This window comes from Nelumbo nucifera, chromosome 1 (genome assembly GCF_055504915.1).
Source record: "Nelumbo nucifera cultivar China Antique chromosome 1, China Antique-T2T, whole genome shotgun sequence".
Lineage (NCBI taxonomy): Eukaryota > Viridiplantae > Streptophyta > Magnoliopsida > Proteales > Nelumbonaceae > Nelumbo > Nelumbo nucifera.
In genome coordinates this window covers 35,838,082-35,910,170 of record NC_142649.1, presented here as the reverse complement: position 1 = coordinate 35,910,170, position 72,089 = coordinate 35,838,082, and the positions used below count along the sequence as shown (strand labels likewise).

Genomic DNA, 72,089 nt, shown 5'->3' with positions numbered 1-72,089 from the left:
AAAATGTGAAGTTAATTAATTTTAATTGAAATACTAATGATTTTTATTCTTAAAGGCGAGAAACTGATATTAATTTTACTGCCATGAAGGACTTTAATGCCTTAAAGGACTTTACTGCCACAAGGGACTTTTGATGCCATAAAGGACTTTAATGTCGTAACGAACTTTACTGCCACAAAGGGGCTTTGATACTGACATAATTTGAATGAGAATTTAATGATTTTTAATTGAAATACTAATGTTTTTTTATGTCTAATGTGCGTTAAGCCACAAAGCAAATCAACAAAGGTCATGCTATGCCATGATGCAATTATCTATAAAACATTAATATTCTACCACGAGGAACTTTGGTGCTATGAAACACTTTAATATCGTAATAAACTTTATTGCCACAAGGGACTTTGATGCCACGAGGACTTTGAAACATATTTAATTCAAATGAATGATTTTTTTACTAAAACTTGATGAGGTAATGACCTTAGATAAAACAGTAATGATTTCTGTGTCTAGGATGCACTATGTCGTGAAACAAATAAACAAAAGTCATTCTATGCCTGTTAGACAGTGTATGCCCTTAGCTCTAATTAGATTGATGTATAGATACATTTATTGTAAATGAATAAAAGTATATTATTGTTTCATGTTGATGTTGGTATGTTTCTATTTAATTAACCCTTAAACTAGACAATTATGAGACTCATGTTAGTTTAGAATGTTCTCAGCCATTGGATTGACTTAAGGAGTTTATCTTGCCAAGGCCGACATTGATGTGCTAGCAAAGAAGTTGGGGCAGCTTGTCCCAGCTTCTAGGGTTAGACCCAAAGCACATGCAGTGTGTGTTTAGATGAAACACAAAATTTGAGCCATTTCCTAGTTATGCCTTAGACATTGGAGATTGATGGGCAAAATTGAAAAGTTACACATAACCCCTAGACTTGATTATGGTATTGCACTAAGTTTTGGATTGGGTTGTCTTTGATATGCCAATTAGTGAGATCCAATAAGGGTTAAAACCTAGGAATGTTGTGGTAGTCTGAGAATTCACTTGATTGGGTGATCATAGTGATAGAGTCGTTCCTTTTGTCAGACAAAGTGAATGATAGGGCTTACACTCTCTCTAATGAAAACCTAAACTGCCAGTAGTGGATTTCAACAGTGTTTGATATTTTGTTTTGTAAAATATATTTGTATGATATATATATTATGTTTTATGGAAAATATTTGCAAAAGGTTTTAATTCCCAGGATCCATCATAGCAGAGAGTGTGACACTGTACCTTGCAGCCAGGGGAGAGGTCCTTCCTTGTCGGGTAGTGTTGTAATTATGAGGGCCGAGAGGTTAAGTATTCTATGTCAAATCAGGGTTTGGAAATGGGTATGGAGCACCCATCCTCTTAAGAGTATAAGACTTATCTCTTGATAGAGTCTAGATCCAAATTAGATTTGGATAATCTCCTAATTTGATTGGGAGAGTACTCCATAAGGAGATAAAAGAAGAAGAGAGCGAACTAGACTAAAACACCAATCTCTCTTGTTCTCTCTTCTTTTCTTTTGTCTTCCAAGAAACCCTATCATGACCTATGCTTTCAAGGACTGATAAAGATCAATTTTCTTCTGATTTTTGCAAAAAAAAATTCAGAGGAATTTTTAAGCTCATCTTCCCTAATTCAATCCAAGCAGTTGGGTTGCAGTTTTGATGAAAATCATGTTGCTGAATCAACTTTACCTATACACTGTGCCATCTTCAGTGGAGGCTAGTTTTGGGAATGATTTGAGCATGAACTTTCACCTTGGGATCTGTGTTTATTGTATCCATATTAGGTATAAATCTCCCTCTTTGTTTGCTTTCAAATCTAGTCTGATTCAGAGCAACATCGATCTTGAAAAAAACATTTTTTCAAAACATAGGGAATTCAATTCCCAGAAGGATTAGGAAATTTTGAAATTTCGCACAGCCATCTAGTATGGTTCGTCCATCCATATGATGGATTCTAAACCTTCCAACAATGTAATGATGCAATTATCCACAAAACATTGATATTCTGCCACGAAGCACTTTGGTGCCATGAAAGACTTTACTGCCACAAGGGACTTTCATGCCACAAGAAACTTTGAAACAAATATGATTATCATGATCAAACAATGATTTCTATGCCATAGGGTGGGAAATGATATGACTATCTGGAAGTTGGATGATTTTAAAAAGCATGATATGATTAACTGAAAAAACACAATTCATCATATAATGAATGACTTTCAAATGAAATTTTTATCTTATCAATCAATCAAGAAAAACATAATGCAAAATGCCATATTCAGATGATTCAAAGCAATGGATATTCAAAGATAAAGTTCCATCGGGGATTTTTGCTAGACTTGAATAAGAGATAAAAGCAACCACTTCCTTCTTGAAAAATAATTATCAATATATTTCAAATCTAAAAAATATAAACATTGGATATGCAATTATTTCCGATCAAAGACTCATATCGAGAAACACCCATCTAAAGGGGGGGTGCCTAGGGGTGGCCACAAGCTGAGCTCTTCATGAGCTACTCGAGCTCAGCTCATCTCGGTTTCAACCGAGCTTCGAGTTGAGCTCGATCCCAATTTATAGGCTCGATCAATAAATGAGCTGATCTCGGGCTTAATATAGCTCGACTCGTGAGGCTCGCGAGCCAAGCTTGAATATATATATATATATATAATAAAAATATTATAATTCTTAAATTTTAAATATCAAATAAAAAATATTTTTTATTTATATAAAACATTTTTCTTAAATCGAGCTCAAGGTTCTAGCTCGAACCAAGCTCGAGCTCGAGCTTGAGCCTTGTGCTACCTTGGCAAGCCAAGCTCGAGCCTCGTACAATTCGGCTCAACTCAGCTTGAACCCACCCCTAGGGCTGCCCCAGTTTGGATCAATAAAAGATAATTTTATGCAAAGGGATTGGTTGCTTAATTAAGGCAGCAAAGCTGATGATTTCTCCAAAAATGGATATCTATGAAAAACTCCAAATGAGGAATTAAGTTGAACATACTCGAATTGGGTTAAGTGGTAATTTTCTCGCACCTTAGGTGATTGATCAGTTCACTTGCTTGATTACTCAACTTTCTGATGCATGGTATTTCTAATGAAGAGATTTTTCTTTGGATCATTTTGCCCCAGTTTTAGAGGATCACCAGGCTAGATTTCTTCTTTTTTTTCTTTTTTCTTTTTTCTTTTTTTTCTTTCAATTCCATCCTTTCCAGCTCATTAGGTCTATCTAGTTCTACTTACCAATTTCTCAAGGATCGAGGAGGACTGGACGAAACATGGCCTAGGACAACGGTTCTTAAACAAGGGATAAAAGGCTCAAGAAACTTAAACTATAATGGGTACCGGATGTTTGAATCCATATTTAGGTTTTTATTCAAAATTATGCTCTTGTACCCTTATTTTTCCTCAATCAAACACTCTTGAAATCATATATAAAACAAAGTGTTCTTCATGTCTTTCAATACTATGGGTTATGCACCTAGGCAATCAGGGAGGACTTTGTTGAAGGATGAAATGTAAATAGGTATGGTTAAAATAATAAAAAAAAAACTAAGAACTGATGTCACTGTTGGACAATATCTTATCAATTTGATCATCAAGTCTACCTCAATTGCTCTCACTTGTTCTTCTCTTCTTCTTCTTCTCGCAACAATTGGCTGCCCCAATTTATCTTTGCAACCCCTTTTCCTTTTTGCTCTCTTTGTTTATTATTCTAATTTGTGCACTTGCCCCAATTTTTCAAATTCGTTTCTTAGGAGGGTTTATTTGAAGGAATGGTTCCTATAAAGGCTCAAAGGATAACTAGTGAAATGAATAATAAATAGGGTTTGACAAAAAGGGATTAAGCAATCAGCCAAAAGAGGGCCTCCCATCTTTACTCCATTAAATGCATAACAAGTAAGGAAGAAATACATGTCAAGCACACATTTTGAGTTCAACTGACTCAAGGGTACTTATGTCTTTTGATAACTTCAAGATTTGAATGTTCTAAGATTACTTGAATCAGAGTGATTCTTTCCCCTTTTTTATTCTTTTCTTTTTATCTTTTTTTCCTTTTCCTTTTTCTATTTCCCTTTTTCTCTTTTTTATTTCTTAAATTTTTTTTTCATAGCCCTTTGGAAAGAAGCATCTTGGGAATTTGATTAGTTCAACAAAGAAGAAGGTCTAATGAGATCAGCTCAATGGGATAACTAGCGATGTTGATAGTGTTAAGGGATTTAGGGGAAATAAAAACAACCGATAATGGCCTCCAATCCCTTCCCTGATTAATCAACAATGCACTAGGTTAATATGATGCCTTATGTGATGGCTCAAGGAATGACACTAATGAGTACCCCATCACAATGACTTCAACCTTATGACTTCCCTAGTTTGAGCTATTAATGGTGAGTTTATATAAACTGGGGTAGTCAATTGCTGCGAAAAAGGAAAAGAAGAGCAAAAAAGAAAAACTAGGGTAAGTATGGTAGTCAAATTGATAAACTGATATCTGGAAGTGACATCCATCTTCATTACAACCTTACCTATTTACATTTCATCCCAAAACAAAGTCCTCCTTGATCAACTGAATGTATAACCCATGGTATTGGAAGACATGAAGAGATTTTTCATACGTGGATATGTGAGTGTTAAATCAAAAAAAAGGAATAAGAGCACAAGAGCATAATCTTGAGTAAATCCCTTTGAATTGATTCAAACACTCGATACCCATTTTAGTTTAAGATTCTTGAGCCTTTTATCATTTGTTTCAGAACCCTTGTCCTATGCCACATTTTTTCCTAGTCAGAAGTGCAGTAGAAATTGACCAAAGAGGGTTGGCAAGGAAGAAATTGACCAAAAATAACAAACAAAAAGAAGAAAAAAGAGAAAAAGAAAATAAGAAATCAAGCCCGGTGATCTCCTATAGGGGCAAATGGTCCAAAAGAAGAATCTCCTCATTAAGAGTACCATGCATTGGAAAGTTGATTTATCAAGAAAGTGAAATGATCAATCATGTGAAGTGTGGTAGAATTACCAATCAAGCCACTTTGAACAAATCTAGCTTAACCCCTCAGTTGAAACTTGTGATAAGCACCCATTTTGACGAATTATAATATTCTTTTTGGAAAATTGAGCAATTATCCCCTGTGTGAGTGATCCTTCTTAATTCATCCAAACTAGGGCAACCCCCTTACGATGGGTGTTTCTCGATGTGAATCTTTGATCAGCAATCATTGCTTATCCAATGTTTATTTCTTTGAGATTTGAAATATGTTAATCATTACTTTCTGAGAAGGAAGTGGCCACTTTTATCTCTTTTCCAAGTTTGGCAAAAATCCCCAATGGAACTCTATCTTTGAATACACATTACTTTAAACCATTTGAATGTGGCATTTTGCATATTATCTCTATTGTATTTGGGTTTTTAATTATACCACATTTTTTACAAGAAAAGAATATGCATTGTTTTTCTTAATTGATTAATCAATTAAAAATTTCATTTGAAAGTCAATCATTATGTGAAGAATTGTGTTTTTTTTTAGTTAAATCATATCATGTTTTTTTTTTTAAATCATCTAGCTTCTAGAAAGTCATATCATTCTCCCGCCCTATGGCATAGAAATCATTGTGAGCTTTGGGAAGCTGAGAGATTAAAGTCATTGATAGTGACTCCGTTCTCCATGGAAAAGGCACACAACTGAGAGATTTTGGGTCCCAAGGATTGGCAAAGGGAATGTATTAGGCACTCATCTCTTCAAGTTGTTGTAGAAACCCAATATGGGAGTTATTCATGCTCAATTTCTTTTAGAAAACCAATAATCACAAATGCCAAAATTTATGAAATCTGGAGAAATGTGCTTTCAGCTTCTCCTAAGACTAACTTTGAGGTGATGTTATCGGGTCTTAGGTACTAATTTCCCTAAGAGCCTCACCTCTCTGCCTCTATACTCAGTCTAGAAGAAGTCGAGAACAATGCTTCTCTAAAGTCTCAGAACTTCAAGCAACCCAAGAAAACTAAATAAAGACTTACCTTTCGTATGTACCTTGTCAAAATTTTTCCAACAACCAGGGATGAGATAGAATGAAGTTTAAATGGGTTCTTAAGTTAGGGAGTGCTTCTGGTTGCAACAACTTCTGCTTGAAAATGGAGGAGACGAGTTTGGAATCTAAGTTTCAGATACCTCCAAATTTTGGGTGGACAAGAGGTAGTATATGGGCTGAGAGGAAGCTCTCTTCTCTCTTCCCCATCTTTCACTCTCTCTCTGGGGGCCTCCTTCAGGTTTCCTCCTCTCTCTCTCTCTAGGGGCCTCCATCAGGTTTGCTCCTCCTTTTCTAGCTTGAGTTAGGTCTGCATTTATAGAGGAAGGGAAAGGAAGAGGTCTGGAATTCATTCAATCACAAGGCTTGGGCTTCAAGAAAACTTTTACAAGAGAATGAGCAAGGATTTTTCAAAGAAAATGGTAATTAGTTAACTTTTCCTCATTGGTGAAAGATTGTCTTCAATTTGGGGGTGGTTTTCATGGGTTTTGTGTATCCAATGGGAGCTTGGGGCATGCCTTTCATGGCAGTGTCGTATTTGGGCTATTAGTGGTAAAAAATGTAAATTTGATGAACATTTAAAATGCTACTTTGTCTTTTCTTGGTTTTAAGTGGGGGTACCTTTGGGTTTTTGGGTTTTTTTGGGTCTATTAGAATTTATTTCATTGGTCCGAGTTTTCTAATGGATCAAGAATGGGTCTGACATCAGCCATCACCCTTTTGAGGCTTCAAGTTGGGACAAATGATGTGATAATTTAATCTGATGCATTGAAATGATTTATTTCTAGTTTAATGGTCAAACGGATGAATTAGGATGTGAAATTTGATGTGCTAGGGTTTTTTGGGTCTATGAATATAGTGGTGGTGTCTGATTGGTAAAATAGGGTCGGGATGATTGAGATCTATGGCTGACAAGTTTGGATCAATGAGATTTGTTAAAATATAATATTTGTAGATTGGTTGATTTAGTTCAGATCATGGTCATAGTTTATGGCTTTCTAATCAACGATAGGGTCTGAAATGGAATTCTACTTTTTCAATGATTAAATGGTGGTGTTTGGTCATCAAATTTGATGTGCTAGGGTTTTTTGGGTCTCTGAATATAGTGGTAAGGTCTGATTAGTCATGAAGTTGGGATAACGGATGATAAGCCTAATTAATGAGATTTACTAAATAAGACATAGGCTTGATGGGGGTCAAATAAGGGAATTTTTAGCTACAATTTGGTAGGTAGACATGGATTAAGGTGAGTAGTCAAGTGTATAGTTCTGATATGAGAAAGATATGATCAATGTTGGTAATCGTTCAGGGTCATCAGAATGGGGTCCTGATGTTTTTGCGGTTGGTTGTCGTAGATTTGTGTTGGAATTCACTAGTTGATTGTTTCCTAGTGATCTTGAGGTGATGGATATGTTGGACTTTGTTTTAGAGGAATTGGGATTTGAATATTGCATAGATCGGAGCCATTAGAAAGGAAGTTGGCATGATGAATGGTGCATCTTTGCATTTTAGTCATGAAAACTAATGTGTAACTAAGTTATAGTTCTCCAAGTTTGGGAATGATGTCTGATCAGACATTGATATTGATCTCAAGGTTCGTATTTGTCTTGTGAATTGTGTCAAAGGAGGGTATTTTGAGTTTTGGAAAGCCTAAAGTTGACCTGGTTGTATTTTCAAGCTTTTTGGGTTTAAGTGGAGGGTACGAAGAGGTAGGGTAAAGGAACCGAGCAAAAGTTGGGTGCTAACAGCTGCCCCTCTTTGTCGGAGGTAGCATGTTGTCGAACAACAAAGAAAAAGAAGCACACAAAGATTTTTCTGAGGGATAAGTGGTTGGAAGCTAGAATTTTGTTGCTGGAATTTTAGTCAAGGTTGAAGTTAATTCAGTGCAAAGCCTTTGCTTGGTGTGTGTGGTGGTATCATGCCAAGCCTTGGAAGGCAGCAAATGTCAAACAAATACGAGAAAAATATATTGGTGTCATCCCAAAAATAGCTAGCATTAGTTGATGTTTGATTTTTTATTAATGCACGCATTGGTGAATGATGATTTGAAGGATTTGATATGTTTTAGTATGGGATGAAGCATGTTAAGTTTTTCCTATTATTTTTTATGGATTTCAAATTTGTTATTTGTTGGATACTTATAGGTTGAGTTTTTACAAATTTAAGTTTTTGATAATTGAGGTTGAATCTTGAACTTACTATTTGATTCAAATGTTTGATGGAATTATACTAAGTTAATATGGCGGTTTTTATTTGAGTTTTTTATAGGTCTTGTTTTTTATTTAAATATTTAATAGATTTTGATTTGAATTTTCATGGGTTTTGATTATTGAAATTAGTTATTTTATTTAAATATTTGAGTTTTATGGTTTTAGTTATTTGATCTAAATGGACTTTCGCTTTTGATTTATATTTTCAAGAGTTTTGATTTTTGAAGTTGGTTATTGGATTTGAATATTTGATGGATTTTGACTTTTGATTTGAATTTTTGGTTAGTTATTTGATTTATGATCTGAGTTTTTACAGGTTTTAAATTTTAAAAATATTTTATGGAAGTTTAATATGGATTTTGATTTTTGTTTTGGGTTTTTATGAGTTTTGATTTTTTTTAAATATTTGATGGAAGTTTAATATGGATTTTGATTTTTGTTTTGGGACTTTAAGAGTTTTGATTTTTGAAATTAGTTATTTAATTTAAATATTTAATAGAAGTTTACTAATTTCATATGGATTTAATTTTTTTTATTTGAGTTTTTACAAGTCTTGATTTTTGAAAATATTTGATGGAAGTTTAATATGGATTTTGATTTTTGTTTTGGGTTTTTACGGGTTTTGATTTTTGAATAGCTATTTAATTTAAATATATGATGCAAGTTTACTAATTCAATATGGATTTTGATTTTTTATTTGACTTTTTACGGGTTTTGATTTTTGAAATTAATAATTTGATTTAAATATTTGATGGAGGTTTACTAAATGAATATGGATTTTGGCTTTTGCTCTAATTTCTATGGGTTTTGATTTTTTATGTTTGATGTTGAAATCATTTTGAAATTTTGACAAAGGTCCTATGATTGTTATAGCGCATGTTGTCGTTTTGATAATAAGAGCCCTCTAGGTAGGAGTTACTTGTGCATTAAAACTTCAATAATTCGGGCAACGAAAATTGTATGGTACAAACTATACGATGTTAAAGTAAGTCTGATGCTCCAGTAACGATTTGGATTTCATAATGGTGGTTTGAGGATGAGGTGGTCCAGTCACAACTTAACAAGCTTTTTGTGCTTCTGAACATACTGCCAAGCATCGGGGCAAAAGACTTTTGAACTCTACAATTGATTTTAAGTATGATCGAACTAAAAGTTTTTTTTTCTTTGAGCAATTTTCCCGAAGGTATCTTACACGGGATTTTTTTTTGTATTATGCCAAGTGAATGCTTTTGATTGACTCCGAGATTTTGCATCAAGGCAAGACACACAATGTGATAGATTTTGATGGGTATTTGATTATGCCCGAAGGCATATCTCACAAAGAGAGAGATTTTGATGAATTTCGATGGGCATTCGATTAGGCCCGATGGCAATTTGTACGAAGTGATGGTCACATAAAGCAAAAGTTTTTTTATGAATTTTGATGGGTATTTGATTATACCTAAAGGCGGATCGCATGAAGCAAGATATTTCAATGAATTTCGATGAGTATTCGATTTATGCCCAAAGGCAGATCGCATGAAGCGAGAGATTTTGATGGGTATTCGATTATGCTCGAAGGCGGATCGCACGAAGCGAGAGATTTCAATGATTTTCGATGGGTATTTGGTTGTGCCTAAAGGCATATTGCACAAAGCGAAAGATTTTGATGAATTTTTATGGGTATTCAATTATGCTTAAAGGCAGATCCACAAAGCGAAAGAGTTTTTGATGAATTTTGATGGGTATTCGATTATGCCCGAAGGCAGATCAAACAAAGTGAGAGTTTTTTATGAATTTTGATGGGTATTCGATTATGCCCGAAGGCGGATCACACGAAGTAATGGGCATACAAAGTGAAAGTTTTTATATGAATTTGGATGGGTATTTTATTATGCGAAGGTGGATTGTACAAAGCGAAAGATTTCAATGAATTTTGATGGGTATTCAATTATGCCCGAAGGCGGATCACACGAAGCGAGAGATTTTGATGAATTTTGAAGGGTATTCGATTATGTCTAAAAGTGGATTGCACAAAGAGAAAGATTTTTGATGAATTTGGATGGATATTTGATTATGCTCGAAGGTGAATCGCACAAAGTGAGAGATTTTGATGAATTTCGATGGGTATTCCATTATGCCTAAAGGTGGATTGCACGAAGCGAAAGATTTTTGATGGATTTGGATGGATATTTGATTATGCCCGAAGGCAGCTTGCACGAAGCGAGAGATTTCAAAAAGTTTCAATGGGTATTCAATTTTGCTCGAAGGTGGATCGCACGAAGCGAAAGATTTTGATGAATTTCGATGGATTTTATAAATTTTGGATGATTTAGATGAAGGAATGAAGGATGCTATGAGATTTTCATTTTGTTTTTTCTTTTTTTTTTTTGAATCAAACAAGGATTAGGTTGATGGTCAGGACTTACTATGACAAAATAATGACATTCAAAAGAGTCCACTTACCCTTAATGTGGTGTGAGATTTGATGATAGCAGCATTATTGGTTTCAAAGATATGCACCTTAGAAATGTTAGATGCTAATTGGAAATTCACTTCGGGAAAATATTCGAGCAAGAGGTAGTTGCCCCTTCGTGCAGAGATTGAATCTTCACGACTTTGCTGAATCGAACTTCTTGTGTTTTGATATGCTTGCCCCGATTTTGTAATGTATCTTTCTCATTTTCTATTTCTTTTTTTTTTGTTTTTTTTCTTACCCTTTTGACACTAGTTTAGTGTTTCCAAGTCCAACTTCTTTTTTTCATCATCTTTTTTTTCTCATATGGGGAGCCTACACTTGATTGTGTTATTGTCAGCGTAAAAAGGTGTGCCCAAGGTCAGCTTGCTAATCTCTCAAAGATCGAGGTCTTATTAGATTGGACAAAATGTGGCTTAGGACAAGGTTTAGAATAAAAAGATAGGAGGCTTAAATATTCTTTTAACATAGGTTTCACATGCTTGAATTAACAAATAGGGCTTTTAGCACATTTTTTTACTTTTCTTCTTTTCCTTTTTTTCCTTTTTTTTGTATTCCCTTTTGATGAGAAATGTGGTTCATGTCTTTCAATGCCTTGAGCCATATATCTTTCTTGATCTAGGAGGACATTTTTTTGGGGCAAAGAATGAGGTGGGGTTAGGATGAAATTGGAAACATATGTTTAGCTTAACTGCCCCTTTTTTTTTATTCTTTTTTTCTACAAAATTGCACTTTGCTAACTTAGTTTTTCCTTCTGACTTTGTTCCCTTTTTGACTTGTTGTAAGGGAATTCGAACATTTAACATCTATCTCTTGAGAGAGAGGTTTATTCAAAGAAGATGTTCAAAGTATTGGTTAGTGGATCAAAGATGAGGTAGAATGATTGATAGATGGCCTCCCTTCATCTCTTGATTGTATGTATAACTTATGAAATTAAATCCATGTTAATCCTGTCCCCAATTGATCTTTCAAGGGAGAAGTATTATTCTTTCCTTTTTTTCCTTTTTTTTTGCCCATTGATTTTCCCTTTTGATTCAAGTATCTTTGGAAACTTGTGGGATTTGTCAAAGAAAGGTTTATATGAAAGGCTCAAATGGGCTGACTATCGTCTGAATAAATGATGAGGGGCTGAGGGAAATGATCAATCAAAAATGGCCTCCAGTCCTTTCTTTGATCGATGAGCAATTAATATTGGTTTTGATGCCTTTATGCCGACTTGGGAGTAGTTGTTGCGAAGTTGATTTAATGCCCTATTACCTTTAGTGCTTGTACTACCCAAGGTTGTCCCCTTCTTTGAACATTTCCTTTTTTGAATTTCCACTCAACAACCAACTTTTCTCAAGAACATAATAATGAGACTTGTTGCAAGTTTTTTATCATCAAATCTAGATACACTAGAAGGATAAATTGGGCCCAATTGAATTTGTTATTTTGTTGGGAATAAGCATTGGGACACAAACATTGGTTGATAAAAGACGCAAAACAAACTTGCATTAAGTAAAAAATTGAGTACACTGAGCCTTAAGGCACAAAGAAAAATAAAGTTCAATGTAAATGTGCTTTAGGTGGCAACATGTCCATAAGCTTGAGCCCAGGGTTGTATTGGCCATCTTTCATGAAGCTTTGGATAGCATACTTCAATTGTCAGTATTCATTAGTCTCATGTCCTAGTCCTTGATGGATTTGCATAATGCTTCTAAGGCAATAAATGAAGGTATCATTTCTTGACCAAGATGGGCAAAAGTTGGGAAGGTTGGCAAGGTAGCGGGTTGAACTTCTTTACTTCTTTCTTGTTTAAGAGATTAGCTAATCAACTTGGAGGTTTAACAAGTTCACTACTTTTCAAAGTTCTTCAATCTCTTGTTGGATTTTGAATTTATCTTTGGTAGGTGATGTCATCTTTCCAGCTAAGAGCATTAAACTTTAGATGGAATGTGAACATGTATTGAATGAATGCAAAGCTGATGCAAGCAATGCCTAAACTATCTGGATTGATACCTAGAGGATGTCTAGGTGGATAACCTAGGGTTTTAGATGACGATATTAAAACGAGTTTGTCAGCACCCTATTTCTACTCAGTTTATCGCCTGAACCTCCAATTCACCCTAAACCTCCAATCAGACCCTTCTGATCCTTCCTAAACACCCAAAAATCACAACTTTTATCCCTAAAGCCCCCAGATTCATCGTTAAACCTACCCGATACTTATCCGACATCCCTGATTGACCCCCACTTACACCTCAAACATTAGATCAGACACAACCATCAGACCAAAGACTTCCCAAAATACCTACCCTAGAAATTTGAACTCAAGATTCCTCCATTCATCGGTTCATTAAACTGAGATTCCATTATGACGCCTCTCGTTAGCCTAAACACTCGCAACCTAGATTCCCTTGATCTTAACACACCTGAGCCGATCAAATTACACCATTAAACTCTAGATACATCAAAACACCTTCCCATAAAGTTTCAAACCCAGATGCCCCCATTTACCCTTCCATCAAACTAAGATTTTATTCCACAACATCCCGTTGACCCAAATTTTTACGATCTTAAACCTCTTAATCTAATCAGACATCACCATCAAATCTCAAAGACCTCTAATGTAAAATTTCACACAAAACTACCTTTATTTGCCCCTCGATAACACATAGATTCCGTTCTGAGGCTCCAAATTAGCCAAATCAATCCCGTTTCTGGATCTGCCCAATCTGGGACCATTTGGCCCAATCCGACCGTGCCAATCAACTCTAAATGCCCAAAAACCACACATTATGAAATTTCAGCCAAAAATACCATCATTTATCCTTATGTCTAAAAAGATTCTATTTCAGCTAATCTCGTTAGCCCACTCACACAAAACCCTTCTCAACAGTCAGACCCATCTCAACCTTCCATTTTTTTACCCGAAATCACCCACCATTGGACCAGAACCCCGGTTCAACCCATTGGACCTAGTTTAACCCAATTTGTCAAAAATTACCAAAATTACAAAATTCCTCATACCTCTCACATAAATTCAACCTAAGCTCTTCATTCGCCCTAATGGGAAGAATCTGAAGAAACACTATTCACCATCATCTTCGTTCGAAAAGGGGCGGAGCGACGGTGACCCCTCCCTTCATCTCCAGGCAATAGTAACGACAACCTTGTTTAGCTCCAACATATCGTCTCCCCACCTCCGATATATCTCTTTCTCTCACTCTCTTTCTATTTTCTTCTTCTTCCTCTTCTTTTTCATATTCTTTCTCCTCTTCTTCTAATATGGTTTTCTACGATATTTGGTAAACGGAGGTATTTTTCACTGAAATTTGGTAAAGTGAGGTTTTTGGAGATTTTGAGTATTTGTAGACTCTAGTTGGAACAAATGGGCCCAAATTGGGTAGATTTGGAAAGGGCTTGATTCGACTAATTTGGAGCCTCATAATAGAATCTGTGTGATCGAGAGGCAAACAAAGGCAGTTTTGGGTAAAATTTCACAAGGTAGGGTTTTTGGGTAGTCTAAGGTGATTGGTAAGGTTTGATTAGCCTTAGAGGGTCAAGATCATAGGAATTTGGGTCAATGAAATGCTTTAGAACAGAATCTTGGTTTAATGGAAGGCCAAATGGGGAATCTGGGGTTGAAACTTTATGGACAGGTGTTTTGATGTATCTGAAGTTCAATGATGTAGTTTGATTGGTTTAGATGTGTCACAATTAAGGGAATATGGGTTCTGAGTGTTTAGGCTAACTAGAGGCGTCAGAACGGAATCATGGTTTGAAGAGGGAGTAAATAAAGGAATTTTGAGTTAAAATTTTATGGATAGGTATTTTGTGAGGTCTTAGGTCTGATGGTGGTGTCAGATCTAGTGGGAAAGGTGTTAATAGGAATTGATCAGGGTCATTAAATCGGTATTGGAGATGTTTAACGCTGGATTTGGGGGGCTTTTGGGCTGAAAGTTGGGATTTTTGGGTTTTTGGTTGTTTAAAAAGGATCGGAAGGGTATGATTGGGAATTTGGGGTGAATTGGGGTTAAGGCGATGGATCGAGCAAAAATTGGATGCTAACAATAAGGCTTATCTCTTAATAGAGTCCATATCCAAATTAGATTTGGATAATCCCCTAATTTGATAGGGAGAATGCTCCATTAGGAGATAAAAGAAGAAAGGGTGAACTAGACAAAAGCACCACTCTCTCTTGTTCTCTCTTCTTCTCTTTTGTCTTCCAAGAAGCCCTATAACGACCTAGGCTTTCAAGGACTGACAGAGATCAATTTTCTTCTAAATTTTGCAAGAAAAATTTAGAGGAATTTCAGGCTGACCTTCCCCAGTTCGATCCAAGTAGTTGGGTTGTAGTTTTGCTAAAAAGTGTGTTGTTGAATCAGCTTCACCTATACACTACACCATCTTCAGTGGAGGCTGGTTTTGGGCATGAACTTCCACCTTGGGATCTTTGCTTTTGGTATCCATATCAGGTATAAATATCTCTTTTTGTTTGGTTTCAAATCTGGTTCGGTTCTTTGCAAGACCGAACCCTTCCAACAATATGATAGATCTTAACCCTTCCAACAATGATCCCATTTTCCTTTAAGTAGTCCCTAAATTCGTTGGAGAGATATTCACTTCCTCAATTTGATTAAAGGGCTTTGATCTGTCTCCCCAACTATTGCTCGACTTGTCTAAACTCCTTGAACTTTTTAAAGGATTCAAACTTATGTATCATTAGGTACATGTAACCATACCGAGAATAATCATCGGTAAAAGTTATGAAATAACAGTGTTGGTTCCGTGTCCTAACATTCATAGGACCACGTACATCAATTTGTATAAGGTCAAGTGTGCCTGTAGTTCTTTCAAGCTTACTTGTAAATGGCCGTTTTGCCATCTTCCCTTGGAGGCAAGGCTCACAAGTTGGTAGATTTTTCATAGTGAGAAAATCTAGAGGACCATCCTTCACCAATCTTGTGATGCATTCTTTATTAATATGGTCAAGTTGCTAATGCCACAAGCACATGGGATTAATTGTATCATGTGTTCTTTTCTCGGGGATGTGTTCCGATAATAGTAGCTGCAAAAGTTGTAGTCATCCCCAAGCAAAAGTTCTAGATACTGAGGACAATTCCTCTTCCAGTACCCAATATTCTAGCAAAAGTGACATTCATCAGATGACTTGTCTCTCTTCTACTTCAGTTTGACTTCCTTTTTCTAAGGCTTTCTCTTACCCTTTCTTTTCTTTTTACTAGATTTTCCACCTTAAACAAGCATGGCTACCGACTTATCCTTCTAAATCATTTCATCAACTATTCGCAACATATTGCTAATCTCCTACAAGCTAACTTTTAGCTTGTCATTGTTGTAGTTCATGACAAACTAATTAAAGGATGAAGGTAGAGAATTTAAGACAATATCAATCTTGGTGTCATCGTCAAGTTGGGAGCCAAGAGCCTCCAATTCATTTATATAACCTATCATCCACATGACATGGTCATGAACCAGTAGGCTCTCGATCATCCTCGTGGTCATCAAAAGTTTGAGGACTTTTTGCCTTGTAGAATGATTCTTCTACTTATACATGGTTTTAAGACTACCCAAGATATCTTTGCAGATATCAATTTTGTCAAACTGTCTCTAGATAGAATTATCCAAGGTGGCTATGACATAACACTGGGCAAGAAAATTTTTCTCTTCCCATTCCTGATATTCATGCCTTCTTGCTTCATAACCATGGTTTTCAAAACCGGACGGTCGGACCGGAAAAACCGAGAACCAGTCACCTGACCGGTTCCATTTTTCCCCAAAACCGTTGATTTTGATTAGTAAACCACTGAACCGGCCGGTTAACCATTCAATGGTTTTGATCGATTTCCAATCTTTTTATTTTTTTATTTTTTTATTTTTTTATTTTTTGTTAGAACGGGCCGACCATTCGGGTCGAACGGTTGGACCGTTCGAATTGATAACTAGATCCCTGATTGGTTCAGTCACCGGTTCATTTTTAAAAACCATGTTTATAACCCTTATCACCCGAACGTTCCAGTGCTCGGTTTTTGGCATCCTTGTCCAATTTCTTGGACGTGAGTACTAGGTTTAGGTTACAATACCAGTATGCATAATTGTGTCCTTTCAATTTGTTGTCATTTAACAGTTTAGCAAATTGTTCGTGGGGCATTTCTAATAAAAGGCATGATTAATTATTCTATGACCTTATTATTATTTCATTTTATCTTTCATAGAATGGACTTTTATCTATGTTCCATCTCCATTTGTTCATCTCTGAGATTTCCCTCCTATATCAATGACGAGGACAATAGTTCATGTCCTTGGAAATGTGGAAAATCACATAGGTACATGGGGCCAACTGTTTCAGCTGCATAACCCCATCACTTTTTGTGAAGAATCACATATCTACCCATCAAATGAGATTTCCCTTTGTCCTTCATTAGACAAGGTTCATTGCCATTTTAGGTTAAACCTTTCTAATTGGTAAGTGCAAACCCGTCATATCGGCAGCCCCAAGGTACCGTGGAAGTCTTCTATTTTAGCATAGGCCCCTCCCATTATTCTATGACACCCCTATCATCTCATGAAGCAATCCCATTTACTGTCTCAGTGAAATGGATAACCCAATTTTATGGTGCATCTCCACCCATTAATTCAACCCGTTTTAATGCTAATGACAAAAGTTCTTTAGAGATATCATATTATGATATTCCCTATTTCATTGCACCAATATTGATCATGAGGGAACATGTACATCAGTCCCTAGATTAGATTTACGTCATACCATAGTGGCTCCCACTGGCTTTCATAAAGTCAGATTCAAATGGGCCCTTCCTCTTAGGGAGGAAGCTATTGAGGGGGTTCATTAGAAAAGGAGATCATGCAATGATCTATGGGCATCATGGCAATGATGTGCATTCAACCATGATGTTCGTGGAGAGCCACATAAATGAATACATGGCCAATCACTAATGACCCATGAACGCATCACATCCATTTAGCACATCTCATATACATACATAATTGATCCATATTGATTCAAAACTTGTAAAACTCATATCCATTTAGATTAACACACATGATCAGCACATCAATGGACCAAATTATCCAATAATTTTATCTTGTCGTATGGGCTAAACTGCAAAAAATAGTTCAACCTATATAACATTTCAAAATCCATATTAAACTTTCATCAAATGTTTTCAAAAATCAAAACAAACTCAAAAAAATCAAAATCCATAAATTTCCATCAAATATTTAAATTAAATAACTAATTTCAAAAATCAAAACCCATAAAAAACAAAACAAAAATCAAAATCCATATTAAACTTCCATCAAATATTTTCAAAAATCAAAACCCGTAAAAATCCAAAACAAAAATCAAAATCCATAATAAACTTCCATCAAATATTTTCAAAAATTAAAACCCGTGAAAACTCAGATAAAAAATCAAATAACTAATTAAAATCCATAAAAATTCAAATCAAAAGTTACAATCCATCAAATATTCAAATAAAATAACCAATTTAAAAAATCAAAACCCATAAAAATTCAAATCAAAAGTCAAAATCCATCAAATATTCAAATCAAATAAATTTTAAAAGTCAAACCCATAAAATTTAAATCAAAAGCCAAAGTCCATTTAAATCACATAACTAAAATACACAAAATTTCAAATATTCAAATCAAATTTCAAAAATCAAGACCCGTGAAAATTCAAATCAAAATTCAAAATCCACTAAATATTTAAATCAAAATCAAGACCTATAAAAAACTCTAATCAAAAACCAAAATCCATATTAACTTAGTAAAATTCCATCAAACATTTAATCAAATAGCAAATTCAATCTTCAACATCAATTATCAAAAACCTAAATCCATAAAAACCAACAATCTTTCAAATCAAAATTTATAAGCATTCATCAAATCACAAAAGCGAACCCAACCTATAAGCATCAATCACCAATGCATATATTAATCAAAAATTAAATGTCAACTAATGCTATCTATTTTTGGAATTGCACCACTATGTTTTTCTCATGTTTGCTTGATAGTTGTGATTAACTTCCAAGACTTGGGACGGTACAACACCTTCCAAGCAAAGGTTTTGCACTACATTAACTTCAACCGTGATTGGAATTCCAACAACGAAATCTCCATGTGCTTCTTTTTCTTTGTTGTTCAGCAGCTTGCTACCTCCAACAAAGAGGGGCAATTGTTAGCACCCAATTTTTGCTCAGTCCTTTCACCCTACCTCTTTGTACCTCCTCTTAGACCCCAAAAACTTAGAAACACAACCATGTTGACTTGACACTCTCTAAAACCCAAAATACCTTCCTCTGACACAATCCATAGACTTGGAAAACTACAACTTAGTTACACATCACTTTTCATTACTAAACTACAAAGATCCACCGTTCATCATGACAACTTCCTTTCTAACGGCCCCGATCTATGCGATATTCAAACTCCAATTCCCAAAAATATCCATCACCCCAAGATCACCAGGAAATAATCAACCAACTAGTGAATCCCACCATAAATCTACGATGATCAATCGCAAAAACATCAAGATCCCATTCTGATGGCCCTGAATGATTTCCTAGATCAACCATATCTTTGTCATATCAGAAAATCCAATTGACTCCACACCCTAATCTATGCCTACCTACCGAATCATAGTTCAAAATTTCCCTGTTTGTCCTCTCATCAAGCCTAGATCCTATTTCAGCAAATCTCATTAATTAGAACTTACCATCCATCATCCCAACTTCGTATGACCAATCAGACCTTACCACTATGTTCAGAGACCCAAAAAACCCCCAGCATGCCAAATTTCATAGCCAAACACCTCCGTTTGACCATTGAAAAAGTAAGATTTCATTTCAGGCCCTTTCGTTGTTTAGAAAACCATAAGTTAAGACCGTGATCTGAACTAAAATAGTCAATCTACACCTATGATCAAAGATCCATCACTTCCATTAGATTTAGGATGTTCAAAAGTTCAAACCCACCAAATTTCGTCCCAAAATTCCCCTATTTGACCCTTCATCAAACAAAGATTCTTTTTTAGCAAATCTCGTTGGTCTGAACATGTCTGCCATAGATCTCAATCATCCCGAGCCTATTTGATCAATCAAACATCACCACTATGTTTAGAGAGCCAAAAAAGCTCAATACATCAGATTTCACATCCTAATTCATCCATTTGATCGTTAAACCAGAAAAATACAATTTTGATGCACCAAATTAAACCACCACATCAGTTGTCCAACCTAGAATCTTAAGAGGGTGGGCACTGATGTCAGTTCCTTACTTAACCCCATTGAAACACCTGGACCAATAAAATAGAGGCTAATAGACCCAAAAAGCTCAAAATACCAAATAATCCCCTACTTAAAACTAAGAAAAGACAAAATAGCACAAGTTTATCAAATTTACATTTTTTGCCACTAACAACCCCAAATACGAGACTGTAACGTCTGGCACGCCTCAAGCTCCTATTGGACGCACAAAACCCATGAAAACTACCCTCATATCGAAGGAAATGTTTCACCAAACAGGAAAACTTGACTGTGCATCTATTTCTTTGAAAAATCTTTATCTATTTTTGTGAAAAACCTTTGTTGAATCCCAAGCACTGTAACTGAGCAAATTCAGATCAGACCCCCCTCCCTTTCTCTATAAATACTGATCTAGTTCAAGCTCAAAAAGGAGAGAGCAGGGAGGAAACCTAAGGGGGGAGAAAAGAAGATAAGGGAGGAAACCTAAGGGAAGCCCCCAGAGAGAAAGAGAGAGACAAAGAAAGAAGAAAGCTTTCTCCAAGCCCATATACTACCTCTTGTTAACCTGAAATCCGAAGGTACTTTGAACCTTAAATTCCAAACTTGCCTCTTCCATTTTCAAGCGGAAGTTGTTACAACCAGAAGCACCCCCTAGCTCAAGAACCTATTTAAACTTTATTCTATCTCATCCTAGCTGCTGGAAAACTTTTGACAAGGTACATACGAAAGGTAAGTCTTTTTTAGTTTTTCTAGGTTGCTTGAAGTTCTAAAATATTGGAGAACCATCATTTGCAATTTCTTCTTGGCTGAGAATAAAGGCAGAAAGGCGAGGGTCTTAGGGAAATCGATACCTAAGACCCGATAACATCACCTCAAAATCAGTCTTAGGAGAAGCTGAAAACATGTTCATCTAGATTTAAGAAATTCTTACAACCATTTTTTTTCTCCAAAAGAAACTGAGCCTGAACAACTTCCATATTGGACTGCTATAGCAGCTTGAAAAGAGGGGTGCCTAATCCTTGGGACCCAAATTCTCTTGGTTATGTGCCTTTCCCATGGAAGACAGAGTCACTATCAAATACTTAAATCGAGTTTTTCAAATCTGAAAATGATGGTCCATTTCCTCTAAAAATGGGTGGCGACTCCATCTCTTTGAGCCAACCATGAGCTTCTCGGAGCTCACAACCATCTTCAGTGGAGGCTGGTTTTAGGACTGATTTGGGCATGAACTTTCACCTTGGGATTTGTGTTTGTGGTATCCATATTAGGTCTAAATCTCCCTCTTTGTTTGGTTTCAAATCTGGTCCAATTCATTGCAAGACCGATCCTAAAAAATGTAGCTCTTCAAAACATAGGGAATCCTTTTTTAAAATTTCACCCAGCCATGTAGTATAGTTCAGTCATCCATATGATGGATCCTAACCCTTCCAACAATGGTATCAGAGCACTAGGTTCAGCCCTTGGACTAAACCAAGTCGGATTTGAACCAAAACTCAAATCGGCAAGAACCAGTCTAGCCAATTTGAGTAGTTAGCAAAAATCTCTAATAATTCGATTCTTAGAGTGGGCCAATGATCTAAAATTTTTATACATATATTCTAATATATTATAGAACTATTCTATTATGGATTCTTGAAAGTGTGATAGAGATCAAGCTCTTGATGGTTGCAAGATTTGTGCATGCTGAATTTATTAATTTGATTATTTGGTCTATAATTAATTATTTTTCTTTTCTAGAAAGAATGTATTAGGTTTTTCTTATGTAAGCAATAAAAATTAGGTTTTTTCTATTTTTTTCACTAAAAAAATTGTTGGAGAATGTAGAGAAGACAGAGATTGTAGATGGAGATCAATCTGCATATTGTAGTTTTGTAAGGATGTAGTTTTATCCAGATTGGATTCGAACAATCACACTATCATCCCTAGACATTTATTTCTGATTATCTGCTATTTATTTGCTGATGTGATTTTGAATCATAACTAAGAATTTCAGATCATTGCCAAGGTAAATTGATGCATGTTAAACCATAGAAAGATCTAACCAAGTTTTAGTCCAATCTTGTTGGGTCAAACCTATGATTCTTTGGGGTCTTATCACCACCCCTTGGATCACTATTTAAGTGACTCAAAATTGATTTTAGGACAAAGATTTGATGGTCCATTGCATGGACCAATTCAACCATACTTGAAAACCCTTTTATGTTAGATTAAAGCAAGACTAGCCCATTTTAGCATGGACTGCAATATGGGACGAACTGTTTTTATAGTTTGACTCATATGGTAAGATAAAAATATTGGATAATTCGGTCAATTGATGGTTGATCATGTGTTAATCTAAATAGATATGGGTTTTACAAGTTTTGAATTGATATTGATCAATTATGTATGTATATGAGATGTGTTGATTGGATGTGATTTGTTCACGGGCCATAAGTGCTAGGCTCATGTATTCACTTATGTGTCTCTCCATGAACATCATAGATGAATGCACATCATTGCCATGATGCTCATGGATCAATACATTATCTCATTTTCTAATGGCCCCCTCAAAAGCTTCATCCTCAAGAGGAACCTCACGAGAACAGTAGCCCATTAAGAGCCCATTTAAATCTGACTTTATGAAAGTCAATGGAAGCCACTATGGTATGACCTAAATCTGACCTAGAGATTGATATATACATCCCTTCATGATTAATATAAGTGCAATGAGATAGGGAATATCATAAGATGATATCTATAAAAACATTTTGTCATTAGCATGAAAATGGGTTGGATTGGTGGGTAAAGATGCACCATAAAATTGGACTATCCATTTCAGAGAGACGGTCAGTAGGATGGATTCATAAGATGATAGAGGCATCATAGACTAGTGAGAGGGGTCTATGCTAAAATGGAAGACTCTCCCACAGTACCTTGGGGCTACCGATATGAAAGGTCTACACTTACCAATTAGAAAGGTTTAACCTAAAATGGCAATAAACCTAGTCTGGTGGAGGCCAAAGGGAAAGCTCATTAGATGAGTGGATATGTGATCCTTCACAGAAAGTGATGGAGTTATGCTGCTGAAACAGTTGGCCCCATTCACCTATATGATTTCCCACATTTCCAAGAACATGAACTATGTTCTTGTCACTGAGATAGGAGGAAAATCTCAAAGATGAACAAATGGAGATGGAACATAGATAAAAGTCCATTCTATGAAAAATAACATGAAACAATATTAAGGTCATGAACCCACTTAACAGTCAAACAGTTTGATTTTTAGGAGAATCCGGATGAATCTTGTATTTACAGAAAGATATGGTAAAGGTATGGTTTTCACAACAATTCTCCATGAACAATCTTGGAGAAGCCTCTTATATCTTGGGACTTCAACTCTATAGAGAGAGATTGAAGAGGATAATTAGATTATCCCAATCTACTTACATTGACAAGATTGTTAACAAATACAACATGGAAAAATCCAAGAAGGGATCCGTTCCTTTTAAGCATGGAGCCACTCTCTCCAAAGGAATGTCATCTAAGACTCTTGAGGAGATTGAGGACATAATAGAGGTTCCCTATGCCTCAGCTATAGGGAGCATCATGTATGCTATGTTGTGTATTCAGCCAGACATTGCTCAGGTTGTTAATGTTGTAAGTATATACCAATCATACCCAGGACAAGAGCATAGACTACTGTAAAAAAATATACTAAAGTACCTTTGGAGGACTGAAGACATTGCAAAAGTCGTTAATCTTCAATGGTAGTTCATTACAGATGGTCAGTTATATTGATGTCGACTTCTGGCCTAACCCAGATGGTAAAGAGTCTATATTTGTATACTTTAGGACCCTGTGTAGTAAGAAAAATAGTCCACGATCGAAACCAAGCACATTGCCATAAATGGGGCTACCTAATAAGTAATATAGATGAAGAAAATGGTCATGGAATTTGGAATCCTACTATATCACCCATTCCACTGTTGTGTGACAACACTGGATCTACGGGAGATTGTTAGTAGAGGGGGCATCCGGATTTAGAATGTAGCATCAACGGAGAATGTGGCAGACCCATTGACTAAGCCACTAACACAAAAAGTGCTTGAGAAACACGTGGATAATATGGGACAGAGGCTTGTACCCGATTGGACCTAAGTGAAAGTGGAAGTTGTTAGACACTATATACCCTTAGCTCCAACTAGATTGATTTATAGATACATTTATTGTAAATGAATAAAAGTGCATTGTTGTTTCATGTTGATATTGATATGCTGTTGTGTAATTACCACTTAATAGGACACTTATGAGACTTATGTTAGTTTAGAATGTTCTCAACCATTGGGTAGACTTGGGGAGTTTATAACACTGATGTGCAGCCAAAGAAGTTGGGACAGCTTGTCTCAGTTGCTAGGGTGACCCAAAGCACTTGTAGTGTGTGTTTGAATGAAACACTGAACTCGAACCATCTTCTAATTATGCCCTGGACCTTGGAGATTGATGGGAAAAACTGGAAAGTTACACATAACCCTTAGACTTGATTATGGTACTACACTAGGTGTTGAATTGGATTGTCTTAGATATGTCAATTAGTGATATCCATCAATGGTTAAAAGTTGGGTATGTTGGGGCAATTGAGAATTCACTAGAATAGGTGATCATAGTGATAAGATTAAGATCAGCCCTTTTGTCAGACAAAGTGAATGGTAGGGCTTACACTCTCTCTAATGGAACCAAAACTGCTGGCAGTGGATTTCAACTATGTTTGAGATTTGGTTTTCTAATATATATATATATATATACATATATATATATATATGTATATATATATATATATATGTATATATATATATATTATGTTTTATAAAAATGTTTGCAAAAGGTTTTAAATCCTGAGACTCATCCGATCAGAGAGTGTGACACTATACCTTGCAGCTAGGGGAGACGTCCTTCCTTGTCAGGCATTATTGTCATCGTTATGGGTTGAGAGGTTAAGTGTAAGAGAACATTAAGGGATGATTACCTGATGGACTTTATCTTACTTAAGTTTATTATCCTTGGGTCTTCATAAAATGGTTGAATTCAATGATCATTTAAGATTAAGTTGTGACATGACACAACTTAATCATTTTCACAGATGTTGCATCGAACCCATGCGGACTTATGTGAGTTTATTGTGGAGTCCCACACCATACAAATTAGGTCTAAGTTGGCCATGCAACACCTTGGGTCATGAGCGTTTGAAGGAAATGGGCCTAAGGCCCATAATTTATAAGATTAAGTTGTGACATGACAAGTAGTTGTCATGTGCTCTAGGTCAAATCTGGGTTTGGGGCACCCATCCTCTAAAGAGGAAAATGTTAATCTCTTAATAAAGTCTAGATCCAAATTTGATTTGGATCATCTGCTAATTTGATTGGAAGAGTGCTCCATAAGGAGTTAAAAGAAGGAGAGGGTGAACCAAACTAACACTCTCTCTTGTTCTCTCTTCTTCTCTTTTGTCTTCCAAGAAATACTATCACGACCTAGGCTTTCAAGGACTGATAGAGATCAATTTTCTTTTGATTTTTGCAATAAAAATTCAAAGGAATTTCTGGCTCACCTTCCCTACTTCGATCCAAGTAGTTAGGTTGTTGTTTTGCTGAAAACTGTGTTGTTGAATCAGCTTCACCTATACACTATGCCATCTATAGTAGAGGCTGGTTTTGGTATTGATTTGGGCGTGAACTTCCACCTAGAGATCTGCATTTGTGGTATCCGTAATAGGTAAAAATCTCCCTCTTTGTTTGGTTTCAAAACATAGGGAATTTGATTCCCAAAAGGATTAGGAAATTTTTGAAATTTCGCCCAGCCATCTAGCATGGTTTGGCCATCCATATGATGAATCCTAACCCTTCCAGCATCTACATGGTTGGGCGAAGCTAAACGATCAATGATGATGTTTTCAAAGATTCCAACGGTCAAGATTTGATTGGGTGTGCGCACTCATGTGGCATGGGATGCGACATTGATTTTTTGTGCAATTTTGAATCATGAACATTGATGTTTTCCAATAATCCTATTGTCAGGATTTGACCATGTGCACTCTCCCGCGTGATGCAACATTTTTTTTTGTGAAGATTTATGATATCGTTGATGTTTTTCAGAAATTCTAACAGTTATGATTTGATCAGGTGTGCGTACACGCATGGTATGCATGACGCGGCATTGATTTTTTGTGCGAGGCTGAATGATGGTCGTTGATGTTTTTGAGAAAATCCAACGGTCATGATTTGAAAGGGTGCACACAGTCACATGGTAAGCGTTAGGCAATATTGATTTTTTTGGTGCGATGTTGAATTGTGATCGTTGATGTTGTCAAAAAATCCAATGGTTACGATTTGATCGGGTGTACTCACCCGCATGGTACATGTGAGGCGGCAATGGTTTATGGTCCAAGGTTCAATGATGACTACGATGTTTTCAAAATATCCAATGGTCACAATTTGATCAGGTGCACACAGTTCCATGGCACACGTGAGGCAACATTAATTTTTTGGTGCAGTACTGAATCATGACTATTGATGTTGTCAAACAAATTCAATGGTCATGATTTGATTGGCTATGCGCACCCCCGTGGTACGCGTGAGGCGGTATTGATTATTTGGTGCAAGGCTGACTGATCATCGTTGTTGTTTTTAGAAAATCCAATGGTCACGATTTGATCGGGTGTGCGCACCCGCGAGGAACGCATGAGGCGTCAATGATTTTTTGGTTTGAGGCTAAATGATGATCATTGATTTTTTTCAAAAAAAATTGATGATCATGATTTGATCGAGTTCGCACAGTCGCGTAGTACGCGTGAGGCGACATTGATTTTTTGGTGCGATGTTAAATCATAATCGATGATGTTGTCAAAAAATCCAATGGTCATGATTTGATCAAGTGTGCGCACTTGCATGGTACGCATGAGGTGGTATTGATTTTTTGGTGTGAAGCTGGACAATGATAGTTGATGTTTTCAAAAATTCCAATGGTCACGAGTTGAGCAGGTGTGTGCACCCGTGAGGAACACGTGAGGTAGCAATGATTTTTTGGTTTGAAGCTAAATGATGATTATTGATGTTTTTAAAAAATCTAATGGTCACAATTTGATTGGGTTTGCATAATCGCGTGGTATGAATGAGGTGACATTGATTTTTTGGTGTGATGCTGAATTATAATCGATGATGTTGTCAAAAAATCCAATGGTCACGATTTGATTGGGTGCGTGCACCCGCATGGAACACGTGAGGCGGCATTTAGTTTTTGGTATGAGCCTGAATGATGACCATTGATGTTTTTAGAAAATTCAATGGTCACGATTTGATCAGGTGTGCACAGTCGCATAGTACGTGTGAAATGGCATTGATTTTTTGGTACGATGCTAAATCATGACCATTGATATTGTCAAAAAATTCAGTGGTTACAAGTTGATATGGTGCACAAACTCACGTGATACGTGTAATACAGCATTTATTTTTTGGAGTGATGTTGAATCTTGACCGTTGAAGATTTAAAAAAATCCAATGATGACGATTTGATCAAGTGTGCACAGTTGCACGATACACATGATGCAGCATTGATTTTTTTGTGCAATGTTGAATCATGACCGTTGATGTTGTCAAAAAATCCAATGCTCACTATTTGATATGGTTCACGCACCCACGTTTTTTGGTGCGAGGTTAAATATTGACCATTGAACTTTTTGTGTGCATAGTCGCGTGGTATGAGTGAGGAAACATATTTTTTTGGTGCGATATTGAATCATGATTGTTGCTGTTGTCAAAAAATCCAATGGTTACGATTTGATCGGGTGTACGCACCCACATGGTATGCATGAGGCAACATTGATTTTTTTGGAGCGAGGATGAATAATGATTGTTGATGTTTTTAGAAAATCCAACGTTCAAGGTATGGTCAAGTGTGCACATTCATGTGGCATGGGATGTGGCAATGATTTTTTGGTGCAATATTGAATCATTATCGTTGACATTTTCAAATAATCCAATGGTCACGATTTGAACTGGTGTGGGCAGCCGTGTGGTATGTGTGAGCGGCATTGATTTTTTGGTGTAAAGCTAAATTATGATTGTTGATGTTCTCAGAAAACCCAATGGTCACGATCTAATCAGGTGCGCACCTACATGGTACGCGTGACGCAGCATTGATTTTTTGGCACGAGGCTAAATGATGACCATTGATATTTTCAAAAAAAAACAATGGTCATGATTTGAAAGGGTGTGCGTAGTTGCGTGGTACGTCTAAGGTAACAATGAATTTTTGGTATGAGGCTGAATGATGACTATTAATATTTTCAGAAAATCCAATGGTTACGATTTTATCGGGTGCACATTCACATGGTACACATGAGGAGGCATAGATTTTTTTGGTGCAATCTTGAATAATGACCATTTATATTGTCAAAAAATCCAATGGTCACAATTTGATTGGGTGGGCACACTCACTTGGTATGCGTAAGGAGGTAATGATTTTTGGGTACGAAGTTAAATGACCATCGTTGATGTTTTTAAAAAATCAAACGCTCAACGTTTGGTCGGGTATGCATACTCACGTGGCATGGGATGTGGCATTGAATTTTTCATTCAATGTTGAATCATAACTGTTGATGTTTTCAAATAATCCAATTGTCATGATTTTATCGGGTGCGCGCATCCGCGTGGTACGCGTCATGTGGCATTGATTTATTGGTTTGAGGCTGGATAATGATCGTTGATGTTTTCAGAAAATCCAATGATCATTTTTTGAAAGGGTGTGCGTAGTCGCATGGTACGCACGAGGCAACATAGATTTTTTGGTGCGATGCAAAGTCATGACTGTTGATATTGTCAAAAAAATCTAGTGGTCATTATTTGATCGGTGTACACACCCACGTGGTACGTATGAGGTGGCATTGATTTTTTGGTACAAAGCTAAGCGATAACGCTCGATGTTTTCAGAAAATCAAACAGTCACAATTTGAAAGGGTGCATGCAGCCACATGGTATGCATGAGGCAACATTAATTTTTTGGTGTTATGTTGAATCATGACCGTTAATGTTTTCAAAAATCCAATGGTTTTGATTTGATTGGGTGTGTGCACTCGCGTGGTATGCGTGAGGCAGCATAGATTTTTTGGTTCGAGGTTGAATGATAACCGTTGATGTTTTCATAAAATCCAATGGTTACGATTTGATCGTATGCACACAATCGCGTGGTACACGTGAGGCAACATTGGTTTTTTGGTACGATGTTAAATAATGGACCGTTGATGTTGTCAAAAAATCCAATGGTCACGATTTTGTCGAGTGCGCGCACCTGCATAAGGCGGCATTGGTTTATTGGTGTGTAGCTGAATGATCACCCTTGATGTTTTTAGAGAATCCAACGGTCAAGATTTAATCAAGTGTGCCCACTAGTGTGGCGTAGGACACAACATTGATTGTAATGTTGAATCATGACCATTGATGTTTTCAAAGAATCCAATGGTTTGGATTTGATCGGGTGCACACACACACGTGAGGCAGCTTTTCTTTTTTCGAGCGGTGCTGAATCATGACCATTGGTGTTGTCAAAAATCCAATGGTCACAATTTGATCAGGTGCGCACACCCATGCATGAGGAGACATTGATTTTTTGGTAAAAGGATAAATGATGACTATTGATGTTTTCAAAAAACTCAATGGTCATGATTTGATCGGGTGCATGTAGTCGCGTGGTATGGGTGAAGCAACATTGATTTTTTGGTGCGATGTTGAATCATGACCCTTGATGTTGTTAAAAAATCCAATGGTCATGATTTGATTAGGTGTGCTCACTCGTGCCGATAAGTGTGACGTGGCATTCATTTTTATGGTGTGATGCTAAATCATGACCGTTGATGTTTCTAAAAATCTAACGGTCACAATTTAATCAGGTGTGTAGTTGCTTGTTATACAGGAAGCAACATTGATTTTTTGGTGCGATGCTAAATCATGACTATTGATGTTTTTAAAAAATCGAATGGTTACGATTTGATGGAGTCGCATAGTTGTGCGGTATGCGTAAGGCGGCATTGATTTCTCAATGCGATGCTAAATCAAGACTAATGTTGTTGTCAAAAAATAAATGGTCATGATTTGATCTAGTCCACGCATCCGCGTGGTATGCGTGAGGTGGCATAGATTTTTTGGTGCAATGCTAAATCATGGTTGTTGATGTTTTTAGAAAATCCAAATGTCACAATTTATGAGGTGCCATTGATTTCTTAGTGTGATGTTGAATCATGACCTATGATGTCAAAAAATCCAATGATCGCTATTTTATTGAGTGTGTGGATCCACGTGGTATGCGTGAGGCGGAATTGACTTTTGGTTCAAGGTTGAATGTTGACCATTGATTTTTTAGAAAATCCAACGATCATGATTTGGAGGGTGCATGTAGTTGCATGGTACGCGTGATGCGACATAGATTTTTTGGTGCAATGTTGAATCATAAGTGTTGATGTTAAAAAATCCAATGGTCATGATTTGATCGTATGTGCACACCCGTGTGGCACGCGTGAGGCGGCATTGATTTTTTGGTTCGAGGATGAGTGATGACCATTCATGTTTTCAAAAAATCCAATGGTCACGATTTGATTGTGTACACATAGCACATGTTACACGTGAGGTGACATTGATTTTTTGGTGCGATGCGGAATAATGGCCATTGATGTTTCAAAAAATCCAATGGTCACGATATGATCGGATAAATGCACCTGCATGAGGCGACGTTAATTTTTTTGTGCATGGTTGATTGATCACCATTGATGATTTCAAAAAATCCAATGGTCAAGATTTGATCAAGTGTGCACACTCATGTGGTGTGGGATACAACACTAATTTTTTGGTGCTATGTTGAATCATGACCATTAATGTTTTTAAATATTCTAATGGTCACGATTTGATCGGGTGCACGCGTCCAAGAGGTACGCGTGAGGCTACATTGATTTTTTGGTGTGAAGCTGAATGATGATCATTGATGTTTTCAGAAAATCCAACGGTCACAATTTGAAAGGGTGCACGCAGTCGTGTGGTACACGTTAGGCAACATTGATTTTTTTTGTGAATTGTTGAATCATGACCATTGATATTCTTAAAAAATCCAATGGTCAGGATTTGAATGGGTGTACACACCCCCATGGTACATGTGAGGCGGCAATGGTTTTTTGGTCCGAGGTTGAATGATGACTATGATGTTCTTAGAAAATGAAATGGTTACGATTTGATCGAGTGCACACAGTCGCGTGGTACGCATGAGGCAGCATTGATTTTTTGGTGCAGTGCTGAATCATGACTGTTGATGTTTTTTAAAAAATCCAATGGTTACGATTTGATCAAATGCACACCTTCATGGTACGCATGAGGTGGCATTGATCTTTTGGAGCGAGGTTGACTTATCACTGTTGTTATTTTTAGAAAATCCAACAGTCAAGATTTGATCGGGTGTGCACAGTCACATGGAACGTGTGAGGTGGCATTGATATCTTAGTGCAAGGCTAAATGATTTCCGCTGATGTTTATAGAAAATCCAATGGTTAGGATTTGAAAGGGTGCATGCAGTCGCATGGTACGCGTGAGGCAACAAATTTTTTGGTGCAATACTAAATCATGATAGTTGATGTTTTCAAAAAGTCCAATGGTCACGATTTGATCGGGTGTGCACACCCACGAGGAAAATGTGAGGCGGCAATGATTTTTTGGTTTGAGGCAAAATAATGATCATTGATGTATCCAAAAAATCTAATGGTCACGATTTGACTGGGTTTGCATAGTCGCGTGGTACGCTTAAGTAGACATTGATTTTTTGGTGCGATGTTGAAACATGATCGATGATGTTGCCAAAAAAATTCAAAGGTCACAATTTGATCAGGTGCGTGCACCCGCATGGTACGCGTGAGGTGCCATTTATATTTTGTGTGAGGCTGAATGATGACTATTGATGTTTTTAGAAAATCCAAAGGTCACAATTAAATCGGGTGCGCACATTCGCATGGTATGTGTGAGGCAACATTGATTTTTTTGTGTGAAGCTAAAACATAACCAATGATGTTGTCAAAAAAATACAATGGTCACGAGTTGATCTGGTGTGCGCACTCGCGTGGTACACGTGAGGGGGCATTGATTTTTTGGTGCGATGCTGAATCTTGACCATTGAAGCTTTTCAGAAAATCCAATGGTGACGATTTGATCAGGTGTGCACATTTACATGATAAACGTGATGCGGCATTGATTTTTTGGTGCAATGTTGAATCATGACCATTGATGTTGTCAAAAAATCCAATGGTCACTATTTGATATGGTTCGCACACCAGCGTTCTACGTGTGATGCGGCATTGCTTTTTTTATGCAAAGCTGAATGTTGACCATTGATGTTTTCAGATATTCCAACATTCACAATTTGAAAGGGTGTGTGTAGTCACGTGGTACGAGTGAGGCGACATTTTTTGGTGCAATGTTGAATCATGATTGTTGATGTTGTCAAAAAATCCAATGGTTATAATTTGATCGGGTGTGTGCACCCGTGTGGTACGCATGAGGCGACATTGGTTTTTTTGTGCGATGATGAATGATGACTTTTGATGTATTTAGAAAATCCAATGCTCAAGATTTGGTCGAGTGTGCACACTCGTGTGGTGCAGGACGTGGTAATGATTTTTTTGTGGGATGTTAAATCATGACAGATGATGTTTTCAAGCAGTCAAATGGTAACGATTTGATCGGGTGCGGGAACCCGGGTGGTATGCGTGAGCGGCATTTATTTTTTGGTGCGAGTCTAAATGATAACCATTGATGCTTTTAGAAAATCCAATGGTCACGATTTAAAAGTGTGCACACAGTAAGGCTTCTATTAATGCTCAATGGCAATTTTCCAGACTGTACTATTGGCTCCTTATTTGCTAAAAAACTATTGGATGTCAGTACTCTGTTCGAAACGCTTCACTATCATGTCCATGCTTGTGTTGTCATGGGTCGACGTGCCTACTATGTTGATGCTTCCTCCTTGTTTATGCGTAGGGAAGGGATTTGTTTCTACCTAGGCAGTTTTCCTTTTGACATAATCATCTAGCTTGACCTTTTGGATGAATAGTCGTCGCAAAGTAAAGAAATCCATTAGATCATGGTGTGAGGACTGATGGTAATTGCACCATCTCGACCGGTGTCTATCCTTTTTGAGGTTTATTCTGGTAAGGACGATGGCAAACTAATAACGCGGTCTTCCACTAACTTATTCAGAATCATTATCACGTCACTTTTGCTGTAAGCGAACACTGGTGGAGGTGGCGGTAATGAGGCGTCGTTTCGTCGACCCTAGCTACAACCACAATTGTACGGTCCCTAGCTGGATCCCCTTGTGCCGCAAGGTTTGTGATCGACAATGTATGCTTCTGGCTTGGTGTTTATGTGTGGGGAGTTGATTCATTTCTACCTAGGAGGTTTTCCTTTTGACATGATCATCCAACTTGACCTTTTGGGCAAATAGTCATCACAAAGCAAAGCAATCCATTAGATCATGATGTAGGGACTGGTGGTAATTGCACCATTGCGACCTGTGTCTATCCTTTTCGAGGTCTATTCTAGTAGGGAAAGGTGGCAAACTAATAACACAGTCTTCCATTAACTTATTCATAATCATGATCACGTCGCTTTTGCTGCAGGCGAACACCGGTGGAGGTGGCGGTAGTGAGGCATCATTTTGTTGACCTTAGCTACAATAACAATAGTATGGTCCCTAGATGGATCCCCTTGTGTTGCAAGGTTTGCAATCAATAGCATATGCTTCTGGCTTGGTGTATGTCAATCCTGGTGTGATGGTCTGTGCTCTGGGGTGGTAACAGTTCACATTTGTTGGAAAGGTTAAGATCCATCATATGGATGGCTGAACCATGCTAGATGGTTGGGTGAAATTTCAAAATTTCCTAATCCTTCTGGGAATAAAATTCCCTATGTTTTGAAAAACTACATTTTTTCGGATTGGTCTTGCACTGAACCAGACCAGATTTAAAACCAAACAAAGTGGGAGATTTATACGTAATACAAATACCAAAAACACAGATCCCAAAGTGGAAGTTCACTTCCAAATCAGTCCCAAAACTAGCCTCCACTAAAGATGGCACAGTGTATAGATGAAGGTAATTCAACAACACACTTTTTAGCAAAACTGCAACCTAACTGCTTGGATCGAACTAGGGAAGGTCAGCCTGAAATTCCTCTAAATTTTTCTTGCAAAAATTAGAAGAAAATTGATCTCTGTCAGTCCTTGAAAGCCTAGGTCGTTATGGGATTTCTTGGAAGACAAAAGAGAAGAAGAGAGAGCGGTCTTCTAGTCCGGTTTGCACTCTTCTTCTTTTATCTCCTTATGGTGCACTCTCCTAATCAAATTAGGAGATTATCCAAATCTAATTTGGATATGGACTCTATTAAAAGATAAGCCTTATCCTCTTAAGAGGATGACAATTTATTTAATCTTATTAATTATGGGCCTTGGGCCTATTTTCTTCAAAGGCTCGTGACTCAAGATGTTGCATGGCCAACTTAGGCCTGATTTGTATGGTATAGGACCCCATAATGACCTCACATAAGTCCACATGGGTTCTGCTCAACCTGTACGAAAAGTTTTAGCCGATTTTACTGCTAAGCGCAGTGAACCCCTGAGCACATCACAATGGACTCAATATGGGCCCAGCATTTACACCTAAATAATTTTTTAATTCAGCCATCCTATGAAGACCCAAGGATAATGGACTTAAGCAAGATAAAGCCCATCAGGTAAACAGCCTTGTAATGGTCTCTTACACTTAACCTCTAGACCCATAATGATCACAACACTACTTGACAGGGAAGAACCTCTCCCCTGGCTGCAAGGTACAATGTTACACTCTTTGCTCGGATGGATCCCAAGAATTAAAACCTTTTGTAAACATTTTCATAAAACATTAATATATGTACATATATCATAAATATATTTTGCAAAATCAGATTTCAAAACACTACCAAAATTCATTGTTAGCAATTCAGCTTTCCATCAAAGAGAGTGTAAACTTTATCATTCACTTTATCTAACAAAGGGGCCGATCCTATCACTATGATCACCCACTTAGGTAAATTCTCAGATTGCCCCAACATACACAAGTTTTGACCCTTGATGGATCTCACTAATTGGCATATGAATGCCAGCTCAATCCAATACCTAGTGCAGTACCATAATCAAGTATAGGGGTTATGTGTAACTTTTCAGTTTTGCCCATCAATCTCCAAGGTTCAGGTTCAGTGTTTTATCTAAACACACACACTACATGTGCTTCGGGTCTAACCCTAGAAATTGAGACATGTTTCCCTAACTTCTTTGGTAGTACATCAGTGTCAGCCTTGGTAGGATAAATTCCCCAAATCTATCCAACAGCTAAGAACATTCTAAACTAACACGAGTCTCATAAGTGTCCAGTTTAAGGGGTAATTACACATAAACATACCAATATCAACATGAAACAATAATGTACTTTTATTCATAATAAATGTATCTATACATCAATCTGATTGGAGCTAAGGCCATACACTATCTAACAACATTGTCCTCTCGGCACACTTCTAGAGTTGGCTAAAAGTCTCCACTTCGACATTCTCAGTGCTGATTATGTAGGCCGAATGCACCCCTTGTATGCACTGCTCCACGAAGATTTTCTTCATTGCATGCTCTTTGAAAACTGAATGGGTCAACTTTTGGAAACACACAACATAGTTTAGGAGATCCTCCCCAACGCATTGCTCTATATTTCAGAGATCAACCATTGTCAGCCTTTGCTTAAGGGTGGACCACTTGAACAAGAATTTCTTTGTAAGTTATTCCCAAGAGTCCAAACTTCTGGCTATTAGGTTGGAGAACTAGGAATAGGCAGGGCCTGTTAGTGACTTGGAGAATTCCTGGGCCTTTAGATCATCATCTAAGGCAAGTGCCCCTAAAGCATCCTCGAATTTGTTGACATGTTCCTTTGGACTTCCTTTATGGCCATCATAGAGGGGCCACTATTGGGGTGGTGTGTAGCCGGCAGGATAGGGCTTGTATAGGATGTGGTTGGAATATGACTTTTGGAGTGTGAGCATGGACTGATCCTTGTTTTGGATTTCTTCTATGAGGCCTTATTCATATTCCTTAATCTCCATTCAACTAATGGGTGGTTCAGCCATCGTATTACCCCGTTCCCCTGTATGGGTATGTTTAGCAGCAAAGCGCTAGGTTCTCTGGGTGGTGATGGGCACGGATGTGTAACTGGTTTCTAGCGGATGCTACTCAGATGTCCCAAAAGTCAAAATTCTGAGATAGCTGGAGGGTGTTGGTACGAAAGGACCAGCGGTGGTGAATGGGGAGTGTTCGAGTATAGCTATTCATTGCAGTAGTAATTGTAGAGTGCTTCTCATCTCGGCTTGCATCAACTTTAGCCAATCGAAACGGGTTTTGAAGCCGTAGACTTTGTGAGACAGAATTTCAATTTCGACTTGGTCGTTGGCTTCCTAAGGGGCATGATCCTCGAGTTCTGTATTGGTATTCTCGAGGTCATTGTGTTGCTTCTCAAGGATGGGTGAGAGGTTAATTCTACAAGCGGTCATTCTTCGTCATCAAGGACACAACTAGAAATTCTAATGTAAATATGGTGGTGAGGCTAGGTAGGGTGGTTTCCTTGAAGGAAGAAGAGGGGACAAGGTTTTAGGGTTGTAGGTTAAGGTAACGATATGTTCTCTGTCGTTTGATAGTCTTAGGGAACAGGATGGCAATGGAAATGATAATCAAGTCCTAGGGTTGTACTTCATCCTCCCTTTTATAGGGAAGATCCTGAGACCTTAAGGAGAAGGGTCCAAAAAAGAGGTTAATTCTTATTAGGAAAGGGAATCCTTGTCTTTATGTTGGCTAATCGAGGGGACACTACTGGGGTTTCACCACATGTCCAATGAGATTCCCTAAGGACAAAGTTTCCTTTCTCCTAAGGATTCTCATCTAGCATGTGTAGGCTACATCTCGTCGTAGGTTTCCTCGTGGCCACATGGTAGAGGCGGGACCCAAGTCTGGCAAGCATGTTTGGTTGTGTGTTCAATCGCCTTCGAGGCACTGCGTCATGGCTTCCTTAAGTCTCAGGCGATGTTCTATTCTCATTGTAGGTTTAGGACGGTCCCTTGGGCTCTCATAGATTTAGGATAGCCTTCTGAGTTCATCATAGGCTTGGGATAGCCTTTTAGGCTCATTGTAGGCTTGGGATAGCCTTATGTGTTCATCGCAAGTTTTGGGTGGCTCCTTGTATTTGTTACAGGCATATGTATGGTTTTGTTTCGATACCTTTATCATGATCGTGGCAATGGAGAATTTCATGTACTTACAGAGGGGTTTCTTGAAATGTCAAATTGATGTTTCTTGAATCACCCTGGTGACATGGCAAATTGAAATTTGAAAATTTGATTACTTTTTTAATAGTTGTCATTACAATATATATTATTATATCAAGTTAAATCACTTTAAAATGCCTAGTCAACCTGCATCCCAATTTTTTTTTGTATTTTTCAAAGGACACAGGTAAAATGAAACACTTGTATATCAGGCCCACTTGTGAAACAAAACGCTTATGAAACACGCACCCGTGCCAAACACTCACATGGAGAACTGGTAGCCTATACAGAATTGAGATCTGCTCCTCATAGAACGCTCTTCATATGACTTCACAGCCACATCCCACCGTCTATTGGTAACATCTCCAATGAATTGTAACAAACAAATACGAGAGATGTTCCCGATGTGTGGTGATATAGGCTATGAGGTGCACTTTCTCTGAAGCAGATCCAGATTCGCTCGTGCAATATTTTTGATGTGGCACAAAAGTGAGTGCTCTGAAAGAAAAATCCTTTGGGAAAATTCCTGATCAGTACCTTGTACTTTGGCTCGAGTGACAATTTGGTCCCCAAACTTTAAAATGCGACAATCCAATATCTGAACTTTCAAAATGTGACAATTTAGTACCTAGACTTCGAAAATGTGACAATCCAGTACCTGTTAACCAGTCCGTTAATCAATTGTTAAGGAAAAGTAAAAAATGCCCTTCGAATGCCATCTAATTCTTTTTATCAACCATCTAAACATTGACAAAAAACTAAACTGTCTCAAATCCTAGCATCTTTTATTCAAAAACGTTGGTAACTGCATAGAAGAATCTAAAATTTGGGATTGTTCATTTTTTTGTCAATGTTTGGATGATTGATAAAGAGAATTAGATGGCATTCTTAAGACATTTTTAACTTTTCACTTAACGGCTGATTAATAGACTAATTAACTGAAGGTATTGGATTGTCACATTTTAAAAGTCTGAATGCTGGATTCTCACATTTTAAAGATTGGGGACCAAATTGTCACTCGAGGCAAAATAGAAGGTACTGATCATGAATTTTTCCAAATCCTTTCGAGTCGAAACGCACCTTTCGGAGTGCCGAGCTTCTCAGATACAATCCAACAGATGCTGAGATACAGACTCGAACAGGTTTTAGAGAGTTGAGGCTTGATTTTTTATTTGCTTTGTTTTGTTCCTGCAGTCTCCGAAAGTTCAATTCGTCTCTTCATCTGTGATCCGGAACGAATTAGACGAACTTAGTTAGAGAGCAATGCAGTTCTTCGGAGGATCGGAGATCAGCCCGGCACCGTCGGCGCCTACGGGATCGGGAAATAATGCCCACATGATGTACATCTTTAATAGGAACGGAGTGTGCTTGCTGTACAGAGAATGGAATCGTCCCCTCAGAACTCTCAATGCCCAACAAGATCACAAGCTCATGTTCGGTCTCCTGTTTTCTCTCAAATCCTTCACTGCTAAAATGGATCCTACCAGGTATTTTGTTTTTTTCAGCTTCTTCCTCCTCTCCACTCCTTCAGTTAGAAAACTTAAATAAATACCATTAGAACCTCAATTGATGCTGGTTTGTTATATACTTATATGTAGATAAATATGATCATTAATTGTTTGTTAAAGTTCTCATCAGAGGCCGGTATTTTGATGGAAGCATCTTAATGTTCTCTATTGGATTTTTTTAAGCCCCTAAATCGACTCCATGTGGAGGGGGCTATTTTTGCCGGAACTTTGCTGCTAGATTTATAAGTAGAGTTTCATTTGTATGAAAATTGAGTATTGACTGGAATATTGAAATGATGTAAACTTGTTTAATAAATTGTCCCTTAGAATCTTAATACTGCTGTAGGAGTTGGCGCAGAACTAGCCCTTTCTTTTAGTTTGATATAAACTTATGAAATCACGCATGATTTCTTGTTTATGTAACTAATACTTGAGCCTTTTGAATTTATCACTGTAGAACTTTTATCACGATTTGTTAATGCATATCTTATTATTAATATCTTTTTCGGCAGTGTTGAGAAGGGGAACCTTGGGGTGCCTCAATTACCAGGTCAAGGCTGTTCATTTCATAGTTTCCGTACAAACACATACAAACTGAGTTTTATGGAAAGTCCCTCTGGCATAAAGGTCAGTTAAGAAGGTCTAACTTGTTATTGCATAAGAAATAAGAAAATTATGCCAATCAAGAAACAAACAAGGAAACATTTGTATATTTTATTCCCATAATATGTTTTGTTTGGTATTATTGTGAGTGCAAGGCATTCAAGTGTTTACTTGTAAATATCCCCCGTAATTTATTTGAGCTTGTTCCTTAGTTAGAATTTAATGAGCTACTCCAATTGTGAATCAATGACATAATCTATGATTTTCTTTGAATAGATAAAATCCAAGTTCTTTTTTCTTCCTAGGCACTCGATATAATGGTGTGTCAAGTGCACCCCCACATATTTTCCCTTCTTGGGAGGTAGTCAGGGAGGGGTCACTAGCTCAAACAGGTTTTAGGTATCATTCAGGGCTTGCTACTGATTGTTGAAGAGAAACATGTAGTAGTTCCAAATATCTATTGCACATTCACAAGAGCTAAAAAGGTATTGATGGTTTCTCCACTTTTATTGCGTAAGATTTACTTATTAGGGGATGGTATTTAGGTCTTTCTTCTGCATTGGGGATGTTATTTGTATTGGGTTTCATATGTATTGCCTCTAAATGAAGTGCAGTGACTTTTGGAGGGGTGGGAGTTCCAACAAAATAGCATTAATTGGGAACAATTTGGATGTATTGTCAATTGGTCGAACTAGGTAATTTAATGCAAATTGTACTACTCCATCTTTACAATCCTAGTCAAGGTGAATGGAGTCTACCTTCTCGATGTGCTTCCTAGTCACTAGGGTCATCATGTCAACAGCAAGAGTAATGAGTTAGAGTCAATGGGTTAGATTATGCTTTGGCATAATTGGTTAGGGTTTCTTCCTTTTGGTTCTTTGCATTTTTTTTGTTTTCAAAGCTATTTGAGTTTGTTAAGTTGTATAGTTTGGACTGTAAAGGTTATCGACTTGAAAAACATTTTAGACATTCTTTTAAGTCAAGTAATAAAAAGAAGTTCCTCAATTTTTTATATTGTTCATGTAGAGAACACTGATGTGGTCCCCACTGTATTGTACTCGTATGACTGTGGTTAGCAGTTAGTTGGTAGTTGGTAGTTATTTTAGTTTATAATAATTAGTGCCATTAGTGTCTTTTATTTTTTGCCATCTAAGCAGTAAGGGTAATTCAACCCTTTTACTTTTATTTGAGAATTAATAAATTGTAAGAGAGGTTCTTCTGAGACAGGAAATTTCCTGGAGGCAAAAGTCAAGACATAAATGGATTAAGGAAGGGGATGGAAATACAAAATTTTTCCATGCATTGGTTAATGGGAGGAGAAAAAATTTCGTGGCTAAGTTAGATGTGAATGGGGAGGAAGTCACAAATCAAGATGACATAGCAAGAATGTTTGTGGATCATTTCAAATCAATCTATAGGAAACCATTGAATAATAGGCCAACATTGGAAGATTTGGAGTGGACTAGGTTATTTGAAGAACAAGTAAACTGGTTAGAGAGGGATTTTAGTGAAGAAGAGATCAGATAGGCGATATTTTCAATGGATAGATCCAAAGCACCCGGTCCAGATGGCTTCACAATGGCTTTTTATCAGGACTGTTGGGATGTGGTTAAAGAAGATCTTATTAGGGTGTTTCAGGAGTTTGTAGATAGAAAAAAGGTAAGCCTTGGAGTTAATGCCACTTTCTTAGCCCTAATCCCAAAGAAGATAGATGCAAAGGACCCTAAGGAGTATAGGCCGATTAGTCTGGTAACAAGCATCTATAAAATCCTGGCCCAAGTGTTGTCTTCAAGAATTCGAGTAGTACTACCCTCCATCATTAGTCAAGCACAAGGTGCTCTCGTGCAGGGAAGGCAAATAACAGATCAGATCCTAATAGAAAATGAGTGTGTGGAGGACATGAGAAAGTCAGGGAATCAAGGTTTTGTATGCAAGTTAGACTTAGAGAAGGCTTATGATCTTTTTTTTTTTTTATCAATAACCACATTTCATTAATTAATCACAAAAATATTACAAGGATGAAGATAAACTTTCTTATCTTCCAACTGGAGCTTATGATCTTGTGGATTGGAGTTTTTTACTAGAGGTCCTTGGGTGCTGTGGTTTTAAGATGGATGGTGCAATTGGGTAAAGGGCTGTATTAGCTCCTGTCATTACTCAGTCTTGGTGAATGGGGTGGTCAAAGATTTTTTCCCAGCTTGTAGAGGCCTTAGACAGGGTGGCCCACTCTCCTCGTTTCTTTTCACCTTAGTTGCAGATGTCTTCAATAGATTAATCTCTAAGGCAGATAGGGAAGAGGAAGTGAGTGGTTGGAGGATAGGAAGGAACAATATTCGGGTAACCCACCTATAGTTTGCTGATGACATCATAATATTTTGTGAAGGGGGTGATAGGCAAAAAGTGAGGAATTTCAGAGCATTGCTACAACACTTTGAGAAGGTCTCCAATTTGAAGATAAACCTGGATAAGAGTTGTGTGGTAGGTGTTAATATGAATGAGGGAATTATTCAATCAGTGGTAGATTGTTTAGGTTGTTCCGTCTCTTCTTGGCCATTGCAGTACTTAGGTTCTCCCTCTAGGGGCTAACCCAAAAGAAAGTAGTTTTTGGACCCTAGTTTTGGAAAATTTTGAGAAAAGATTAACTTCTTGGAAAAAGAACTACATCTCTATAGGGGGTAGAGTGACTTTATCGAGAGCTATCCTAGCAAACTTTACGAAGGTGGCTTGGGATTAGGAAGGTTAACTCTCAAGAATAAAGCTCTCTTAGGAAAATGGTTGTGGAGATGGCCTAGAGAAAGGGAGAGGTTGTGGCATGAAGTATAGCTACTATACATGGTAGACTGGAAAATGGATGGGATGCGGGTGTATCACGTCAAGCTACATTGGCATCTCCTTGGAAAGCAATCCAGAGTATCCTCCCTTAGTTTCTCAACTTTGTTAGGTATGATGTCAATTCCGGTATCTCTGTTTTCTTTTGGGAAGACACTTGGGTGGGTACCGTTGCCCTTAAGGACCAATTCCCGTCTCTCTATTCTATTTCCCTTTACAAGGAAAAAGCTATCTCTCATTTTCTCCCATCTCCTAATTCACCCCCCTCTCCTTCAGTTGGGACTTTGGCCTTCGGAGAGGTTTGAGGGATGATGAACTTAACAGTGTTTCAGATATGTTGTCCCTTCTTGGCAGTGTCTTTGTAGGCCCTCTTAGTTTGGATGTGAGATTATGGTCCCCTCACCCAAAAGGCTACTTCACTTGTGCTTCCTTTTTTAAATCCCTTTGCTCTTCCCAAGGGCAGTGGGGTTTTCCAATCAAGGAGATATGGCCTAGATCAGTTCCACCTAAAGTTATTATTTTCTGCTAGGAGGTGTTTTATAGAAAGATTAATACCTTGGACTGCTTGCAGAAGAAAAGGCCTTCTTTGTGTTTGTCCCCTAACTAGTGTGTATTTGCAGGGCTAGTGGTGAGGATTGCTCTCACTTACTTGTATCTTGTTCCTTTTCTAGTGCTATTTGGAGTTGGATTTTCTCTTTGTTTGGGTGCAGGTGGAATCTATCCACAGATTTAAGTCAGCTTTTTGATCCTTCCTTTTTTGTGTGGCCTACAAAAAAAGGAAAAATGATGTGGAGATGTATTAGAGCAGCCACCTTGTGGACAATCTGGGAAGAAAGGAATGCAAGGGTATTCAAGGAAAAGGAAAGAAGCATTCAGGTTGTTGAGGACTGTATCTTGACTAGGGCCATTCATTGGTTAAGAACTATGGACTTATTTCATACATTCTCCTTTGATGATATTTGGAGAAACTGGATAGCAGTGGCTAACAGCCATACAAGGAAGAACAGGGAATTTGCAGTGTGGGAGCCTCCACCTGAAGGATGGGCAAAACTGAACTTTGATGGAAGCAACCAAGGAAACCCAGGCCGATCGGGGATAGGAGGGGTGTTGAGAGATAAGGAGAGCAACATATTAGCATTGTTTTCAGGCCCTGTGGGAATAGGAGACTTCAATAGAGCTGAGATGTTAGTGGCGGTACAAGGTATTCAGATTGCAGAACAATTAGGAGTTCAGCACTTGGTACTTGAAGGGGACTCTAAGATTGTTGTGGGATGGCTGATAGACCCAGCTTCAGCTATGTGGTGACACAAAGACCTGTTAAGGAAGTTCAACTGGCTCACAAGAAACATGACTATTACCTCTCTTTGGGTGGGAAGATCAGCAAATACCTTTGCAGATGGGTTAGCTAAGCAAGGGGCTTCAAGGGAACATTTATTTTGGGCTGCTCTGTAATTTTATTTCTGGCTATTTTTGTTTTTTAATTTGATGTAATACTTGCTAGAAGAGGTAACAACTTGTGCCTCCTCTTGGGTCTCCTGTATTGCCTCATATTTCTGGTTTAATAAATTATTTTCATTCAAAAAAATATAAATTGCAAGAGAGGGGCGGCAGTTATTGATCCTCTCCTTTTCTAAATCTTTCCTTCGAATTCTTCTTCTCCTCTTCTCTTCTCTTATCCTTTTCTCCTTTCTCAATCTTTCTTTGTTAATTGAACATTAAAATCTAGGACTGATTGTAGTCCTATTCAACTACATGGTATCAGAGCCAACCTAGGAATTCTTATTATAGTCTAATATGGCCGACTACATAAGAACTTCCTAGGGTTGGATGTTTCAGCAGAGTTTTGATCACCGACTAGTTCTTGGAGGTTGCTGACAGTGTGCAATTGATGCCCGAGGACTTGTAGAACCATGGAAATGTTCAGCGATCAGGAAGAATCAGAAGAGAAGAAATTTCAGTTTTAGGGTTCCAATCTTGGTTTGAAGGTGGTGGCTGATTTTTTCTGGGTAAGATAGTATATTTTCTTGAGATCGAACCTAGGAAGTGTTTCTTTTTATTAGTCCAGGAGGTGCGGCTGGGTGATTTTGAGTTTTCTCCTCAGGTTTTTAGGGTTTCCTTCTGACCTACGACCAGTTTTTAGGGTTTCTAGGACTGAAACTCTACAGATTTGTTTGCTGCCAATTCTAGGGCATTCTCTTAGACTGTTTTTAGCTTTCAAGAGTGGGTTATTCTGCACTCTGAAGATTTATCAAGTATGTTTCTCTTTTCTGGTTGGTGGCCGAACCTACTAGGTCTGCTATTTTGACCTATTTGAGTTATAAGAGTTGTGTTTTGACCTATAAACTGAAAAAGGCTGATAGCAATGGAGTTTTAAGAACCAAGGGGAAAGTTTTTTGGGGGCTGGTGGTGCTAGTAGCATGCCTGAGAATAGTTTTCAGATTATCACTGTCAAGTTTGATGGATCAAACTACTTGGAGTGCCAATCAGCCATGATGGCCATTGAGGGTAGAGGAAAACTAAATTATTTGTTGGGGGGATGTGAAGGAACCAGCCAAGGAGGACCAAATATATGCCAAATGGGTTCATTAGAACAACTATTTATGGGCAAAAACAACTAAGGAATTCATTAGAACAACTATTCATATACTCCACAACAAAATAGTGTAGCAGAAAGGAAGAGCAAACATATTGTGGAAGTGGCAAGAAGTATTATGGTAAGCTCCATAGTTCCAATTCGTTTTTGGGGTGATACAATCTCACGACAGTTTTCTTGATTAATTGGGTACCCTCTTGTGGTCTTGGATACACTGTTCCTTTTAGCCTTCTTTTTCCTGAGGGGGAAATGTTTAATGTTTCTTGGATACATTGTTCCTTTTATAGAAGTCTTTTTCCTAAAGTAAAGAGTTGATGGAAGCATAGAAAGGTACAAGGTAATGTTGGTTGCAAAAGGGTATACTTGGAGACTTTTGCACCAACGGCCAAAATGAGTTCAATTCGGATTCTCTTGTCTCTAGCAGCTACCTACTCTTGGCCTCTCTTCCAAGTTGATGTAAAGAATGCTTTTCTCAATAGAGATTTGCAGGAAGAGGTGTACATGGACCTTCTAGTTGGTTTTTATGGTGATGTAAGCAAAGGAAATGTATGCAAATTAAAGAAGTCCTTATATGGATTGAAATAGTCACCAAAGCTTGGTTTGACCAGTTTAGGGGTGCATTGATTGGTTTTGGATACACTCAAACCCAGTAGGATCATACCTTGTTTGTGAAGAGAAGGGGATCTTTGGTGTCAGTGCTAATAATATATATGGATGACATTGTAGTCATAGGGAATGACCTGAGTGAGATTGATGCCTTAAAGAGGAACCTACAGTAGGAGTTTGAGGTTAAGGACCTTGAGGAGGTAAGGTATTTTTTGGGTATTGAAGTGGCAAGGTCCAAACATGGGATCTTCATTTCCCAGTGAAAGTATGTGTCGGACCTATTACATTAGATAGGAAAACTTGGGGTTAAACCAACTGATACATCCGTTGACAGAATCACAAAATTAATGCTTCAAATGGTGAGCTGGTAAAGGATGTTGGGAGGTATCAAAGATTGGTGAGCTAACTATTATAGTTGTGCATGACACAACCAGATAGATATCTCCTATGCAATTAGTGTGGTGAGCCAGTATATGCATGCCCTGTGAGCTAAACATTCCATTGACAGGATACTTCCCTATTTGATAAGACACCTAGGTAAAGGGATATTGTTTGTTGACCATAAACACTTGAAACTGGAAGCTTACACATGCAGATTGGGCAAGGTGCCTAGATGACAGGAGATCTACATTAGGAGTTTGTACTCTTGTTGGAGGTAATCTGTTTTCATGGAAGAGTAAAAAGCAACTAGTTGTAGTCAGGTCAAATGCAAAAGCATAATATAGAACTATAACACATGGTGGTTCAGAGTTTCTTTGGGTTCAACCCTTACTAGGAATGCTTGGAGTTGATGCAGAGGAACCTATGATGTTGTACTCAACTACTCATAGTTTTTAAGGCACCAAGGCGAACCTAAGCAACAAGGGAGTTCTTAGTCGCCTAGTCAACTAACTTCCTGCCTAGGGTGTTGCTTAATGTTTAAAATGATAGAAAACAAGGGGCTGATCCCTTGTTTCTACTACAGGAAAAGAAGTGAAAAGATCGTAGCATGGAAAATATGGGGTGGAGCCCCTACTCTTTCCTTTCGAACATGAAAACACGAAAAAGAAGACTGAAAGATGGTGGATATCCACCCCTGTTTTTAGTTCTAGAAATAGGAAGAAGAAGAAGAAGGGGTTGAGTCCCTGTTTTTTGTTCCAGAAGAAAGAGAAGGGGTGGGGACCCTGTTATTTTCCAGAAAAAGGAAGAAGAAGGGGTGGAACCCATGTTTTCATTCTAGAAGAAAAATTAGAAGGGACATAGCCCCTATTTTTTGGTGTTCTAAGAAGAAGAAGAAGACGGAGGAGGAGATGAAGAACATGCCTTCAAGGATTGGTTGGTGTTCTAAGACTTCAAACTTTGTATCACTTGAACTCTGTTAGTCTTCTTCAATTCTTTAACTTTTGAATATCTCAGGACCCTAATAAAATAAGCAACTAAAAATAAACGATAATATTTTGTGAAAAAATAATAGAATGATATAGTGTATCATGCCTATATTAATATTATACACTAAAATATAAATAAGCATGAAAACATTACAGAACTTTGTATAAGTGGTATATAAACCACTTGGAGTTTGGGCGAGGCGAGCCCCAAAAAGCGACTAGACGCCTAGGTGCCCGCCTAGGTGTCGCCTTGACAACTATGGTTGTATTTGTGATAATCAAGCAACAATTAACATTGCCCATAACCCAGTTCAGCATGATAGGACAAAGCATATAGAAGTGGCCAGGCATTTCATAAAAGAAAGGGTGACATCTGGGGAAGTTTGTTTGCCATTTGCCATATGTTTCATTTGACTTACAACTTGTTGATGTACTTACCAAGAGAGTTGCAAAAAATAAGCTTGAACATGATCTACACAAGTTGGGAATGCGTGACATTTTATTTGAGCAAAGGTAAAGTATAATTGTATTAATCAAAAGGTCCTTTGTACAATGAGAAGCTGTACAAAAAACTATTAGGAAGGATCTCAATTGTTAGAGTGAGCCGAATAGAGGTAGTTTAGTAATCTCATGTCAGTTAAGTACTTTGCTTATGTGGCTGTTTTATTAGAGTACTCTGCCCCACACTTAAGTGAGGGCAGTTTAGTCTTTGTAAGTGTAATTAGAACCTAATAAACATAAGGGGGTCGATTGAATGGTACACTAATCAGTTTCGACTAAACCCTCCTGTTCTCTCTTTCTCTTGTCTCCTTCCTCATCTTCTTCTTCCTTCTTCACTGGTTCGGATTATTGTAGCTGCTCCAAAACATGGTATCAGAGCGAGGTTTTTGACCTGCTTCCGCTTGTAAAGCATCTCAGCTGTGTTCGTGACACCCTCTTCTTCGTTTCTGGTTAGTTAATGGAGAGAGCTGGTTTGCCCTAGGTCTGAGACATCACAGCTCGTTGCTCTCTGCTGCGCACAGTTTTCTTCATCAAGGAAGGTGATTTCAGTAGTGAATGGTTGGCTGATACTCTCAAAGGAAGGTTGGTTATTTAGTCCTTTTGTGTTGCTGGTATTTCTGGGTAGGAACCCTTCAAGAATCAGTTAGTACTGATTAGAACCTAGAGAACTAGGTTCATCGTTGCCCTAAGAAGGGCTGTGTGTGCAGTAGCCGAATGGTGTAGGGCTGCTGTGAGTTGTTGAGTGGTGTTAGGGCTGCTGTAGGTGGCCGAGTGGTGTAAGGTGGAATGCAGTGACCTTGCCAAGCTCCTTGTGTTCGTGTAATGCCCTCTTAAGTGTGTTAAACAAGTCTGAACTGGGTGTAACAATTTGACTGTGTTGTGGTGCTTGTGATGCTCAATTTTTTTTATTGAGTGGTTGTAAGAGGGCCTACTGTTGTGTTGTGGTGCTTGTGATGCTTATGTGGGTCGTAGGTGTGTGAAGTCAGCAGTAGTGTGAAGAAGAACAAGTGTGTGCTCCCACTGTTGTGTTTAGGGGCTGCAATAGGTGCTGAAGTATCAAACTGTGAACAACATCAATCAGCTTGTAGCTGAGAAGTAAGGTTAGAGGCAACTGTGAAAGAGTACAATGGCAGCAATAGGAGATGGCTACAATGATAAGAAACCTAGTGTGGTAATTTCCTCCGACTACCTAGGGGTACAAATGACCTCAATTAAGCTGAATGGGGAGAACTATGTTCCATGGGCTAAATCAGTGGAAGTGTTTCTCAAGGCAAAGAAGAAAGTAAAGCATGTAAGAGATGAGAAGCCATCGAAGGACTCTCCAGGGTTTGATGATTAGGAACAAGAAGATGCTCAAATCATGACTTGGCTGTGGAATAGTATGGAACCCAAAATTAGTGCCAACTTCATGTTCCTTGATACGACTAAGGATATATGGGAGCATGCTAAGAAGCTATATTTTGGACAAGATAACACAACAAGAGTGTATCAGCTTTATCAGGAGTATTTTGATTTACAGGGAACCAAAACACTAGAAGAGTATTATGCCAGCATGAAGAATATAAGGAATGAACTCAATGTCTATCACCCCCTTACTTCAGATATTAAAGTTCAACAACAGCAAAGGGAGCAACTAGATGTTACAAGATTTTTAGTGGGGCTGAAGTCGGAATATGAACCAGTTAGAGCCTAAATATTGGGGGGCTCTACTCTTCCTACACTTGAGGAAGTATTCTCAAGGCTTCGTAGAATTTCTTTGGGACAGACAGAGAACTCCACACAGTCTGATAGATCAGCACTTGTGACAGCTAGAGGGGTTGGACATAGTACAAGAGGGGGAGGTCATGCTCCCCGAGGAGGCCGTGGTAGTTCCATGATTAGTCGGGGTGGTTGTGACTCAGGGGGAGGCCGTGGCAGAGGGAAGAATAACTCCACAAGGAAATGTACTCATTGTGGTAGAGAGGGACACACAGTGAATTTCTGTTATGATCTACATGGCCCTCCCTCTAAATGGGCTAATCATGCTGTAGCAGGTGAGGTTGATATCAGTGACAGTAAACCGGCAGACCGAACTCCTCCCACATCTACATCTACCTCTGGGAGGGAAATGGTGAGCGTACCGCGTGATGAGTATGAACGGTTCCTTCAAACTACTTCACAGCATACCACTGCCACACTTGCCCAATCAGGTATTGTTTGCATGTCATCTAAAACCTCTCCCTGGATTATTGACTCTAGAGCTTCAGATCATATGACCGGGACTCCAGGTATGTTCTCTTCTCTTTCTGAAACCTCCACATCACAAACTGTTATACTTGCCAATGGGTCCTCATCTCCCATATGTGGTGTTGGTAATGTTGGCATGACTTATGTGCCCTTATCATCTGTTTTATATGTCCCTAAGTTTCCATTCAATCTTATGTCTGTTAGTAAAATAACCAAAGCTCTTAACTGTTCTGTTACTTTCTTTCCTTCCACTTGTATTTTTCAGGATCTCAAGACAGGGAAGAAGATTGGTGGGGGGCATGAAGCTGGTGGACTGTATTATCTTGACGGTGGTGGATCTTCAATTGCTCTTCAGACTTCACTTACTCCTCTACAATGGCATTGCCGACTGGGACATCCATCTCTCAAGGCTCTCAAGATTTTGGTCCCGTCATTGAGTCATTTGTCAGTTTTGCAATGTGAGTCATGTCAGTTTGGGAAACATCGTCGTGTGTCCTTCAGTCCAAGAGTTGAGAGTCGTATGTTGAGTCCTTTTTCTTTGGTTCATTCAGATGTTTGGGGTCCAATCAAAATAGAGTCTTATAATGGGTACAAGTATTTTGTCTCCTTTATTGATGATTGTTCAAGAATGACATGGATTTACTTAATGAAAGAAAGAAGTGAATTGTTTTCCATTTTTCAAAAATTCCATGCTGAAATACGCACACAATTTGGTGTTCCAATCAAAATTCTCCGTTCAGATAATGGTCGTGAATGCTTTCTTACTTCATTTCAATAGTATTTAGAACAGCATGGCATTATTCATTAGACATCATGTGCATACACCCCTCAACAAAATGGGGTAGCTGAACGGAAGAACCGTCAGTTTCTTAAAACTGTTCGGTCTATTCTTCACCACAAGAATGTTCCTAAACGTTTTTGATGTGATGTTGTACTCACTACATGTTTTCTCATTAATCGGATGCCCTCCTTCATCCTTCATGGTCGGTCCCCCTTCTCTATCTTGTTTCCCACTTTATCTCCATTCCCATTAATTCCTCGTGTCTTTGGTTGTGTGTGCTTTGTCCACAATCTGAGCCCTGGAATAGACAAGCTAGATGCACGCTCAATTAAATGTGTCTTCCTTGGCTACTCACGGACTCAAAAAGGGTACAAGTGTTATAATCCCATTACCCGGAAGTGCTATGTCTGCCCTGATGTCACCTTTTTTGAATCAGCCCCCTTCTTCTCAAGTCCTGAAGCGCCTTCGTCTCCACCCGCACTTCCTCTTCCTCTCCCTATCAGTGATCCAGTTCCAGATGCTGTTGTTGGAGTAGACTCATCACCTCATCCCATGCAGATCACCACCGAACGTCCACCAATCTGGCAAGTGTATACACGTCGAACGACACCGGCCCCTCCTCCAGCTTCTACCTCATATGCGGATCCTCTCATGGCTCCTATTGTTGAACCTTCAGACCTTGACCTACCCATTGCCTTACGGAAAGGTAAACGCAGTTCTACCCTCCATCCCATTTCTAATTTTGTTTCATTATCTCGTCTTTCTACATCACATTGCCAGTTTGTTTCCCTTTTATCTTCTATTTCCATACCTAACAATGTTCAATAAGCTCTCAGTTCACCTGATTGGCGGCGGGCAATGGAGGAGGAACTTTCTGCCCTTCAACATACTCAAACGTGGGAACTCACTACTCTCCCACCTGGTAAGCATGCTGTGGGATGTAAATGGGTGTATACTGTGAAATACTTGCCAGATGGTAGTGTGGAGCGTCTGAAGGCCAGACTTGTTGCTAAAGGTTACTCACAGTTGTATGGAGTGGACTACATGGAGACATTCTCTCCGGTGGCTAAGATTGGTTCTGTTCGTGTACTAATTTCCCTGGCAGTTATGTATGATTGGCCTCTGTTTCAGCTTGATATAAAGAATGCCTTTCTCCATGGTGATCTTGTGGAGGAGGTATATATGGAGCAACCACCTGGGTTTGTTGCTCAGGGGGAGGATGGTAAGGTATGCAGATTGAAGAAGGCAATTTATGGGCTGAAACAATCGCCGCGTGCTTGGTTTGGGAAGTTTAGTGAAGTGGTGAAGAGTTTTGGAATGAAGCAGTGCCAGGTAGATCGCTCAGTGTTCAGCTATGACTCAGAAGCTGGGAAGATTCTATTAGTGGTCTATGTGGATGATATTGTCATTACTGGCAATGATAAATTGGAGATTGGCAAATTAAAGGTATTTCTGCAAAATCATTTCCAAACAAAAGATCTTGGAACATTGAAATATTTCTTGGGAATAGAGGTTGCCAGGTCAAAACAAGGTGTAAATCTGTGCCAAAGAAAATATGTTTTTGATCTATTGGAAGAAACAGGACTGTTAGGTGCAAAACCGGCCGAGACCCCTATGGAACCAAATGTTAAGTTGAGCAGTAATATAGGAGAAGTATTTGAAGATCCTAGAAGGTATAGACGACTAGTGGGGAAGCTGAACTATCTCACTATCACGAGACCCGACATATCCTTTGCAGTCAGTGTGGTGAGCCAATTCATGCAGAACCCTCGTATACCTCACTGGGATGCAATTCTTAGAATTGTGAGGTATCTGAAAGGAGCTTCAGGCCGTGGATTACTGTATAAACCAGGAGGAAAACTTGAAGTAGTGGGGTATACAGATGCAGACTGGGCAGGCTCAGTGAATGATAGAAGATCTACTACGGGCTATTGTACATTTCTTGGAGGAAATCTTGTGACGTGGAAGAGTAAAAAGCAAATGGTTGTGGCCAGAAGTAGTGTTGAAGCTGAGTATAAGGCCATGGCACATACTACCTGTGAGTTAGTGTGGTTGAGGAATCTTCTACAAGAAATTGGGTTTCACATGGATAAACCTATGAGACTGTATTGTGACAACCAACCTGCACTCCATATCTCATTCAATCTTGTATTTCATGAGAGAACAAAGCACATAGAGGTTGATTGCCACTTTGTGAGGGAGAAGGTCCTTCTTGGAGAGATAAACACAGAACATGTGGGCTCGAATGATCAATGGGCAGATTTGTTTACAAAAGCTCTAAACTCAGGGAAAGTGAACCATCTATGTAACAAGCTGGGATTATATGACATATATTTTCCAGCTTGAGGGGGAGTGTTAGAGTGAGCCGAATAGGGGTAGTTTAGTAATCTCATGTCAGTTAAGTACTTTGCTTATGTGGCTGTTTTATGAGAGTACTCTGCCCCACACTTAAGTGAGGGCAGTTTAGTCTTTGTAAGTGTAATTAGAACCTAATAAACATAAGGGGGTCGACTGAATGGTACACTAATCAGTTTCGACTAAACCCTCCTGTTCTCTCTTTTCTCTTGTCTCCTTCCTCATCTTCTTCTTCCTTCTTCACTGGTTCGGATTACTGTAGCTGCTCCAAAACATCAATAAAAGGCCATCCTCAAAAAATTACAATTAGATGTATCTTCTTTAAAATCTGTATGTATAGACAACCAACTTCTAACAAACCCTATTGCTATGTTGATGACCTTGGTTTTAGAGGAAGCTTTGTGTTCAAAAATCCTATTGCTCCTTTCTAGCCACTCAGCCCAAAGAATTGCCAAAGGAATGGAGGACCAGCAGACTTTTCCTTTGTCATCCCGGATACGTGCCATACCTCCAAGCATGCTTTCATTGAGGCAGGCATGCACCAATTTAAATTCAGGATCTTCAAAAAGTAACTCCAAATTTTTGAGATAAACTTGCAGTGTAAAAATAGATGATTAACTGATTCCATCTCCACACAACAAAGGCTGCATCTCAGGTCATTGTAGATAAAGCTTCTCTTCAGCAACATTTTTTTTGGAAAGGCATTTCTCTAAAGTTGCCACCCATACACAAAAACTTTTGAGGGTGCCACTGTCCCCCAAATGGCCTGGCTAGGAAAAGGGATTTCATTCTCTTCCACTATAAAGCTGTAAAAGGATTTAACTAAGAACTCTCCTGACTTGTTCCACTTCTACACTCTTGCATCCCATGTTTGTAAATTTAAAGCCTGATTTTGGAGAAGAGATAGGAGATTTCCTACCTGTTGAATCTCCCAATCATTAAAGTCCCTTCCAAAAGGAGTCCAGCAAATGCTATTATCCCTCAGCACAAAGAGTCAGCTACCAACACCTCTTGCACCTCTTTATCAATTGCCATATTGAACAAAGAAGGAAACAGCTCTTTGAGAGTCCTCTCCCCTGTCCAAGGATCTAACCAGAATCTGATCCTTCTGCCATCTCCTATTTTAAATCTGATTTATCTTCTGAAAAGTGTGGAAGCTCTATAGATTCCTTTCCACAAGCTGCACCCGTTGGTCAAAGGGGGTGAATCACCATCCCAACCATTGCCGAAGGACTTTTCTTATCCTCAGATCCCCTTGTGATTGGGGTTTGCAAATCTGGCCCTAATTCACAAAGTGATAATTGTGAGAGTCTTTCCAACCCAGCCAAAGGAAATCTCTCATCTTTTTTTTTTTTTTTTTTCTAAATTCTCCACTACCTCTGAGGGGATCAGAACGAGAGCCAAAAAATGAGTTGGAAGGCTTGCTAAAACACTTTTAATAAGAGTCACCTTCCCACCTTTGGAGAGGTACCTTGCTTTCCAAGTGGCCAGTTTTTGATCCATCCTTTCTAAGATTGGATTCCAAATGGCTTTGGATGTACATTTGGCACCAAGCGGCAGCCCCAAATAGTTTGTAAGTAGAATGCCAACTTTGCAGCCAAACTCTGATATTTGAAACCTCTCCAACAGCTATCATTTCACTTTTTGCTAGGTTCACCTTTAGCCCAACAAATCTGCATATTGCAGAATGGGAATAGTTGTACCATTAGTGCTCACTTCAAAACCCTTCAACAGTTCCATCTCCACAACCTTGTCTACCATTTTACTAACACCTTCCATCACTATTAAAAAGAGGAGTGGTGGCAAGGGATCCCCTTGCCTTAAACCTCTCAAACTGTTGAAGTTGCCTCCTGCTTCACCATTAACAAGCACTGAAAATCTTGGTGTGGTTATGCATACTTTCATCCAGCTTCTCCACTTTGAACCAAAATGCATTCTTTCCAACAAATAGCTCATTGAGAACCACATCATGAATATGTTTGTTGTGAACAAAAGCTCCTTGGTACTTGGAGATCAGAGAATCTATCACCTGTCTTATCTTGGTGGCCAGAATTTTGGACAAGATTTTGCATACACTACCAACCAAACTGATTGGCCTAAAATCCTTCAGCTCAATAGCTCATTAGCTCCTTTCTTCTTAGGAATTAGGGATATTAAAGTTGCATTCAGTCTTCTTTCCAAGGCAGCACAATCATGAAATTCCTCTAGAACCTTTAACACATCAGCTTTAAGTAGCTCCTAGAATTTCTTAAAGAATAGCATTGTGAACCCCATCCAGGCCCAGTGCTTTTTCCCCTTCCATGTCTTCTAAAGCCTTCTTTACCTTTTCTTCTGAAAAGGGTTTTTCTAAATCTGAGGCCTGCTGATCTGACAGAAAATCAAACATTAAACCATCCAATTTTGGTCTTCTCTTGCAAGGTTCACTGAAGAGATCTTTATAAAAACCAACAAAGGAATCTGCTGTCTTTTTCTTGTTCCACTGTTCACCCACCAATTTCCAGCCTTTTTATGGAGTTGATCCTTCTCGCATTGGCTACCTTTTGGAAGAAGGCAATGTTATTATCTCCTGCTTTCAGCCACATAGCTCTTTATCTTTGTTTCCATTTAACTTCATTTTGGTACATTAGGGTGTCAAACACTTTCTTGGCTGTATTCATTTTTCTTATTTTCTCCTCTTCCATTAACCCACCTTCCTCCTCCACATCAATATCAGCAATAATTTTCTTTCATTCTTCCCTTTTTCCTTATCATTCTTCGATCTTTCCCATTTATAAGACTAAATTTTTCCTTTCAACCATTGGAGCTTTTTTAAAAAATACATGGCTTGCTGAACCTTCAAAGGATATTTCAGAGTTCAGACCACCAATTCTAGACATTTGCCACCAAATCCTCTGAATTGAACCAACAGTGTTCCAATCTGAAAGAGTGAGGATTCTTTGTCAACCCTCCAGTGTCTAGTAAGAGAGGGACGTGATCAGATACTGCCCTTGGCAAGGCTTCCTGACTAGAATTGGGGAAACTTCTTCCCATTCAGGAGAAATCAGGAATCTGTCAAGTCTGACTAGGGATGGCTTTTCCTGATTATTGGTCCATGTATACTTTGCTCTAGAAAGCGGAAAGTTTATCAAATCCCACCTCTGAATAAACTCCACAAAATTTTCATGCTTCTATTAATTCTGAAACAGCCTTTTTTGTCTGCTGGAGTAACAATGGTATTTACTCCCAACTTGAGGGGGAGTGTTGAGATTCAACAGTTCTTTGTTTCCTTTTTATTTAGTGTTATTGGTTAGAGTATTATTTTGCCCAAGGCCCAAAAGTTTATGTTTATTTTTTATGTTATTAGCAGCAGTTACCCTATTAAGGGCATATTGGTCATTGTATTCTCTTTTATTTTATACTTCTCCCATCTCTTCTTCTCCTTCTCCTCTTCTCTTCTCTCCAGGAAACTCTTTTCTGTCTTTCTTTTATTTCTGTTATCAAATTAGATTACAGTTCTGAATTTTCTACTGTTAACATTCCCCCTGAAGCCCCCCAAGAGGGAGCCACTGACCAACTAATGCCTCTAAGCCTCTTGAACCCCATTTACTTCTAATCCACGTCTTGTCCAACTCTCCTAATTTTGTTTCTTGAATCATGACAATGTCTGGTCCTTCTGAGCAAGTCCTTGATCAACCTCCTTTTTGCACTCCCCAATCATCTAAAATTCCAACTTACTAACTTCATGATACTTTAGACTACTAAACCCTAATCATGGGAAGGGCTTCCTACTTTGTGCTCTTTCTCCTTTCCCCCCTTCCACTACAATATCACCTTCCACATCATATAACAACCTCTCCACTTCTGTTCTCTTCTTTCTTCTCCCTCTCTTTTTTTCCTCACTCTTCCTTGAGTAGACCTTCATCACCTCCTTCCCTTTCCTCAACCTCTCCTTCTCTTCCATTTCATTACCCATCGGAGTTAGCTCACACTCCTCAGTGATTTCATTCTTTACCAATCCTCCCTCTCTAACTTCCCTATCCTTTTTATAACCTGCCCCTTCTTCAGCTACTTCCTTTTCTTTAAGCTCTTCAAACAGAACACTTTAAGTCCAGATTCTATCAACTTCTTCCCTTTCTTTCCCCTCTTTCTCCTACTTTCCCTTCCTCAATCACCAAACCTTTGTCCACCCCTTCTGGCAAAAGCAGGGCACCTGGATGGGCAACAGAAGTACCTGCAGTGGGCTCAACACCAAAACTGAACTTACACATGTACTTGGGTTTTGAGGCAAACAACAGGGGACCACAACCTTTATTTGGCTAAAGATTGGACAAGAAGGGTCAACCTGGTTACACGGAGGGGGTTTGTTGATCAGTTGACTCGGGAAAGGAAACAACTCATCACTGGAGTTGGCCCTTTTTAGCTCACCCTTCCCTGGACAGTCTGCAAAAAACCTCTGAGGAGAGAAAGGTTCTACTGTACCAACACCATACTTTCGTTCAATACATGTAAAGGCTCCTCTGAGAAAGGGACGATGTCATGTTCAACTTTGGCTTCTGCTTCCTTTACTTTCATTGTGCTAATTGCTTTGTTTGGCCTATCCGGACTCATTTCCACTTCTTTACCAGAAGCAGCTTCAAAATCTTCCTTGAAGAGAACATCCGTGTGGAAACTATTGTCTTCTTTCATAACCAGGGTCTTATCTTCATCAACACTGCCAATACTTGACAATTCATAGGAGTCTGAGTCAGAACTTTCATCACTTGAGTAAAATATTATGTGTTCGACCCAAAACCATATGGTATGAAAAAATAAGCATCGCATATTTTTCATAAGATGACATGTGTCAGATCTAAATTAGATTTATTTTAAATCCAGAATGACTTGTTTCCCCCAAAATACCCCCATATTCTATAATTGTATTTACTTTTTGTTTGTTGTTTGTTAGAGAACTCTATTAATTAAAAAGAAATTTGTGAATTAATTAGTGACCAAAGCATTAATAATTTTAAAATGACTTCTTTGAGTGATTTCCTTTAGTCATATTTTATAATTTTTATAAAAATTGATAAAAATTTTGAGGGTCCATTAAGCCATAAGGAAAGAGTGGGCTGACATGGATCAGATCAAATATACCTTAATCCATAACTGATTTTTTTTTTATTTGAATCTGAATGTTATTCATCATATTTAGATTGCACTTGGACTGAATATGGAAATTGAACAACATTAATAAATTAAATAAAAATGATTAGAATAGTATATATTATTAAAATTAAACTAAAATCTTGGTACTATATATCATAAAATAAACTTGAAAATAATTTTATAAGACAAACTTACAACTCTTTAAAGAAATCAAGAAAAAAAGAAAAAAAAAACTTACAACTCTTTAATAAATATGCAACATTTAGACCAACTTCACTGATACATTGATAATAATTTTGTTTAGGCATAAGTACAAATAATGTTTAAATATAGTGCTGTCAGTGGGTTGGGTATGGTCTGGATTAGGATAGACCCAGACCTGACCTAATAAATGTAGAGAACACTGATGTGGTTCCCACTACTGTACTCGTATGACTATAGTCAGCAGTTAGTTGTTAGTTGATAGTTATTCCAGTCAGTCTTTAATTATTAGTCTTTTATTTTTTTCTATGTAAGCAGTAAGAGTATTTCAGCCCTTTTATCTTTATTTGAGAATTAATATAAATAGTAAAGAGGGGGGTGGCAGATCTAATATCCTCTCTTTTTCTAATCTCCCCTTTGAACTCTTCTTCTCCTCCTCTCTTCTCTTCTCTTGTCCTCTTCCTCTTGCTCATTTTTTCTTGTTAATTAAACACTAAAACTAGGACTGATTGTAGTCTTATTCGACTACAATAAATAAATGTACAAAACCAATTCCAAAATAGGGGTCGTAATTGAGACTACCAAATCTAACCTGACAACACTCAATTATGATTAACGGCTATACTTAACCTATAATTTGATAATAAACCTACTTATTTGTTAAATTGGCACATTTTTTTGATAGATAACTGGAAAAGATTTCATTCAAGAAAAAGAGAGCCCTGGAAATTGGCTCACTTTCTCCATGAAATTTTAGACATTTCAGCTTCTGTGAATTGCAGATTCAGATGGATTCCAAGAGTTCTTAATCAGATTGTCGATTCTTTAGTTAATTCAGGGATGAGGAGGGTTTTTTTGGTATGGTGCAACTGTGCAAGTAGCTTACCTGATATGTGATTTGCTATTTCTTTTTGGTTTCTGTAGCAGTTCTGTTCATCTTCTCATGTACATCCCCTCCCCCACCCTTTGATTGAATGAATGTTTACTTCCCTCTTAAAAAGAAAAGAAAAGAATGACTGCATGGATAGTACAACAACAGCATTAAGCTGACACACAACAATACAACTAAATATAAGGACACAATTTACACATCAATCCCTGGCCCTGGAGAACCTTATACAAATTCTTGCCTCAAGGAACCTGCTTTTGCTAAGGAATCAGCCAAACTATTTGCACTCTGAGAAACCCATTGTAACAAGCAACTCAAATGGAAAGCTAGAAGCTTTGCTTCTGTAACAGAAAAAAAAAGGGAATTTCCAAGGAGGATCAGCTTCAGTTGAAAGAGCTCAGATCTCCTACCCACAGCAATCCTACACACAGGACACTACAGCTGTACATTGGGAACATCTTCTGGGTTTACATGTTACTATTCATGGGGAGATGTTCCCAGTGTACAGCTGTAGTGTCCTGTGGGTAGGAGATCTGGAACCCTGTTGAAAGCCAAGAAATGACCACCTGGCAGCCCCTTTCTATAATTAAATCCTTCCAATTGTGCTAGCTAATCAGCTTTAGACCTTGTATTACAGCTGGTATTTCTGCTCTCAATGAATTTCCAAATCCCACAGGTCCTGAAAACTTAGAAGTATTCTGCCTTGTTTGGATCTTATCATTCCTCCCACCCTGGATGCCCCCTGGTTGCCAAGACTGCAGCCATCAAAGTTAAACTTTAACCTTCCATCAGGTGGTGGTTCCCAGTTACCATTTCTTGTTACAGTCCTCTTACCTATATCTGTCATCACTGACCAGTCTCCCATGAGGCCTTCCATTCTGATGTCTTTAAATTAATCACAACTCATGACTCAATGAGTTATTCTCGCCTTGGTTTTTTCATTAGGTCCTCGACCCTAATCTCTTTGTTGTCAAAGGTTCTTGCATTTCTTCCCTCCCAAATACTCCGAAGGATAGCTGCTCTTGTGCTTTGCCATAGCCAACCTTGTTCTTTTTTATTTGCAGTCCATGACATTTTGCCCAAAAAGATCCACAGTGTTTTGAAGAGAATTGACAAAACAGAAACAGATGATTAGAATTCTCCACGTGGGGAAATGCACCAAGACTTTTGCTTCAATTTGAAGTCTGTCAGAAATGTTAACTATTAAAAGAGAAACTTCCCAAGAGAAAATCTTTACCTTTGGTGGAGGGGGAGGGGGCTGGCAGATTTCTTTATAAGGAAAAGGAGAGGTCAAAAGCATTTCATGAGAAGGCTCAAGAAATTTTAATAACTAGAGAAAAACCATTGGATGAAAGGGACCAAATTCTCTCATCCTTACCAGCTGTAGAGGAAGATGCTACAGGATGCTACCCTCTAATGATATCATTTTGTGAAGAGTGGGAAAATATGTCTAACATCTTAATCCAGTGTTTCGCCTTCACTAATATGGACTCTATTGTTGCTTCTTTGTTCTTTCTTTCCTTTTGAGTTGTAGTGCCTTTTCTTCTTATACATGATTTTCAGTTTTGTCACTGGATATATCTCTGTGGTGCAGATTATCCTGGTTACCCATCCAAAAACTGGTGATTTACAGGAACCCCTAAAGTACGTGTACAACTTATATGTGGAGTATGTTGTCAAGAATCCACTCTATGTTCCAGGAACCCCAATCAGGTGAATGCTTACTTCAGTGAACCTTGTTTTGGTGAATCCAAGTAAAATAAGTACACTGATAACAAAAACACAGAAGATTTAACACATATGGGCTTTGGGAACCATGGTAATGCATGTTGCCTTTAAAATCTCCAGCTTAAATTGAACCTGATTGGATTAAATGTATATTTCATTTCTTGACATTCCATAAACAAGAAAAACAAGATTGGAAGATACTAGCAAACTTTCCAAAAGTATAGTCTGAAGAATGTGTTCTTGCATTATTCAGTGAGACTGATATTGGACATAAGAGGTCTCCTAAAACAGGATCAATCCTATCACTGCTCCTTCCCTGATGCAATGCTTAAGGAAGAAAATTCCTGAAATACTTCTTAACTAGTCTTTTTAGTTGTATCACATAGCTTCTGTGGAGATTTTGTGACTTGATGTATCTTATTAGTATAGTCCCTGTTGTACATTACATTTCTTGTATTCTTTATTCTTTTTTCTCTTTCAGCCCTATATGGGCATTCTTGTAATTGTATATATCTTTTAATTTATAAGAGACTCTTTAAGGTGGGGGTCAATTATTCTAGACACCTCTAAGATTATTCTTGTTCTCTTCTCTATTCATTCAAGAGTGTTGACATGGTATTAGAGTAGGTTGCTCTCTGATCTATTTTCTCTTCTCTTGATCCTTAGGATTTACTGCCCTTTGTTCTTTGAAAAAGATCAGGGCTGTTTTGATCAACCCTAATTGCTGTTCAGTCTACTTTGCACAACCAGCAGGAGAGATTCTATTAGATCTCTCTTGGAAGATCTTGGTTCAAGGCCAAACTTCAGATCTAGTGTCACCTAGACCTGATCCAGTCACTCTACAAATAGCATCTGATTTGGTGAAGTTTTTGGAGGAGTTTTGATCCTCTTCTTGGGGTGGCAATACTATATAGTTTCCTTTTTCTGGACTGCAACAGCTTTGGACTTCAGACCTTCTACACCAGCTTGTGATCTAGGCTTTTCTCCCCAGTTTGAAGGGTTCTCTCAAGCCTGTTTTAACCCTACACTCAGTTTCTGGTTTGCAGTTTTCTGAGGACTGTTTCAATTAGCACAAGGTACCTCTTTGTTCTTGGAAAAGACGCCCGATATGTTGGTAAATCACAGTTTTCTCTCAATCAGCTGATTCAATCAACCTATAACCCTGGATCTGGTGTCCTCCTAGGGTTTTCTTGCTTTCCATTTAATTGTTTCAGATTTCAGATTGATATTTGAGAATTTTTAGATTCAACAATCCTAAAGCTGCCTTCTTTGGACTGTCAACTTTGAGTTCTTGATTGCTGAAGTTGTTTGTGGTATTTTTTTTGGAGTCCCTTAACTTCCTCTAGTGCTGGAATACTTCTCTATCCCCCTGGACTAGAGCTGACTGTTGCTGAATTTGGGTCTCTGATATTCTTGTGTCTGGACTATTGTTTCTTTGCTGAAATGGCCTCTGATAGAGTTGATATTATTCCTATGAAACTGAATGGATCAACGTATGGGATTTACACGTTGTTGCAGCACATGGGAGTAAGAAATCTACTGGTGGTGATTCTTTTCTTAAAGGTTATTCTCTGGCATCTATGGTTGATGAAAACATTCGACAACTAGTAACATTTGCTATTTCTTCTGCCTTTTCTGCTATTGGCTTATTTGGTAAGTTCTCTAGTTATTGTTCTTCTCCTTCTCATGTTTGGATCGTTGATTCTGAAGCTACCAACCATATGACAGGAGCCTACCCTAACCAACCAAGTAACCTTATTGAAACCCATGATAAACATATTGTTACTGCCAATGGTGAACAACTAAACATCATTGGTACTGTGATCTGTCTCTTAAGCTTTCACCCACTACGTCTTTCCCTCTTACCAAGACCTTTCTTGTTCCTAATCTCACTATAAATGTGATTTTTGTTGGCCAATTAGTTGAAGGTAACATTTTCACCTTTTCTCATGATGGATGTTTGATTTAGGATTATAACACTGGGAAGGTGAAAGGAAGGGGCGCAGGTTGGGTCGTTTGTTTGCATTGGAGTTCAGGAAGTCTTAAACAACAACATCATCAACTTATTTCTGTTCATCCACTTCTAGATCCTTTCTGAGTCACAAAAATAATGTTTAGGACTTATGGTAAAAACGTTTGGGTCATATACATGTTGAGAAATTAAAATTTTTGTTTGATTTAGGTCTTATTAAGAATAGAGTTCCTTCCTTGCAGACCTTTGATACATCTTGTGTTGTTTGAGCAAGAGTCATACTTAACCATTTTTTCACATGTTAGAGCATGCCACCTCTCCCTTTGAGCTACATAGTGATGTCTGGACTGCATCTGTCACTTCTCAACTTGGATACAAATATTTTGTATCATTCATTGATGATTGTACCAAGTACATGTGGATATACTTTCTTTGCCACAAGTCAAAGGTGTTCTCAACATTTAGGTTGTTCCATGCTATGGTACAGGTTCAGTTTCAAGCACAAGTCCGTATTCTCCACTCAGATTCAGGGGGAGTATACATTGATGGAGGCTTTTTATCCTATTTGAAGAATCATGGAAAACAAATGCAACGAAGTTGTCTAGATACTCCTCAGCAAAACGGTGTGACTGAACGCAAGAATGGGCATATCCTTAGTGTTGTGAGGATATTACTGCAGGAGTCCCATACTCCATCTTCTTTTTGGGTAGAGGCAGCCGTAGCCAATACAACTGTGTTTTTGATCAATTATATTCCTTCCTTTGTTCTTGGTAATATGTCTCCCTTTCAGAAGTTGTTTGGTCATTCTTCGGATTTATTTATGCTTCATGTTTTTGGATGTGTGTGTGTTGTTCATCTTCCCTATCGTGAACTATCTAAATTGTCTGCACAATCTGTCATGTGTGCTTTTGTGAGTTATAGTCCTAACCACAAAGGATTTCTTTGCTATGATCCCTTTATTTGTCGTATTCGTGTCTCAAGTAATGCTGTTTTCTTTGAGCATATTTCCTTTTTTGCTAGAATTTCTAGGCTATCTACACCATCTATTTCTATTTTTCCAAACTTTGATTCACAAGATGCTTCACCTCCTTCTGAGAAGGACCTTCTCATCTTTTCTTGCAAGTGGTTACATGCTCCAATCCCTACGCCTGTAACTCCCCTTCCTCCTGGTTCAGATCATCATCTCATCACTGCTCTTGTAATTGATATCTCTATTTTAGATACTCCTCTTACCTCTGTTCATTTTTGTCGTTCTACTTGTATATCTAGACCTCCTGACCGCTATGGTTTTCCTTTAAACCGTAACTCTTTGTCTATTGTCTTATCTTCCATAGGTATTCCTCGCTCCTACCAGGAAGCCAGTAGTAACCCTCATTGGAAGGAAGCCATGGATGCAGAAATTCATGCTTTACATGAGAATGACACTTGGGACCATGTGCCTGCTCTTCCAGATGCCTCTATTGTTGGGAGCCATTGGATTTACAACATTAAGCTGAAATCTGATGGTTCTCTTGATCAATACAAAGCTTGTTTAGTTGACCAGGGATATAGTCAAGAGTATGGCATCGACTATGAAGAAACCTTTGCTCTTGTTGCAAAGATCACCACAGTTCATGCTCTCTTAGCATTGTCTGCTGATCAATCTTGGACCATATGCTAGGTAGATGTGAAGGATGCCTTTCTCCATGGTTAGTTGAAGGAGACAATCTACATGAAGCCTCCTCCTAGACACTGAAGTGATTCTTTTTTAGTATGTTGCCATAAAATCTCTATATGGTCTAAAACAAGCTCCCCGGGCATGGTTTGAACGCTTTTGAGATGTTGTAGCCAAAGTTCCTCTTATCACTCTTTCTTTGTTAGGCGGCAGCCTCAGGGTATTACCATTCTTCTATTGTATGTTGATGACATGCTATTAACTGGGAATGATGATGAAAGTATCCGTGAATTGAAGTTGTTACTTCATAATTCCTTTCACATGAAGGACTTGGGCCCTCTCACCTATTTCTTGGGTCTGGAAGTTCATCGTAGTGATCGCAGGTATTTTGTTTGTCAGCAAAAATATGCCTCTGACCTCGTTAAACTTACTAGTATTACTGATGAGAAACATGTTGATACACCTATGGAGGTGAATATTAAGTTATCTAAATCTGAAGGTCCATTGCTTCCAGATGCTACCTTGTATCTTGTGGGGTCTCTCATTTATCTCACTATGACTTGACCTAATATTTCTCATGCTGTTCAGATAGTTAGTCAATTTGTTTTTGCTCCTCGTCAGCCTCATATGACTATTTTTCATTGCATCATTCGGTATGTTAGAGGCACAACTTCTTAGGGATTGTTCTCCTCTTCCTCCCTTTTTTTTGAAAAGGTAAAGTATTGTATTTAGTATCAAACAGTATAAGGTCTATACAAGAGGCTGTACAAAACAACATTAAAGCCCTCCAAAAAGGAATTCACCCTCAAAAAAGTACCAGAGTAAAATACATCTTTAAACACATTACAAATAGAGAACCAGCTCCTCAGCTCTTCCACTACAAAGTTAATAACCCCAGCCTCAGACTTGGCCTTCTGTTCAAAAATCCTGTTGTTCTTTTCTACCCAGATTGCCCATAAAACTGCAGGTTGAACAACAAACCATACTAGCTTCCCTTCCTTGGACATTCCATGGACTCTCCACCCTTGTAAGACAGCAGGACTGATTCAGGCCAGCACCAACTCAGATTTATTGCTCTAAGGAAGTGCTGCCACACCACTGCTGTGAAACCACTGTATGAAAAGATGATTTGCTGATTCTGGTACCAAGTTGCACAAGGAATAATTCATATCTGATAAGCTGAAACCCTTATTGGCATTTCCTTGGTAAGATATCTTTCTTTTGCAGCCACGCACAAGAAGAATTTAACTTTTAAAGGAGCTGAGGTCTCCTAAATGGCCTTGGATGGGAAGGGCTGGCTGTTACTCTCCAGCAACCCCAAATAAAAAGACTTGATGGTAAAACAACCAGATTTAGACCACAACCAGCATCTAGTATCCTCTGATAGCAGGTCTGGGTGTTGCTCTTGAATCACAGCATTTCAGCCACCTGATCCAACTCCCAATCATTGAAATTCCTTCTAAAGGCAGGAGACCAGACTAAAACACCTCCCACCTGTGCAAAACAATCTGCAACTGACACCAAGTTGTTTTCAGCTGCATCATACAATACAGGAAATCTCTCTTTCAGAGAGAAGTTGCCACACCAAGGATCCATCCAGAATTTCAATCTCCTACCATTCCCAGCTTTGTGAGAAATACCTCTAATGAAAAGAGAGTAAGTTTTATAAACACCTTTCTATGTGTGACACCCATAAGGTTGTTGTGACCCTCTTGCATCCCACCCATTCTCACTGAAACCATATTTTTCGGCAACTATTCCGTAACTCCTGAGTATCACTTGAGAATCTCCAGAATCAGCTTCCCAAGAAAGCTAGGTTGAAAAGTTTCACCTTCCTAATCCCAAGCCCACCTTGGGAAATGGGCTTACAAAATTTATCCCACTTTACCAAGTAGTATTTCGAGGAATCTTTCCACCCTTGTCACAGAAAATCCCTCATCTTTTTCTCAATCTTCACAGCCACCTCCGCGGGCATTAAGAGAAGAAACATAAAGTAGGTCGGCAGGCTAGATAGCACACTCTTAACCAAAACCAGTTTACCTCCTTTGGAGAAACATCAAGCTTTCCAAGAGGCTACTTTTCTATCAACTCTTTCCAGGATAGGATTCCAAATACTGCTTGAGTTACTCTTTGCCCCTAAGGGAAGACCAAGGCACAAGGAAGGGAAATTGCTTGTTTTACACCCCAAGACTTCAGCCAACTCTTGAAGATTAGAAATGGTCCCAACCAGTAGCATCTCACTTTTAGAGGAATTAACTTTTAACCCTGAAACCACATCAAACCAGCTCAGAAGAAATCGGAGATTAAGAACCTGATATGGGGAAGCCTCACAAAAAATAGAGTATCGTCAGCATACTGCAACATTGAGATTCTTGTACCCCCAGGACTGATCCCAAAACCCCAAATCAGCCCTAAATATGCTGCTCTCTCTGTCAATTTACTTGAACCTTGCATAACTACCAAGAACAGCAAAGGTGACAGTGGGGTCACCTTGTCTTAATCCTCTCAAACTTCTGAACTTGCCCTCAGCTACCCTGTTAATCAGAACTGAGAAACTAGGGGTGGTGATACAGACTTTCATCCAGTTTCTCCACTCCCGCCCAAACTGCATTCTGTCCAACATGTAATTTAGATAAGCCCAGTTTACATTGATTGGGTGGATTGGACTCCTCATCCTTGGGCGCATCGATTTGTAAAACAAAGACCTGTTGGGCCTTATGCCTATGACCTGGCCCAAATTTCTCAGGGCAATTGCAACATAGGTTGAATTCGTTATAGGCCTGCATTTTGGCCCAACTAAGCTTTTTAATTGGAATTGTGGGCTGGGCATTGTTAGGTACTGGTCCAGGGCCTGGATTGGCATTCATAGTCAGTTTGCATTTGCCCGAGATACCGTCCTCCTTGGGATTAGTTTATAAGTTGGGCCCATCATCTTGGTGACTCATCAGGTCCAACTGAGTTTCTCATGCAGCTTTGCAAGGCCGATGGCCACCATTACAGCAGTCAGTTGAAAGGCTTTTACCTCAAACTCGGTACATCCTTCAAGCTGCTGACAAAGCAACCAACATGAGCTTTCCCTGGCCAGCTATGGATGCAATTCACCAGACATTCAAACTCGATTTGATATTCCCAAACATTGCCGATGTACTTCAGCTTGGTTAGGCTCTCGTCAAAATCTTCAAATCCTGTTGGGCTGAAATGGATACAGAATGCTTTGGTGAAATCTGTCCAGGTCAGGTGTGGATGTGACTGCTGATACCATTGGTACCATTGAATCGCCTCTCCATCAAGATGAATCGAAGCAAGAGTCACTGCAGTCCTGAAATCTCATTGAACTCAAAACATGCTCTGCAGAATAAATCCATGGAACTGGATTATCGCTTCAGAAGAAGGAAACTCAAGCTTGACTTGTTGCCAGGTTCTTACTTCTGCCTGCTTAGATTTGCTCACACTTTGTCATCGTGGTAGACTGGGCTACCTTGATATCCTTCGTACTGGCTGAAACCTTGTGCAGCTCAACCTCGATCTTGTGCACCTGGTCTTCCATGGTCAACGATTTGGTTATTTAATTGGACCAATTCTGGCTCTCATACAAGTCTGTTAGGTTTTCAATTTCTGCCCAACTCAGGGGAGCTTCGAGGGTCCCACCTCCAGAAGAGGAGAGAGAGGGGGGATAAAGGAAACTTTCTTCACTGACTGTCATTGATACCCCCTGCCTTTCATAGGCTTACATCATTTAGTTATAACTACCTGTCTGACCTGTGTACACATCACATGGTGCCTTAGTCCCCTGTCATAGACTTTGCTATAGTGCAGGAAGTTTGTCACTTTGGATGGCTTACCCACGTGGGCCTGGGCTGTGTCTGTAGGCTTAACATATTGCATCTACAGGTGGCAGTAAAGCCACAGTAGAGGGTAGAAGATAACTTCTATTTGATACTACCAAACTAAGAATCAGTTCTGTCTACTCCGTCTTGTTTTTTGTGCAGCATATATCTTACTACATTATAATTTTATTCTGTGCCCTATATCTTGAATGTCTCCTTTGTTTGGATTTTTATTTTATGCAGTACGATGATTTATTTCTGATATGCATGAATGTTGGTAAAATATAAAATGGCACCTGCTGAACAATTAAAAGTATGTAACAGATTTAGTTATAACATGGATAAAGGTAGCAACTCATGGCACCTTTGTGAAAGCACGTAAATGGTGAATTTTAATTTTCTAATTTTGACTTATCTAGCTATATAAAAGATTTGAATGGAAAAGGATGTTCAGGCTGTATGTATTGCAAGATGCAATATTTTACTCCTTGTATCAGATAGTAAACTTTGTCAATATTTTCTTTTCTTTTCACTTAGAAGCCCCCCCCCCAAAAAAAAAAAAAAAATTCCTAACCTAATAAATCTCTTATTACTTTATCTTTAGGTGTGACCTATTCAATACAGCTCTTGACCAATATGCCCGGAGCCTCGCATAATATACTGAGGTAATGCACAATTACTTTTATATGATTTTTCACCATGTTCACCTTATAAGTGATTTCTGTACATAGATGACCTGTGTTTGTGTTTGTTGCAATGTTTTCATATGCATGCATTTACTCATCTATTTACTTGCTCTGCTTGGATTTTAACTGACATTGTTGTCTTTTGTGGCATTTCCTATTGCAACTATTTTTAGCAATACATTCTGATTATTCTGTCCTACTTGAAGGTTAAATCTGAATCTGGTTGATCTAGTGCTCTGAATTTTGGTTTGTTGTGGCAGGATAATTACTGTCTCTTTCAAATTCCTCCAAGAATCAGGGATGCATCTTGTAAACACTAAAGGCTCCTTGATGTTCATCTTATTCAACGAACAGCTTTTTAAAATTACTTCATTAAGAAAAAAAAATTCTTGATTATGGTTTCACTCTTGATGGGTCGTTGGGTTGTTTTTTATTCTGTGTGCACTTGCGCAGAATTCAATGGGTAACCATGGCATATGGTTTACCAAATCTCACCCTCTTACGTAGGTATTCTATTTTATTTTCTTTTTGATTTGATTACTTCACTTTTTCACGATATTATTCCAAAGCATTTTTTAAACAAACTTAGTGTGATAAATGGAAATTATTGATTAAGAATGCAATAAAAGAGAAAAAGAGAAGAAAAGCCTGACGAATGACCCATTCACCAGGTCAAATGTTTTGGCGATTCAACCGGCTACTTGGTTATTGGGTTATTTGGGTCAGCACATTTTAATACTTGGCAGTTTACGGTTAAAACAGACCTGAAAATCTAGTTAGGGTGATGGTTCAATGGGCCTAGCTGGCCGGTTCAATTGTGGGTTGAAAGCATTGTTCCAAAGGCTGGGTTGGAGTAAGTTAGAATGAGCTGTAGATCCAGTTATGTCCACTTGGGTCTGGGTTTTGGTTAGCCCTCTAAACTTGGGTTTGGGCTTTGACTAGAACATCCTAATAGCTTATATGGATTCCTTTCAAAATGGATTTGATTGCTGTTTTTGGATAGTGCATGCTGTACCGAGGGATAAGGGACCACTTATTTGCCACATGGCAGAGAACTATTGAACAAGGATTTTACATCTATTTATCTATCTACACTAATGTGAAATGTTGGAATAGCTCCTCAAAGCTTCTGGACTTTTTCTTAATTGAAATACCCCTTTTTGAATTTGGTCTATTTATTCTATTTTCTGTTTTTTAATTCCCATATTCACAGTATCAACTCCAATTCTGTCTTATTAAATCCTGTTTCTCATCATTAAGGCTCAGTTTGGAAAGAGTGCAAATACATACAAAATAATACAAAATACAAGGTTTGTACTCTTTCCAAACTGAGCCTAAGGCTCCATTTGGAAGGAGTACGGATACAAATCTTATATTTTATATTATTTTATATGTATTTGTACTGTACATATTTGTATTTCTAATAGCATTAAAACCTATATTTTTAAAGACGAATTGGATTAAACTGGGTTGTTGAAGCAGCCTGGGCTAAGAAGGATTTGCGCCAATGAAAAGCAGCCACAGATCAAAAAGAGTGACGGGTTCAGGCTTGAAAGGATGTGTGGGAGAAAGGATTGGCAATAGGTCAAAATATCTTACACCGATAAGGCTGCATTTGGGCATTTGTTATTTTAAGGACTTATTCCCTTTTTACAGTTAAAAACTCAGTGTTCGTAGGATGCATTTTAATCACAAAAGGAGATAAGTTTTTAAAATAAAGAATGTCAAATGCAACATAAGAGAGCTCCACGACCTGGATGGACTCTAACATAGACCTAAGAGGAATGAAGAATGATTAAAGCCTAACAGCAAAGAGGAACATGTTAGGGTGAAAGACCATAGAAGGGATTGTGCCACACATGTATTGGGCGAGACCATTGGAGAAGTTCAGATTTGTGCCTCACAAAGCGTGCCCTACATTCACATCTCAGCATGTATCGGATTCCCGTACTTGGGACATGATTCCCATACACGGTCCAGATTTGTTGTAAAGAGCATGTGGGGTGTTCTCAATGGGGAGCAAATCTGAACTCTCGGAGAAGTTTCTATGTTTGGAACAAGTTTAAAATTTTGTCACGTATCGGCCTGTATCAGTCGATACGTATCATTCTAGTAAGTTTTCGGCACGGTACATGGTATCAAATTGAATGTGCCATATCTATTCATTGTATCGAGGCCATATCGTGCCCGTATCGTACCTGTATCGTTGAGTATCGGTGCGTTTTGGCACTGTATCGGTCGATACGCTATCGATACAGTAGCGTATCGGCCGATACAGTATGATTTTACTGTGGCGGAAATGCAAATAAAACTCCCTTCAAAAGAGGGCTTCTAAACCCATTTCAGAAGTCCTCTTTTTTTTTCCAAACCCATCAAAAAGCTTTTTAACCTTTTTAAAGACTCAAATCTTGTAAAAATTTGCCAAAACATCTATAAATTTACAAGATTCAACAAGTTTTTCAAGGTTGTGAAAAAATGAGTGAAACTAAATATGTTTTTTCAAATTTCTTTTACATTTTCGGTCAATGTTAGAAAAGATGAGGGGAAAGAAAGTGGTTTGCCCCCTACCCCTTCGGCTAGGGGGCTTCGCCCCCCGTCCCCCTTTTCGTTGTAGCCTAATTTATTTTTTTGAGTTAGGGGAGTCTTACTCCGCTTCAATAAGACCCCCCTTTTAACAACTATTATGCATTTTTATTTTTCTTAATATAAAAGTTTTTTATTAAAGATAAAGAAAAAAAATGAAATCCCCCCTTCCTCTTTCCTCCTCTTAAGGAAGCTTACGCCTCTTGCATTCTGAACTACTTCATGCCTCTAGGTAGTGGAATGCCTCTATGTTTTAAAACATTGATATTTATTTTTTTTTTTAATTTTTAGAATAAAATATGCAAAATAATTATTTCATCTATTATGTCTATAAATCCACTCAATTTTTTGTTACATATTTACTTTTCTTAATTTTAATTTAATTTTTAGAATAAAACATGCAAAATAATTACTTGATCTATTATGTCCATAACTAGATAGTATGTTTCTATTCCCAACTTCCCGTTTATTGATTATAATATGTAAATGTGTTATTTTTATGCATAAATAGCTCATTTATGTCTATTTAGTGATATTGATATGTATTTATGATTTATTAGAGTATTTATAGCATTTCCATGTATTTTCATACGTATTTTAATTTTTCATCCGTATCCATATGTATCCCGATACGACTCTTAAATTTGCTTTTCCAATACACATAACATTCCCGATACT

The 72,089-nt window shown here is 38.2% G+C and overlaps 1 protein-coding gene across 1 annotated transcript; it reads left to right on the top strand.

The window, feature by feature from the left end:
- Positions 1-38,299: 38,299 nt before the first annotated feature.
- Positions 38,300-69,376, top strand: LOC104608277 (SNARE-like superfamily protein). The gene is made up of 6 exons (XM_010274212.3): positions 38,300-38,413; positions 38,573-38,865; positions 39,399-39,513; positions 60,556-60,674; positions 68,747-68,807; positions 69,089-69,376. The coding sequence occupies exons 2-5, from the start codon at positions 38,642-38,644 to the stop codon at positions 68,796-68,798; spliced, it is 510 nt and encodes a 169-aa protein (XP_010272514.1). The 5' UTR covers positions 38,300-38,413; positions 38,573-38,641; the 3' UTR covers positions 68,799-68,807; positions 69,089-69,376.
- Positions 69,377-72,089: the final 2,713 nt, after the last annotated feature.

Excerpts from the sequence above, each read along its gene's own strand:
- LOC104608277 (XM_010274212.3), top strand. The coding sequence starts at position 38,642 with ATGCAGTTCTTCGGAGGATCGGAGATCAGCCCGGCACCGTCGGCGCCT. Across the intron at positions 38,866-39,398 it reads GCTAAAATGGATCCTACCAG|TGTTGAGAAGGGGAACCTTG; the intron begins GTATTTTGTTTT and ends CTTTTTCGGCAG. Across the intron at positions 39,514-60,555 it reads AAAGTCCCTCTGGCATAAAG|ATTATCCTGGTTACCCATCC; the intron begins GTCAGTTAAGAA and ends TCTGTGGTGCAG.